The sequence below is a fragment of the Adiantum capillus-veneris genome, chromosome 1 (genome assembly GCF_014529385.1).
Source record: "Adiantum capillus-veneris isolate H3 chromosome 1, ASM1452938v2, whole genome shotgun sequence".
NCBI classification, from domain to species: domain Eukaryota; kingdom Viridiplantae; phylum Streptophyta; class Polypodiopsida; order Polypodiales; family Pteridaceae; genus Adiantum; species Adiantum capillus-veneris.
In genome coordinates this window covers 30,353,493-30,425,581 of record NC_140931.1, presented here as the reverse complement: position 1 = coordinate 30,425,581, position 72,089 = coordinate 30,353,493, and the positions used below count along the sequence as shown (strand labels likewise).

At 43.3% G+C, this 72,089-nt stretch overlaps 1 protein-coding gene across 2 annotated transcripts; it reads left to right on the top strand.

Moving 5' to 3' along the window:
- The first annotated feature begins 18,762 nt into the window (after window positions 1-18,762).
- TAFII15 (TBP-associated factor II 15) lies at window positions 18,763-55,097 on the top strand. Of its 2 annotated transcripts, XM_086509363.1 has the most exons (6): window positions 18,763-18,884; window positions 18,982-19,046; window positions 19,299-19,361; window positions 19,991-20,048; window positions 54,314-54,364; window positions 54,452-55,097. In XM_086509363.1, the coding sequence occupies exons 1-6, from the start codon at window positions 18,810-18,812 to the stop codon at window positions 54,539-54,541; spliced, it is 402 nt and encodes a 133-aa protein (XP_086365489.1). In that variant the 5' UTR covers window positions 18,763-18,809; the 3' UTR covers window positions 54,542-55,097. The 2 variants fall into 2 exon arrangements, with proteins under 2 accessions (XP_086365489.1, XP_086365498.1); XM_086509372.1 differs by lacking the exon at window positions 19,299-19,361.
- Window positions 55,098-72,089: the final 16,992 nt, after the last annotated feature.

The window sequence follows — 72,089 nt, the reverse complement described above, 5'->3', positions numbered from 1 at the left end:
TGATTCTTGTCCGTGAAAATTTTGGTTTCCGGTGAGTGATTTTCCTTCACGCACGATGGCTTCTCCTCATAATGGGGGCCTTACAAATGTGCGCTTTTAACACAGAAAATTACAAGGGTAAATCAGGCTCCATACTTAACAATCTCCCACTTGGAGACTAATCTCCAAACAAAACCTGTGATTGCTTTCCATTCTGGCTTCGTATCCTTGAATGCCGATTGAAGATGAGCAAAAGCTCAACTTCTCCTTGTTGACCACCTTTGTAAACATGTCTGCAGGATTTTCACTTGTATGCACCTTTCCTAGCTTTAGTTGTCCCTCTTCCAAAAGAGTGCGTATGAAGTGATATCTCACCTCAATGTGCTTTGTCCTTGAATGAAAGGCCGAGTTCTTCGCAAGATGGATAGCGCTTTGGCTATCTCTGTACAAGACACAATTGTCTTGTTTGAATCCAAGCTCTTCTAAGAATCTGTGAAGCCACAGAATTTCTTTGCTTGCCTCCGTCATTGCTACATACTCTGCTTCCGTGGTAGAAAGTGAAACCACTTTCTGCAGCTTTGAAGCCCAGCTTACTGCTGTGCCTCCAACCGTGAACACATAGCCAGTAGTGCTCCTTCGAGTATCTTTGTCATCTGCCATATCTGCATCAGCATACCCTTCTAGAAAGATATCAGTTCCTCCAAAATACAAAGCATTTGTTGTTGTCCCTTTTAGATACCTAAGTATCCACTTCACAGCTTGCCAATGCTCTTTACTTGGGTTGTCCATGAACCTACTCACAACTCCCACTGCATGTGCAATGTCTGGCCTTGTCCAGACCATAGCATACATTAGAGAACCTACCGCTGCAGCATATGGAACTTTAGACATATAGTCTATCTCCTCTTGTGTCTTTGGACACATATCCTTCGTTAGTTTAAAATGACCAGCCAAAGGTGTAGAAACTGGTTTTGCATTTTGCATTGCAAACCTTTCTAGTACCTTCTTGATGTAATCTTCTTGAGATAGCTTTATTGTCTTCTTCGTCCTGTCCCTTGATATTTTCATACCAAGTATCCTCTTTGTAGCACCTAAATCTTTCATTGAAAAAGATTTAGACAGCTCCTCTTTTAGGTCTTTGATGTCTTGCATGTTAGCACTTGCAATCAACATGTCATCAACATACAACATTAGGATGATGAATTTCCCATCTCCCAAATTCTTCGTGTAGACGCAGTGATCGGAGTTGCATCTTGTGAATCCATGATCCAACATCCATCGATCAAACTTCAAGTACCATTGTCTTGATGCTTGCTTTAAACCATACAAGCTCTTCTTTAATCTGCAAACCATTTTCTCCTTACCTTTTACTTCATACCCCTTTGGTTGAAGCATGTAGATTTCCTCCTCTAAGTCACCGTGAGGGAATGCCGTATTTACATCCATTTGCTCGAGATTTAGATCATGAGCAGCCACAAGGCTTAAGACAAGCCCAATTGAGTTCATTTTTACAACAGGAGAAAATATTTCATTGAAGTCAATACCTTTCTTTTGAGAAAACCCTTTTACCACAAGCCTAGACTTGTACCTTTTCTTCCCACCTTCTTCTTCCTTTAGCTTGTACACCCATTTGTTTTGAAGTGCCCGCTTACCTTTAGGCAACTCAACCAACTCCCATGTTTGGTTGCGATGTAGTGAGTCCATCTCCACTTGCATGCTCTTCGTCCATTCTTCTTTGGATTCATGTTGCATAGCTTCTTCATATGATTCCGGCTCTCCAGAATCTGAGATCAAGAGATGGTTGAAGGAAGGAACAAACCTTTCTGGAGGTCTACTTGCTCTTGTAGATCTTCGGGGAATAGGTTGAGGCTCCTCATTTGGTTGACGTTGTTGCACATTGTCACCGTTTGCAGTCCTTGAGTCTTCACCGTCCTCAAGCTCCATGTACTCATCACCTGTTTCTTTTGTTTGTTTTCTTTCCAAGTAATCTTTGTACATATTTTGTTCATTAAAAATTACATCCCTACTCCTTAAGATTTTACCATCTTCGGGATTCCATAGGCGATACCCAAAGTCTCCTTCTCCATAGCCAATGAAGAAACACTTTTTGGACTTTGCATCTAGCTTTGATCTTAGGCTTCTATCTATGTGCATGAAAGCCTCACACCCAAACACTTTGAGAAATGCATAATTCACCGGTTTACCTGTCCATGCCTCTTCTGGAACTCCTCCATCCAACGCCGTTGAGGGTGACCGATTGATCAAGTACACAGACGTACTTACAGCTTCCGCCCAAAGCTCAAGCGGTAGGCTTGCATGTAGCCGCATGCTTCGTGCTCGTTCCATGATTGTCATGTTCATCCTTTTCGAAATCCCATTTTGTTGAGGTGTCCTTGGGGTTGTCCTTTGCCTCCGAATGCCATTGCTAGCACAAACGCTTTCAAAAGCTTGGCTGCAATATTCGTCTCCATTGTTGGATCTGAGGCATTTAACCTTGGTACGTGTTTCATTCTCCACAAAGGCTTTCCACCTTTGAAATATGGAAAATACATCGGATTTATTCTTCATGACATAAACCCATGTTTTTCTAGTCGCATCATCTATGAATGTTACATAGTATAATGAGCCACCAAGTGATGGTGTACTTGCAGGACCCCAAACATCATAATGAACCAACTCAAGTTTTTTTTTTCTTTCATTTCCTGATTTTTAAAATTTTACCCTCTTTTGTTTACCATAAACACAATCTTCACAGAACTCTAAGTCCACTTCTTTCAAACCTGGTAGAAGCTTCTTTGTTTGAAGGATTTGCATTCCTTTGGCACTCATATGCCCAAGTCGATAGTGCCACACTGCACTATCAACTTCTGTAGTTGTTGCACAAGCTGAAGGTTGCGTGCTAACAGTACACAAGTAAAGTGTACCGACCTTTTCTCCCTTGGCAACCACCAAAGATCCCTTTGAGATCTTCCACCGTTTATTTCCAAATGCAATGTTGTGACCTTCATCGTCCAATTGTCCTGTGGAGATTAAATTTTTTCGAAGAGAAGGAACATGCCTAACATCTTTAAGCTTCCATTCATTTCCGTTAGCAGTTTTGACAGAAACTGTACCTTTGCCGACAATCTCACAAGCTTCATCTCCCAAGTACACATACCCAAAATTACCTTTGGTGTAGTCTTGGAAATGTTGCTTGTGTGGTGTCGCATGGAATGAAGCCCCGGAATCTACTATCCAGGAATTAGACACATTGTCTAATGAGAGAATTAGAGCATCTTGCTCTACTTTACCTGCCACATTGGCCTCCGATGTTGGCTTGTTGTCTTGAGACTCTGTCTCCTTCTTCTTCTTGGACCAGCAATCCTTCTTGACGTGGCCCTTCTTGCCGCAGTTCCAACATTCAAGAACTGACTTTGTTCGTTACTTGCTCCGTCTTGAGCGATCACGACCCTTTTGGCTTTTGAACCTCTCCTTAGGCCTTCCTCTTGTTTCCACTGACAATGCAGCACTTGATGATTCTCCTGTGCTTCTCCTTTGTATTTCCTCGCTTAGGAGAACACCCACAACATCATCAAACTTAAGAGTATTTGTGCCAGAGATAGAATTACTTACAGCCATCACAAGGCTGTCCCAACTATCCGGTAGAGATGATAGTATAAGGAGGGCTCGCACTCCGTCATCGAAATTGATTTTCACTGATCGAAGTTGACTTATGTTTGTGTTAAAGTCATTTAGGTGTTCTTCAACTGAACCATTCTCTGCCATCTTTAGATTGAACAAGCGCTTCATAAGAAATACCTTATTGGATGCCGATGGTTTCTCGTAGAAGTCGTCAAGTGACTTCATCAAGTCCTCCGTGGTCTTCATCTCCGAAACATTGAAGGCCACCGTTGACGCCAAGCTTAACTGGATTGTTCCCAGTGCCTTTCGATCAAGGACAATCCATGCTTCATCTACCATTGTTGCGTGCTTCTTCGCAAGACCGCCTAGTGGCAAATAGAGGTCCTTCTGGTAGAGATAGTCTTCAATCTGCATCTTCCAATGTTGGTAGTTTTTGCCGTTGAACTTTTCAATCTTGAGCTTCCCTTCCTCCGCCATAACTCCCACTCAATTCAAGGAATCCTTTCCTTGAGATAATTTAGCTACGAGCAAACCTTGCTCTTATACCAGTTGTTAGGAAATAAGACGTAGCTAAATAGATAATTGAGTAGATTACTTAATGGAGAGAGACAGATTTACATACACAAGATTATAGAGTAGAGAGAGAGAGAGAGTACACACGATATACGTGGTTCACCCGATGTGGGCTACGTCCACGGGAAAGCAGCCACTCAATGGCTTTAGTACTTCAAAACAAGAAGTAGTTTACAAAGGGATTATACCCTTAATGGAGCTCCCGCCTTGCTTCACTCTCACCACCTCACACTCACCTTGTTGCATCAACTTCACACTATGAAATGTGTGTAGAAATGGCCTCCTTTTATAAGCCAAAAGGGCTGCCCTCTCTTATGAGAGACAGCCATGTGTAGCCGCCCTTGTGCGAATAAGTCCAAATCGGACCCTCCAATCCGCCCATGTGTGGCCGCCCTTGAGAAGACAAGTCCGCTTTTGAATTCGGCCACCGGCCATTGACTTCCGACCACCGGCCATCAGCCATTGACTACCGGCCACCGGCCAACCGACTGGTTGTTTTTCGACCACTTTCCGGCCGCTGTCCAACCATAATATTCCGACGAAAAGGAATATTCCGGCGGAAAAAAAAGTCTCGGGGGCCTCCGCCCCCGAGGCCTCTAAAGTTGCCCCTGATTCTTGTCCGTAAAAATTTTGGTTTCCGGTGAGTGATTTTCCTTCACGCACGATGGCTTCTCCTCATAATGGGGGCCTTACAAATGTGCACTTTTACCACAGAAAATTACAAGGGTAAATCAGGCTCCATACTTAACACGTCTCACAAGACTATAGCCCACACAATTTGGGGTCAAAATCATCAATTGAAATTGACTCTAAGGACGAAGAATCTAAGTTAAATCTTATTGCAAATGTGGGGACAAACCATTAAGGGCCCAGTGGTACCCTAGATGACAATCTATCCAAGGGAGCAGAAGACACAAGTAGCGATTCATCTAGTGACTCTTCACTAGAGATCGGCCGTAATAAAAAATTAGACAAGAGTAAGAGATATAAGAGGCGATGATATCGAGAAAATGTGCGTGCTAGAATAAATGAAAAGAAATCTACCGCAAAATGGCTTAATTATATAGGGGCATGTGATAAAGTCCTTATGTATGGAGTGCGTAACGAAAAGAGAAAGTTGAAATATACGGGAAAAGGACCATATCGAGTGTGTGAAATTACCCAGGTACCATTTGTGTGGAGACTCTAGATGGAGTTGAAACCATTGGATTCCTCAATGGGAGTAAATTCAAAAGGTGCTATGATCCTCTAAGCCACGAAGAGTTACAAGCCAACCATCAAAAGAAAGCAGCCAAAGAACAGGCAGAGCTTAAAAAGATCCAAGCAAGAGTTGAGGCTCGAGAAAGACAACAACGTCTCAGACGCCAACGAGAGGCTAATCTGGGAATCACCGAAGCGTTTTTTGAGAAGACACTGATGATGATTCATAGGAATCTGAGCCACCTCTACAATATCCAATTGAACTAAATAGCCTCCCACTATGGGAGAGTAGTATATAACGCATTATTGGATACAAGAGCTCAACATAGTTTGTTATCCTATGGAGTTTGGTCAACTAGGAAAACCACCCCAGCCACAAGCACCATCCAAGTCAAGGGTGTCAATACGAAGAAGACCACTGTTTTTGGAATCCTACACACTCCTGTTATTTATGACAATGGAACCGTGGTTGAAAGCTTTTTGGTCCCATGCATGTTGGTACTATCAATTGGGACACCGGGAGTATCATTATGCAGAAACCAACTCATAGCCCTACGGCTCAAGGAATAACACCTGAAATCTCACCTCTTCATAACACAGAAAACAACAAAATATTGCCAAACCAAAAAGTCACAACATCCTTGCTAGTATCACAACCCTATAAAGCTTCAACTTCCATGGCTATGAGAGACAGTGCTACATCAAAGGCTCCACGTGATTTGACCAAGGGTACATATCAGTGGGTCCCTAAGGTATTGTTATCGGACCCCCCTATGGCTCAAGTTAATTCACAAAGGAAGGCATCCACTCAGGTTAAGAAGGTGAAAACCAAATCATGTTGGATTACCAAACAACTATTAGAAGCCCAAGGCTACTATGATGGAAATGATCGAATTTGGGTACCTAAACGTAAATCGTGTCCTTCCCTATCCACTACAAAACCATGTGAGTCAAACCTTGTGATTCCATAGCCGATGGAAGACCGAAGGGAAAGATCACAGAATGTTGCACACCAATTCTATAGCTAGTTTGGGTTCCAAGGCAAAACCAATCTGTTCGGCTTAGCTCAAAAAAGGGGGAGTTCCATGAAGCTTCTAGCTCCTCATGTACTGCATCCATAGAGGTAAAAGCTTCTACACAACCTCCACCTACCATAGGCAGCCTCCATGAAGCTACAAAAGATTTGACACCTCCCATTGCTCAATTATTACCTGATGCACTACTTCAAGTTCGTTCATAGGAGAGTACCTTACCACCCTTGCAACTCGATGAGGCACCCAAGGTAATAGAGAATTATTGGCTAAAATCCTCACCTATTACCAATTGGAATAATTGGTTCCAAAAGGTGATGACATCCTTTGAAAGTATGATCTACCCAAAAAAGGGGGGAGTCTTCATTCACATCAGCCTATTGAATTATTTCCCTCTTACCCTTCTTTCCGTGACCCTTGAGCTTTTCAATTTTAGGGATTGTATATATATAGATATATAGTAACTAACCACCCTAGTTTAAAAAATAAAATTAAAAAAATAGTAAAGAGCAAGAGCAATTAGCAGAAGAGTGTGCACAATACTAGTCAAAATCATTGACCCAAACCTACACATGTCACATCAGGTACACTGAAACATAAACCTATGTCATCAAACACCTAACCACCTCTATTTGTGTTCATAGATATGGCTGATTCTTACGAATATTCTTTTTATTTGTCCCAAGTAATGCATTTATGTTATCCTCATATTTCCTCTAAATGGGATTCGGTTAAAACACTCGCTTGTGAGAGAAATGTTGAGGAGTTAGAGTGGTTCGTCCACCTCTTGACTACGACGGATCCCTATTCTATCGAGGAAGTTCGCCCAATTGCCCAAGTTTACCCTTTTGCCCAGGCTGAGTATGCACGCCTCGTGACATTCCTAATACTATTCTGCATGGAAGAGGACAAGCACAATAATGGTGATTGGACAGACAAGACACATGGTCTTACCGAAGAGGATTACACCTACCTTGATGATGAGGATGGCGGTTTAGCCTTAGAGCTATCGATCGAGCTCTCCAACCTCCACTTACTTTGATCATCATCACTCGAGTGATGGAGAGTAGGTAGGATTAGTACGATAGGAGTGTTTCTGTTTTAGAGTTTAGTGATTAACAAAGTTCTTTTTTCCCATTGATATGCCTCTGGAAGGTGGATGTTTGGTAGTGACTATTGTGCAGTTTGTGACTACATAAGGATGCCTTCAAAGGACAACGACAATGGATGTTTACATGTTACAACGGATGTTCTCCATTATATTAGGTGTACTACTTCCTTTTATCTATGCTTTCCACAGTTACATGTTTTCATCTTGTCGTTTGAGTTTCTAACAATGTATAAAATTTATGAAGTTGTGACATTGCTAATTTAGATGCTATAATTTTGTCAAACTTCTAGTACCTTGTTCTTCTCTTTGAGTTTGGTCTATTAGTTGGCTTTAAGTAGGTATCGGGACCTTAGGCTAGACTAGGCCACTTAATTGCTGACTTTAATTCCTAAATAGTCTATTAATTGTAGTAACTTTATTAATATTTTAAGCTATGAGGATATAGTTCTCTCTAGCTTATTCCACCTAAGTCTCACTTGTGTTGTGGAAGTCCATGTGTTAAGCTGGTATTTGAGACCTCGAGTCTCCCAACTGCCAGTATTTGAGACCTTGAGTCCCCCATCTACTTGTAGCAACTATGACAACAACAACAAAAAACAAAAAAAGAGAGAATAAACATTAACTCAATTGCATTTTATTCAAGTACTACGCTTGTTTTAGTTGGCAATGTTACAATTCATGTTTTTTTTTGCATTTCCTAGAATATCATGTATGCATCTCAATTATTGTACGCCTGCACATGCTACCTTTGAGCTTTCACAATGTTTTTTTTCTTCTGCTAACATGTAATCCTATCGTGGATCCCGATTCTGCACTATTATATTCTGAGGGTGGAATCTACTTCAGGAAGGGGGGCATGTTAACCACCAGTGTCCACTTCTAGTAGTCATGGGCCGGGCTTGTCGGTCCAATAGGAAAAGGGTAAGAGTGATCCCCGATGAGAGGTGCACTCTAACTGGAACATCAAGGGTTAGTTGGCTAAGCATGGGTGCCCAAGTGTGAATGGGCGAGATCATATAAAAGTTAGAGATGCACTCTAATTGGAAAATTCAAGGGTTAGTTGGCTAAGCATGGGCGCCCAAGTGTGAATGGACGAGATCATATAAAAGTCACCTAAACCTAAAAATCACTCATTCTCTCATTTGTGCAATTGAAGAGTGCTCTTGCTCCATCTCCATCTTCTTCTTCATCTCCTTGTGTGGGTGCATGCGTGAGAGAGAGAGAGAGAGAGAGAGAGAGAGAGAGAGAGAGAGAGAGAGAGTGATCGAGCATTGCGACGACACAACAGTAGTGAGGCGGTTGAGCACGCCATGGTGGTAGCTCCCTCTTCTTCGTGGCGAGGAATCCTGCACAAAGGTGAGCGTAGGGTGGTGAGTGACACACCCTTGCTCTCTTGAGCTTGCTAGATTAATCTGGTTGTGTGCTTGCAGCCATTTGTGGCTCGCACACACTGTACGGCAAGTCCCTTGCTTTGACACGTGCGACAGATGCGCACACTCTTCTAAGGTAGTCATGAAGCTGATGTTCTACCTCAATAGCTTCAAAATGACTCATTTTATAGGGTAGTTTACTAACCGGCTTACTATCTACAACCATATCTATGCCATGTTGCACATAATATGTGGGTGGTAACCTAGATGATAAAAATCTCCTAGAAAAACATCTTTGTATTAATTAAAATTTCCTTCAAATTTTTAGCAATGTTGGCTTGTTGTGATGAGGTAGTAAGTGAAGGAAGAGAAGCATGAGGTGATGATGAACCTCCAACCATAGCTAAATTATATTCAAAATTCAATAACAGATGACACAAAGAGTAACACAAAAATAATTCTTCTATTTTATCATTAGAAGAGAGCTTCATAAGCTCCGGTTGTACAAATGAGTGGTGAGGAAGTTATATATTTTTCCCCTAATTACAACACATGCACACAATTGGATTCAATATAACATTGTTGTGCTCTTAACTACGATGTAATGAGGATCCTAACCCATGCAAACCACTCTTGACTTAACACCACATCTGCTCTATCCATATTCAGTAGTTGAAAAACTAAGGTTGTCTTATACCCTTGGATCTCAAGAGGTACACATTTACCTTGGGTATCCCACACTTCACGATCATGACCATTTATCATAGCTACATTGTAGCTGTGGGAACTAGGTGTTTAAGGAAAATTGAGATGTTCATGAACTTGTAGTTAATGAAATTGTGAGATGCTCCATCATCTACTAGGATTCTCACCTTATGACCTGGATAGAGCCATGCATTCTCATAAGCTCATGTGACCAAAAGTCGACTGCCACATAGAGTCTGTAATACAACACTCATGAACCATTTCTATATGTGTTACTTCCACATTGGAATAACAAAAAGAAGATTCCAAGGGAAGCAATTGCACCATGTGCATATCTTTTTCCTTACCTTGGGCAATAGATTTCCCCTTGGGACAATTCTTTTTGCCATACCCACTTCCCAAGCAAATAAAACATAACTTATCTTTATTTGGTTTTTCAAATTCCTCACTTGACAAATGGCCTCTAGGTCCCTTGGGATTCTTGGATGCATCATATGAGACTACATGACCATGAGATACATGTGCATGTGAAGTATCAGGCATACACATGCTATGCAATGTTTTTTCATATGGATCATCATGAATATGGGCTTGCACTATACTCATACTATAGCTTTCTCAAGCATTTTGGGATCCTAGATTTTATCATGCTTCTTAAGCTCAAGAGTTAACCCACGGATGAACCTGCATACCTGTTGGAAGGAGACTAAACCCTCAGGTTAACATCTCTCTAGTGCGAGATATATTCATCAAGTAGTGTCTCATGTTGATGCATAGAATACTTATCCCATGCAATCCAATTTCTATCCTTCTCAATAGTAGGAAGAAATTATGTTCAGAACACATCCTCAAAGGCAACCAATGTGCGTAGAACGATGCCCTTGTCCTTAAGGCGACATCCACCATTTATAGGCTTTACCTTCTAGTGTCAAATTAGTTTGCAATGCCTTGGCTGCATCCGAAGTCTAACAAAGATTGTGAATACCATCCCATTTACTTTGGAAGATATTTATCGTATCTTTGTTGTGAGCTTTCTCCTCCCCTCAAAAGATTGGTGGTTTCGTCTTTTTCAATAACTCATCCACCTCTTTCTAAGTGAGAATTGGTGATGAATCCATAATGGAGCCGTGATTTAGCAGGCTAGGAATTGGATTTTCAAGCCTAGAGCTCAAAAAATTCCTAGGCTGCCCACTTGCAGGACCCTTGGCTTGCTCATGATTGTATTGCACTACCAGATCAAACAGTTTAGTGACATTTTCATTCAAACATGAAAAATTTGTTTCTAAAACAGACTTATGTGATTGCAATGCTCTAAATTCTTGAAGATCAAGTAGCTCTATGTTGTCATCCATGCTAGTTGTTATGTGGGTACCCTCCATGAGAGTATCCCCAATTGCGGTGCAACAGTAGGCCAAACAAGCACAAGATGCTTGAAATCAAAGGTATGATGCATATCTATGTATGAATCCATGGTGCAGTGTTGTGATAATGAGAAAAAATGAATACGTTGTATAAAACACCACCTTGTGAAGCTTTTCTGAGCTAAATTAAGCCTTGTTGATGATGAGTAGCAACAAACCAATGAGATTGATTGGGTGTGCCAAATCAAATCCCCAAACTAAGATGCGTTGCCAAAACTAAATCCGATGCCAATGTCAATTCCAAAAAATTCTCCAAAACACCACTTTGTATAGTACTTAGAAGCTATACTAGCTTTGATTACCCAAATTTGAAACTTTGTTAAATTTAATGCCAAAAAATCGTGGATACAATGCCTTACCTTGATTACTTTTAATCTTTAGAAATTCCACCGCTTTGCTTGATTTTCGAAAACTTGCTGGTATATTTATTATGTATCAAAAATATCTTTGAGTGAATTGTTGTAATTTTGCAGTGTATTTAGTGTATACAACCAATCAAATCTAGTGAACGTACAAAGCTTGAGGGCCTTGCCTTGCTTTAGGATCCTATTGCAATATGTCTTTGTAGAGGAATGGACCCTTGGCCACACTAAAAGACCCAAAAAGTTAAGAGATGGTGGCCTTAGGCTGAACCCAAGGCTCACTAGAAGGAGCGATGGTCGGTTGGCAGAGAAGCAAGGAAGAAAGATTCAACTATCGCATGCATATGAGCTCGGCTTGTAGTGGTGGAGAGACCAGAAGCAACCCTCACCACAACGCACACCCAACTAGCCCTACCCTAATGGCTTTTTTTGCAAGTCAAAAAAGTGTGTGTGTGTGTGTGTGTGTGTGTGTGTTAGAGAGACTCCATGCAGCCACGGCTCAAGAGCTCTCACCTTCTTCTCCACGGCTTGCTAACTTGAGCTTTGATACCAATGAAAGGCCAAAGGGTACGGAAAACCATGCTCCACCCAACCATCATGCCTCTTCATATAGATAGCCCCCATCGAATTTCTATTGGCCCTTCGCCTCATAGGGTAATTGCCAGCTGAATCTATGGATATCCTAATTAAGATGTCGTGCAATAAAAAAAACACAAACTTCACTACAGATTTTGTTACATCGACAACCTTTTAGGTTGGTAGTTGCTTTATTTATTATCAAGCTAAACTATGAACAAGGAAATTGGAAAAATTGAGGATTAAATGCCTATGCTCAAGTTTTGATACAAGTCGAAGGAAACTCGACGGCTATGGTGGGTCAAATCTAAGAGGTACCATAACTAGAGAGAGTGTGAGAAGTAAAGAAAGAGAAGAGTTTCACAATGTAGCTACGAGAACACACTCACTTTTAAGTTGAAATGGGAAAGATACATGCTTTATAGGCTAGGGGCCTTGATTGGTGCCTTGGTTGGAGGGTTTCATTTGGATTATATCTTTCCCCATACGATTATGGGTATATATACAAGGTGTAGCCTTGACATATTCCTAGGTTTATATGCCAACACTCAAAACGTGCCATCCAAAACAACACAAAGGCCTATGGAAGTGAGAGATACTCCTAAAGGAAGAGTGGGTGTGCATCTTCTCAAGTGAAGATTGTGATCGTTGGCGTGAGAAACTGCTCCTAATTGCCTTGATTCTTTTGTTGCTATCAGAAATTTGTAAGCATTATATTGCCACATCATTAACTTTTGGTGTGAAACACTTCTTATAGCTAGAAGAATATAGCACTAATGCGTGGCTAGTAGAGGAGCCTCAAACGAGAAACATGGTCAAATGGACTTTGTCGGGTTTTCAAATGAGCTTGATGCCCTCGAAGTTTGATTCTCCACTGAAAATGGGTAGGCCACATGCGAATCACCACCACCTGGATATAGCGCCTTATATACCAATATGAATAGGTCTAAAGCCAAGATGCCCACATGGATTTTGTTGAGTTTTCAACTGAGTTTGTTGCCCTTGGAGTTTGATTCTCCACTAAAAATGGGTAGGCCACATGAGAATCACCACCACAAAATATAGCGCCTTATAGACCAATATGAATAGGTCTAGAGCCAAGATGCCCACGTGAACACCAAGAAACAACCTCACTTCTTTAAACCATGAGCATTGACCACGTCACCTCCACGTTATTTCCCAACATAGTCAAAAGGCTAGCCAAGCATACCACTTGTATTCCTTGTTGAAGAAAAAGCCCGCACACATGATAATGTCATTTGCTTATTGGAGGATAATGCATTCAACAAGATAGGCTATTTGTCTCTGCATTTGATGATGTAGTGCTCAATGGAAAGCTCTTGAGAAGCACAATCCACATGCAACACTTAATGTGCAAGAACACGTGTACAAAGAAATTAATAAAAAGAAAAATAATGCAAAATTAGGATAACTAGGTATAAAATAAAATGCATTAATGATGCTCAAATTGAGCACACATATACTCAGTCAAAATACTATGAACTTGAAAACGAGGGCACACACAAAAGGTGATGTCATAGATAAACCCATCTAAGATTGATGATGGGGCTTGCCACACAAGCTCTACACACGATTTGAAGATGGGATTCATCCACATAGGATGGTGATGTGGAGAGCGTGTTCACACACACAAAGTGCAACATATCTCACACCCCAACACGTCCTCTAATGTATGTGCAAGGTGCCTATGGCAAGTTTTTGGGAAGACCTTGGCTACAAAGTGTAGGGGCCGTGCACGATTATGCATGCCAAACACTCACTATACATGACCAAAGCTACAAAATCTAAGTAAAGACAAACAACACCATAAGCTAGAAGAGGGAAATGCGGCCCAAGGAGATTTGTAGAAAGTATGGCACTAAAAATATAGAGAGGATGCTAGCTTCAATAAATATCTTCCATGTTGTTGCAGAAATAGATTTGAACGCAAGAGTGTAACAACATCGAGAACAGTACCCAGAGAGCTTCACTAAAATGAACCAAGAGGAGAGAATAGTTAGTCAAGACGATAGAACTTCAAAGGATAAAGTGAAGCAGACACTTGAGGTAGCATTAGAAGAGAATATACCTAGAGGGAAGAAAATATACCTAGAGGTACTATATTAAATTGCTCTGATAGAGAACACAAGTATCAGAATGCCAATTCAAGAACTAGGTTGTTAGACGCTATCTAAAGGAGCTAGTGTGATGACCAACTGAGACACGTTGGATAATCAACATGCAACTAGAATTGGAATAGAGGAGGAAGCAAAATCTCTATCCAAATGAAAAGGTGATGGGATACCCAATTGGCTATTACCAGAGGACCAAGAAGTAGGGGAGTGAAACATAGGCACAGAGGCTAATCCAAAGCCGATTAAGATCAACAAGCATCTTAAGAAGGAAGTAAAAAAAGGTAGATAGCTTCTTTAAAAATATCAAGATTTTTTGCCTGGGAACACGGTGAGCTGAATGGAGTCGACCTTCGGGTTTGTCATCACATAATACCACTTAATTCTGATGCTAGACTAGTCAGATTGTAAAGATATATAATGAATACGAACTATGCTAACAAGGTCAAATAGGAGATAGAAAACCTTCTAAAGGCAAGGTTCATCACAGAGGTGGCAAGCAATGGCTGGCAATTCCCTATATTGGTGGTCCAAAGAGGAACATCAAACTTGAAGTATGCATGGATTACACAAAACAAAATTCTCAAACAATCAAAGATCCTTTTCTGCTACCATTCAAGGATATGATGCTTGATGTGATAGTTGGACATGAGGTGTGTAACTTCATAGATGGATATAGTGGGTACAATGAGCTTAAGATCACATCAGAGGAGGATAGAGCAATGAAAAAATTTATCATTGAATGTGGAGAATTTATGTATCTGGAGATGCTATTTGGTTTATGTAATGCTTCGATGACATTTCAAAGATACATGATGGGAATATTCAGTGAGTTCTTGCATAAGTTTCTGTCAATTTTCGTGGACAACTTCATCATATATTCATTTGAAGAGATACATCTCCTATTTTTGGAAATGGTATTTTCTCGGGGGGTTCACCTCTTAGACATGTAAGTTACCATGTGAGTTCAAATGAATGGGATTTTAATTGCCAAAATTTCAAAATTTTAATAGGATTATATTGATAAAAGGGATTTTTTAATTGATTTTAGAGAAATACTCATAAGTTTTTTTAAGAAAAAGGGTCGTTGTATTGACTTAAGCATGAAAGTAAAGGGGTTTTTTTAATACCCTTTGAATGCACATTATATGAATAGTTTCTTAAAGGTGCACCCCCCTAGGGTATTTGAGAGATGCAAAGAAAAGAGGATATATCTGAAGACCTTTAGGTTAGTGTTCATGGTATGGAAGGGATAGCTGTTAGGCAACATTGTGTCCAAAAATGGCATTAAGATGGCTAAAGACAAGATCCAAAGCATCCAACAGGCAACTAGGTAATTTTTTGGGATATATTAATTTTTATGGGAGATTCATTCATATGTTGGTCACTTGAATGTGAAGCGGCCCTTCAAAATCTAAAAATAGCTATTGACATGAAGCTGACAAACTGTAATGTTATTTTCATGTGCATGTTGATGCTTTTGGAATGGTGACGGGTGCTATTGTAGCTCAACCAAAGGTTGAGTAAGGTTGTTCAACTACTAAAAGGAAGGCATTGGGTATGGTTTTCAATGCTACAAAGTTTAGACACTATTTTTTGGGAAAGCTATTTCACTTTTATGTAGGTCTTCAAGCTCTACCATATTTGATAAATAGGGTCGTCATCCAAGGAATGTCAATCCAGTGGATGATGTTTCTCGTAGAATTTGAGTTTAAGATTTTTCATAAGCCTAGAAAGACACATTATGGTGTAAACTTTTTGTCCAAAAGCATTGAAGGCATCTCAGCCACATCATTGAGAGATGAACTAGTAGATGCTGAGCTATTTCAAACGAGTGCTGAGGAGCCCGATCGCAAATGGCAGGAAGTGTATGATTTTCTACAGGATGGAGGCTTACTAGAGCATTGGTCATAGTAAAATAAGAAGGCACTCATTCTCACAATTTTGAAAATCACTATTATAGCTAGATCTTTGTAGAGACTTTGGATTGATGAAATTTTAAGAACATGTGTACTTATGCAAGGAAGAATTCAAGTTATCACTATAGCTCACTTTGGGAGTATAGGAGGGCACTTTTTAACAAACATCACTTACAAGGAAATTCTATAGGCTGGTTTATGGTGGCATAGAATGATGTAAGATGTTCAAGCTTTCTGCAAGACATGTGATATTTGCCAAAGAATGGGCAAGATGATTGCAACAGATATGACATCACTGACCACAATATAGTCCTTAAAAATATTCATGAAATGAGGTCTTCATTTTATGGGGCCGTTTAAGAAAGTCACACCCGGGAAGAATAAGTATATAGTTATAGCAACATGCTATGTTAGTAAATGGGTGGAAGGTAAGGCACTCCTCAACAACACAAATGAAAGTTCATGAGTTTTGAAAAGGAAATCTACTTCTATTATACCAGTCTAAGTTAGGACCAAAGAAATTTAACCTAAAAATAGCATGGTCTAGACCTTATGAAGTTGATTGGGTGTTCTCCAATGGGACAGTTAGACTGAAGGATTTATATGGAGTGTTGTTACCTGGTTGGATAGAATTGTACAAGCTACATGGAAGGTGATGAAAGGACTCGTAGAGAGCACGATGATTGCAAGGATAGATACAATGGATGTGCTAGCCGTGACCATGATGATGAAAGCAAAGATTGAAGTAGCAAAGATTGAGATGATAGAAATCCTAGCTCTTTAAAAGGGCATCAACCACAAGAACTTGAGCTATTCAATGTTTACCGAGGTAGGGTTTCATGTGTCATGGACCATGGATGCTTTGTGTAGCTTGCGGGCTTCCATGATCGAAAGGAAGGGATTGTGAATGTGTCGTTTCCATGATTAAGAATACCATCAACCTTTCAATGAGGGATTTGGACCAAAAGACATGGCGAGATCTTCTATTTGTGAAAAAAAACTCTTTTGAGGAGGAATCTAATCCCTCTAATATGAATAATTCTTCAATAAGTCTTGAAGGAATTTCTAAGATTATCATCATAGATCAAGATGAAAATGGCTCTTCTAAGCGACCACTAAAGAGAATGAGTTCACCTTAAAAAAGGGAAGCTAAGCAACCAATAGCGTTAGGGGTCTTGGATGTGATGGATTACCTAAATTATGATGTTGATGGATTGGACTCTTGTATCAAGATGGAGGTGCTAAAGAGGAGCTTGAAATTGAGCTTAGAGGATGAACTAGCCTTCTTTAGAGGGCAAACAAGATACTCCATTGATGTGTTACCTGTGAAAATCTTAAGAAGTCCAAATTGTTCACTTTAGAGAGTTGCAAAATATGCTTAAGCCAAAGAGAGGAGAAGGTTTTTAGAGTAGCATCATATATGGTCCATAGTTTGTGTCATTCGTACGACAAAAAGTTTAACTACTCACATGGTTTTCCTGTAGCTTAACAAAACAACGTTCTTTATCTTGCGCACTCGAACAACATGCGTCCTCAACGACAAGGTCAATAGTCCAAGTTACTACACTATCATTTATTGTACGTAAACAAATTGTTTTCAACAACATATTGATACTAAACCATATCAAAAAATTACTTCGGCAAGGCCAACCAAGCAAGACTAGTTATCTTTTTAGAGAACTATTAATTATCGAGTATAACATAGCTGGTTTGGTGCCATTAGATATTGCAGAGATAGGTTCTCTCTCTCTCTCTCTCTCTCTCTCTCTCTCTCTCTCTCTCTCTCCCCCAATCCACCTCGGTGCCATTGGATATTGCAAAGATAGGTTCTCTCTCTCTCTCTCTCTCTCTCTCTCTCTCCACACACACACACACACACACACACACACACACACACACACACACACACACACACCAGCTCTCGTTTCACCCATGTTGTGATCATGCGACGCCAAAATCTGCATAGTCATAAATCGTAACAATTGGTTGAGATTCTCCATGCATAGCTATGCGGTTCAAGGCATATTTGGAATAATGACTCCTTGAGTGACCATGCAAGGCTATGGTTGTTCATTTAATGCTATGTTTGGGCATAGTGGGTGAGTAACAAACAATATGTAACACTAGTAAGGCAATGGCCACGCGAGGCTTAGTTATCAATTATTTGAACAAATAACTAAGCCTCATTCTTGGTCACACGTAAAAAGGAGCATAGTTGAATGAATAACTAAGCCTCGTGTACCATGCATGAGGCTTAGTTATTCATTTAATGCTTTCTTTGTTTGTGCATAGTTGGCATACTTATCAATAATTGATAACTAAGCCTCACGTGACCATGCCCTACCTAAGCCTCGCGTGTGTCAGCGTTAGCTAAATTATAAACTCTGTTTTTATTATTTTCAGAGAATTATTAATGAATTATGAAAAAATTACCAAAATACCCCTCTAATTTGTGGAAATTCCCAAAATTCCCTTGTATCTATTTTGGATGGATTCTTCAAGATTTTCTAATCTTTATTCTTTTTTGACAATTGAGATCTATTTTTGTGTGCTTAGCATGTAATTTGTCACAAATTATCTGACAAAAAAGGTAACTATGTCTAAGAATAATAAAGCAATTCATCTCCAAAGCCTACATAACCAACTCAAATTCTAGTTTTAGCATTTTGTAGTGATAGACATTAGTCTTTTTGGGAATTTTTGACAAAATATTTGGGAATTTTTGAAATTTGAGGGGTATTTTGGGAATTTTCCCATGATTTATCGAGTATAAGTTCACGTTTTGAAAGCAGTCTGTCGTCGCGTCTTCATGGAGGGTAGAGGGGAACAAGATGCGTCGTTGCTCGTTGATTTTCTTTCCTCCGTGTTGGACTATCTTCCCGTGGTAAGCCCACAGCGCGGCCCCCCCCCCCCCCCCGCTCTTTAAAAAAAACCACACACACACACACACACACACGTAAAATTGTCTCCCGACTTGCCAGATTCCCGATGAATTGGCTGAATACTATCTCAACAGAAGCGGATTTCAGTGCCCTGACCTCAGAGTGTAAGTCCTGTTTTGATCTTGTGCATGTGCAATTCGTGTGTTATCCACGGAAAGGAGGTTTTTGTGTTAATTCTTCTTGGATAGCAAAGCTTCATTGTATCCATGTGTCATGTATATCCAAGGTTTGGCTAACATTCAGCACCTTCCAGAGGTCTTAATTGATGTTGCCAAAAATACACATTGATATTTGTGGTTCAGGAGCTTCTGTATTTCAGCATGTATTGCTTACCGGCTGCCTTTTTATTATTACAGAAAGAGGTTGATATCCATAGCCACACAGAAGTTCATCAGCGAAATTGTGAATGATGCTTTCCAGTATGTTTATCTTCCTGATCAGTGCATTTCTGTTGAGATTTTTGATGAATGCTGATGTTTTCTTTTCTTGGTTTTCCGAGCGTTTGGTTGAAGCAAGTGATGTTTATAGCTTTTATGCCTCGGCTATATAAAGTGATAGCATTGTAAAGTTACAAATGTAGATCAATTCTTAGAGGTGATGCTGTGTTTGGATGTATGAATTGAGTGCACCATGCCATACACAGAGCTGTCATCAGACTTAACAATTCCTTTGTAAATGGAAGCAGTGATGTTTATAGCTTTTATGCCTCGGCTATATAAAGTGATAGCATTGTGAAGTTGCAAATGTAGATCAATTCTTAGAGGTGATGCTGTGTTTGGATGTATGAATTGAGGTGCACCATGCCATACACAGAGCTGTCATCAGACTTAACAATTCCTTTGTAAATTCAAGTTTCGTAGTCCTTTGAATAGAAAGTTTGGAGCTTCTCTCATTTCTTGTATAACTTTTTTTATTATGGATGGGTTGTTGAAAATTGTTGCAGTTTAACCAGAAAACAAATGTTGTTTTTGGTGTGTCTAAGAAACATAAACCTGTTATCCATGTACATTTTGTAAGCTCTCATGCTGCATTCGATGATTTTTTCCAGGCTTTGTAAACTGAAGCATACCGCGCCCATGAGGGAGAAAAAAGATAAACATTCAAAGGTATCGTAGGTGAACATTTTTGAAGGATCTATTACTCTCACTGTAGGTTAGCTTTGGAAATTCTTTTTTTTGGACAAATAAACTTATTTCAGAGGTTATCACGAAATGCAATGTGAACATTGACTTACCTTTAGAGTGTGTAGTTAGTTTCCAGAATTAAAAATGTAGGTGCCTTTGTATAAGCCTAGAAAACTACAATCATTCCCTTAGTTAACAAAGCTAATTTACGGGCAATGCACTTGAATCAAATCAGTGGTTGTAACAAACAATGGCGTCATGACAGAGGATATATGAGCTTGCAGTTAAGAGTTTTATCACCTCTTGGATGGAGCTACTTGTGCCCAGATGTCACAAACTGATGACGTGGCATGACCAACTAATAAGTTGTTCGAACTTATGGACAACTGCCGAGGGGCCAAAGGGCACATATGCATTAAAATAATGCGTAAGAACTACTGATGTGGCTGGTTGTATGGACGCTCGTGATTTGCGCTGCTGATGTGGCATGCTGTACAGAATTCTGCAATTCGTGTTGGCTGTTTTGGACGACATCTTTTGGCACTAGATGCTTTTGGAACTTAAGCTTTTCATGTAAACTGCTTTTCCAAGGCCAAGGGCCTTTAAATAAGATCCTAGGCTCTCTCTCTAGCTCATATACATGGCTGATGAGCCGGTGAGCAAAGGAGAGCCAGGGCAATACTTGCTCAATTGTTAATACAAAAAGAAGAACCGAAAGGGGAGCCAGTCTTTGGGGCCAATCTCTTCGGGCACGGAACTACGCCGGACCGTGTCGACTCAATTGAACCATGATTTAATTCTGTGAAGTGTTTTAAGTAAATCTCTCTCGTGTCGTGACAGATTCCAGACTTGGGGTGTCCAAGTTTGTTACAGACTTACAGTGGTATCAGAGCTCAAATCGATTTGTCTTCTACCGGGAAATTTGATCCCTTTCCTCGCACACATAGATTCGGGCAAGAGTCAGACGACTCCACGTGCCACCTTGGGAATGGGAGGCAGTACGGAGAATTCGAGTGGATTAGCAGAGCACGAGTACGGGCCACCTCGGCCTATGGGGTATCAACTTATGGAGATGCAACGTCACTAGCAGGTTGATGAGTGCGCAAAGCACATGCTCCAATTTGCAAAGGATCCACAATATGCCAAATTTTTGACCCGGCACCCGATCGATGAAGTGCATACTCATTGGCAGAAAGCCATCGAGTCACCCATAAAACTGGCCCTCAAGCAACCTCCTACCCCAAGGATGTTTACTAAAGAAGAACTTCATGATGTCGTTGACAAACGAATCAATCAACTTTTAGAAGCAAAGAAGCCAACGAAGAAACAATTGAAGAAGCGCAAAAAGGGACTGACTACCCCGGTTACTTGGGCAGTCAATCTTCTTTTGCGCACGAAAACAGAAGAAGTATGTATGTTTCGAAGGACTATCCAGTTCTTCTTCTTCTTCTGACAGTATGGATAGCTCTTCCTCTTCCGACTCGAGCGAGAACGATATAAAGGGCTAGAAGCGAAGCAGGAATCAAAGTTTTGGAAAGAACAAGAAGGCGGCAAAGAAGAGCAGATCCCGTGTCACTTGACACATCCAACCTTATGTGTCCGTGGACAAGCTACTTCATGACCAGGGTTGGGTTCAGTTCAGTCAGTCTAGAATAGGAAGTGATCTTGCACTTTTGTGGGTCTGTTCGAAGACTGTGCATGTGCAGACACTTAGAGTAGATGCATATCCTCTATTTGCACACAACATGATCATCAGATTACAGTCAAAACCCATCAGGAGCATTTTTACAATGCATAGACCTATTTTTCCTATTTTTGACATTTTTCATTTATTATTTTTAAGGGACTTTTGTTGGGAACTAGGTAGGGCAAATTTGATAAGCTTGTATATAAGAAAATCTAGCGCTAGCACTTTTTGGCAGAAGAGGCAGCAGAAGCTTCGGTTCAATCTGCACCTTCTCAGCAGGACCCCCTCGGCAAGGCCTAGCGTTTTTGCAACACAACAGCAAGGCTAGCGTTTTGCATCAAGAACCCACATCAGCCAGCGTTTTTGCATCTGCAGCAGCCTGGCGACAGTAGAGGACAGTTCAGCCCTAGCGTTAGCAGTTTGCATCAGCAGATCCATAGCAGATTGCACCAGATAGGAGAATTCAGCCCTAGCGTTTTTGGATCAGCAAGACCAACTAGCGTTTTGCAAATTCTTCGTGACAAGATCCACAGTAGCATCAGCGTTTTTAGTTTTCAGCAGTCAGCCATCGCAGAAGAAGTCCCAAACCTCGCAGATCTCACCTTCCCACAGCAGATCCTCGCCGCACGGTTAGATCAGCCAGAGTTTGCAATTTCAGGCTGGAAAACGCAGATATCAGCATCTGCGTTTTCAGCGCGTCATTGTCGCATCGCTGCCATCGACATCGTCACCGACATAGAGTCAGAATTCAGCAGATAAAGATTTGCGGATTTCAACCATTAGCGTTTTCAGATTTCAGCCCGTCTCGCCGTCGTCCTCATCGTCGTCGACATCGTCGGCAAGTCCAAGCATTGTAGAGATTTGTGCAATCATAAGTAGACCGCTCTCACCATAGAGAGTGGGGCCCTTGGAGGAGGGTTTGACAACTTTCTGGTGTCGTATTCTTCTCTCTCTATCTCTCAGTCTCAGCACCTTCATTCATAGTGTTCTCCGCTTTGTTTGTGTCCATTGCACTCTCTCACTAAAGGAACGGAAGGCTCTCCCTTCCGTAAGTAAAAGGAACCTTGAAAAGCATAGTTCGGAGCACTCATCTTGAGCAAAGTTCAACATTCACTTCCGTTGCACCTTACATTGGTATCAAAGCTTTGGCAGTGTTCTGTATCACTCACGGAAAGAACCACAAGAACCACAATTTTTTTTTGCTTGTTGCGGTCGCACGTAACCCAAGTGCTCTTGGGCGTGTCGATTCCTAATCGTGTTTTTGAAGAGTGACAGGAAACCCAAGAAAGAAGGTCTTGTCCAGCCTCCCCTTGTGCCTCTTTTCACTCATTGAGAGTGGACCGTGCACTTAGCGGCCGGCCAATCGACGTGAGGTGGGAAAAAGCAACCTTGGTGTGAGTGCAAGGCCGCCAAGGGGTGCGCCCGCGGAAAAGAGTAGAACTCGGGTGAAGAGAAGATCCTTCTCTAACACAGATTGCAAGCTAAAGAAGACCCTCAAGACCTCAAGAACCTCAAGAAACTCAAGAACTCAAGACCCTCAAGAAACTCAAGAACCCAAGATCCCAAGACCCACAAGAACCCAAGTTCCTCATGAATTTAAGAACCAAAGATCTTAGTGGATGGTCATCACCCGAAGCGGAATGGATACTTTGCATGAAGGTGATGAGCATGGAGTTGGCGAAGAAGAATTTTCCCCACCAGGAGGTTTTTCTGACCCTCCCCCTTCCCCATCTTCGCCAAGGATTGCACTAACTCCTACGGAGGAGTTGGAGCAGATGTTTATGGACAAGGAAGTTAGAACGCGAAGCAAGAAGAGCAGAAGAAAAGCAGAAATTGATCGTAATTACGAAGAAAGAATGGCAGCCATAGCGCGTGAGCACGAGCAAGTATGCTTGGAAGCCAAAGTAAAGACAAGTCGAATTTGATCGTTAGCGCCATGAACGAGAAGCAGAATTTGATCGCGCGAACAAAGCAAGACAAGCAATGAATAACTGACACATGAAAGAGATGTTGCGACTCTTTTCTCAAGTGCAGGCACAAATGCAAGAGATTCGGGAAAAGGAGACTCTCTCAGTCTCTTCTTCTCCAAAGCATGACAAGCATTGTCACGTGACACATCCAACCCTATGTGTTTGTGGACAAGCTACAACATGACCAAGGTTCAGTTCAATCAAGTCAGTCTAGAATAGGAAGTAATCTGGCACTTTTGTGAGTCTGTTCGCAGACCGTGCATGTCCAGACACTTGGAGTAGATGCTTATCCTCCGGTTGCGCACAATATGATCATCAGCATTATCGTTAGAATCCATCAGAACCCATCAGGAGCATTTTTACAGTGCATAGATCTATTTTCCCTATTTTTGACATTTTTCACTTATTATTTTTAAGTGACTTTTGTTGGGAACTAGGTAGGGCAATTTTGCTAAGTTTGTATATATAGAAACCTAGCGCTAGCACTTTCTGGTAGAAGAGGCAACAAGAGTGCTTGCTCACAGGCAACTTCTCAGCAGGACCCGAAGTTTCTCTAGCGTTTTGTCACAAGACGGGCACCACGTGCCAATAGAAAAGAGCAGACTGAACAAACTTTTAGCACTTCAATAACAATTGAAGAGAAAGAGGGAGGTGGCACTGGGGTTTTGTCGACCGTTGGTGCGGGTGTCGGCTCCTCTGGTCTATCAGTGCGTTTGGGACAATTAGAATGATTATGCCCTGTTTGAAAGCATCCAAAGCATCGGCCTTCTTGTAGTAAGGTGTCTCGTTGTTGAGGCATCAAACGAGGCCTTTGTGGTTGACTTTCACGACTCTCGAGAATTTGTTCTTTGTTGGCGAGAGTTGTGGTTCGTGGCCGGAGATTCTTCTATGGTAAACTCTAGCTTTCCCTTCATCAGTGTAGCCGACCACGGCATGGTCCTTCAGTTCTTGCATGGTAGAGACTTGCTTGGATAGACAATACTCCTACAATGGTGATGGTAGTCCAATGGTGTATTGCTGCATTGGGCCTCCAAGGGAACAAATCTAAAGAAGGACACCGGAAGGTACACGTCAAGAAACCTTTGGTTATATTCGTCCATGGTTTCGGTGGCAAGTATTTTCAAGTTGCCCCACTCTGCCAAAATCCGGACTTCAAACATAGAAGTCATATAACTACGTGCAAAAACTGTCTTGAAAGCTTGCCAGGTTCTTGGAGCATGCGGTTGTGTCGTGATTGAACTCCACCATTGCATAGCATTATCTTTAAGAAATCCCGCTGCTCGAGAAATCTTGGATTCTTCTGTATAGTTCCCTAAAGCATAGATGTTGTCGAATTGTTGTAGGAACTGCAATGCTTTCTTGCGATCTTTCACCCTAGAAAAAGTGAAAAATTTGATTGTCGTGCCGCCATCTTTGAAATCTTTGGGTTGGTTAGGCGCATATCCCGGGTATGGATAATAAGGGTATCCATATGGGCTCCAGCCATTGCAGCTTGATGGCGATGGCGGCGACGGTGGTGGTGGAGGTGGGGCAATGGCGGTGGCAAAGGCGGTTGCACTGGATCAGGGTCAGATGGCTGCACCATATTCTTGAAGACTCCCCCGATCGGAAAAGACTGCTGAGAAGTTTGCGAGTTGGAAGCTCTCGTACTTTCTGTTGCCAGAGGAGGAGGAGGTACCACCTGGGGCATCAGAGGGGGTAACATGTAGTTCAAAAATTGTTGAAACTTTGCGGCTTGGAAGATTCTGTTGAGGATGCCGTGAAAGAATGTCGTGGAGTTCGTTGAGCAAAAATTGCAAATATTCTGCTGAATCCATGAATTCCAAGTCTTGGGTTCTTTATGGCTTATGCCCTGTAAGACACAACGATGAAGACGGGAGCGCGTCCGATGCGCGATGAAGTAAGGGTGGGAGTCACTAATATGTCTGGGGTCGGAGGCCGAAGATTCCTCAAATAAAGCTCTGTCTGCCCTTTTGTGGGACCGCTATGCTTTCAGAAAAGCACACGCCTGATGCTCTGATACCATTGTCACAAGACGGGCACCACGTGCCAATAGAAAAGAGCAGACTGAACAGACTTTTAGCACTTCAATAACGCGAGAGAGAGAGAGAGAGAGAGAGAGAGAGAGAGAGAGAGAGAGAGAGAGAGAGAGAGAGAGAGAGAGAGAGAGAGAGAGAGGACACATGACACAGAGTGGTGGAATTCCACCCCAGAGAGTCTTGGCCCCAAACCTTCGTGCCCCTTGCGGTATTTCTTTATATTGCATCAACACAGTACAAGCTGGTACTTCAGACTCCGCACCTTCTCTGGGAAGCATGCCAGAGAATGAGCCCTAACCTATTATTTAAAGGCCTTGGCCTAAAAAGCAATCACAGTGAAAAGTCTTCTAACTCAAAAGCATCTGGCCCAAAAGCAAAGCCAAAAAGCTGCCAGCGCAATTTACGGAAATCCGTACAGTCCTGCCACGTCAGCATCGCCAGCGTGAAAAGCGGAAATCCGTACAGTTCTGCCACGTCATCGCCCAGCGTGATTTTAGAAAATCTGCCACGTCATCAGCCTGATTCGCAAGTTCTTGTGTGTGTGTGTGTGAGTCCTGGCAACAAAGGACAGATCAGCACTAGCGTTAGTGGTTTGCACCGGCAGATCCACAGTGTGTTTGCAGCAGGACCCATTTTCAGCCCTAGCGTTTTTGGTTTGCAGATCAACCTCAGCGTTTTTGCAGATCTTTGCGACGGAATCAGCCCTAGACTCAGTGTTTTTAGTTTTCAGCAGTCAGTTTCCGCACTAGAACCCCAAACCTCGCAGATCTCACCTTCCCGCAGCGGCATATCCTCGCCGCACGGTCAGGTCCAGCGTAGTTTGCAGATTCAGCCCGGAATACGCAGATTTCAGCATCTGCGTTTTCAGCGTGTCGTCGTTGCATCGCCGTCATCGACATCGTCACCGACATAAGAGTCAGAATTCAGCAGATAAAGATTTGCAGATTTCAGCCATTAGCGTTTTCAGATTTCAGCCCGTCTCGACCGTCCTCATCGTCGTCGACATCGTCGGCAAGTCCAAGCATTGTAGAGATTTGTGCAATCATAAGTAGACCGCTCTCGCCATAGAGAGTGGGGCCTTCCGAGGAGGGTTTGACAACATTCTGGTGTCGTATTCTTCTCTCTCTATCTCTCAGTCTGAGCACCTTCATTCACAGTGTCTATTCACTTTGTTTGTGTCCATTGCACTCTCTCACTGAAGGAACGGAAGGTTCTCCCTTCCGTAAGTAAAAGGAACCTTGAGCACAGTTCGGAGCACTGATCTTGAGCAAAGTTCAACATTTACTTCTGCTGCACCTTACAAGCATGATGATTTGAATGATATTGATAATTCGCATGATGATCAAGATGTGATTTCTCACAAGTATGATGATTTGCATGAAGACGATGTGATTGTTTACAAGGATGATGTGTTAGTTGATACTGTCTCTAATGAAGCTAACCTCATTGCAGAGACGATCGATCACGAAGAATCGATCTTGGCTCTCGAGTCGAGATCCAATGAACCCCCACAGGAAGATTCGATCGATCACGAAGAACCGATCTTGGCTCTTGAGCCTAGGTCCAAAGAACCCCCACAGGAAGTTGTAACAGACTTGGACACTCCAAGTCAAGAATCAACCGCGAGCGATAGCACCAAATAACCACTTCAAAAACAATTCACAGATCACAATAGATTTGCACTGGCCCGGCGGAGTTTCGTACCTAGAGATATTGGCCCCAAAGACTGGCGCCCCTTTCGGTATTTCTTTTTATATTAATCAAATCAAAGTACAAGAGTGTGGTTAGGGTTTCACTCTCAGACTCTGCGTCCAGATGCTCTAAGAAGTGAATCCCTCTCCACATATTTAAAAGTACAAGGGATGCCCAAAAGCAGAGCCCCAAAAGCATTTAAAAATAGAAGCATTAGTTCTCTCTCTCTCTCTCTCTTAGAGAATATCCTTTTTATAAAAAAAAAACAGGTTCTCTCTCTCTCTCTCTCTCTCTCTCTCTCTCTCTCTCTCTCTCTCTCTCATGGCGTGGAGCCCAAAAAGCAACGCCCAAAAGCTGTCAGCGCAATTTGCGGCGCAAATTCCGGAAATCCGTACTGCGCTCTTGTTGCCACGTGGCACCCCGGCAGAAATTAGGGTTTGCTGTCAGAAATTAGGGTTTCAGCAAAAATTAGGGTTTGCTGCAAATTAGGGTTTCTGGCAGTTTTAGGGTTTGCAGGGATTTTAGGGTTTCAGCGTCCTGTAGCCACGTCATCACTTTGTGACATACCCCCCTCTTGAAAGCATTGTAATCGACCGCGATTACGCCTGCAAAACCGACAAAAGCCATAAACCATCTTAGCAGACACTGACTGTTAGTACCTACGTACTAGGAACACACATCTAGCACATGTACAAAATCGACAGTCACATCACACGACATCACAGGACATCACATGACATTCAACATTCATTCGGATCTTAGACCATGATTTATCGGCAATGTAGCTAGCAATCACATCTAGGTCCAATCGGGACCTCATTGATGTCCGATTGACTCACCCCTATTGCAACCATGTCTATTCGAGATCAATCAGACCAAAATGCTGCAGTCATTTCGGCTATCAGTTCTTGCACTCACAAGAAGTCAAGAAAAAATCGGTATCATTATTAGGAATTCCATTTCATAAAGTCATACAACAGAATATTGTCAGCTCTCAGTATCCCTGAAGCTCAAAGAGACATCAGTGACTCTAGTATCTAAATCAAGGCATCTGTTGACAAAGGAGTGGAGTGACTCCCCTCTTGTGCATCCCACTGCACCAGATCACCGGCCAAGCTAAATTTTGGGTTCCATTTGGAGTAGACTATGCTAAACCAAAAGCATCGAGGTAAAGTTTCACAATCTGAGGAGTATCTGCTAGGTCCTCCTCCTCCATCCACTTCGCAGCAAGTGCAACAGGAGTGCAAATGGATCCGGCCAAGATAGACACTATCTGTGATTGGCCCGATTTGAGGAATGTCCATGAAGTTAGAAGCTTCTTGGGATTGTGTTCGTACTACAGACGGTTCATATGAAAGTTTACAGAGGTTGCTTCCCCTTTGCATATCTTGACACAGAAAGGAGTACCTTTCTCGTGGGGATCCACAGAAGTAACTGCCTTTCAGACATTGAAAGAGAAATTGACTACGGGACCAGTTTTGACTTTGTCGGACTTGCAAAAGTCATTTGAAGTATATTGTGATGCTTGTGGTCGTAGTCTGGGTGCGGTCTTGATGTAAGAAGGCCATGTCATAGCTGACGAGAGCCGTTTGTTCTCTAGGCCGGAGATGACAGGACAGATCTATGAGAAAGAGCTTTTGGCGGTTATCCATGCTCTTACTCAATGGCGGCATTACCTACTCGGAGCGGATTTTACTGTCTTTATAGACCATCAAAGTTTGCGCTACTTCTTGTCACAGAAGCAGCTTTCGGAAAAGCAGATGCGGTGGGCGAACATCTTGTCACAGTTCCACTTCCAGATTGTCCAGGTGCAGGGACAGAAGAATGTGGTGGCAGATGCTTTGTCTCGGAAACCGTTGGTTCTGGCTATTTCTGCGATACATCATAGGAACTTCGAGGATATGGTCGATCAGTATGCCACAGATACAGATTTTGTAGATATTTTCACACGGATACGGGATGGGGAGACAATAGCTGGATACTCCCTTCGGGAAGGCTACTTGATGAAAAAGACTATGTTGTGCGTTACATAGCCGTTGAGGGAAAATGTTATGACTGAATGCCACTGTCCACCTTTTACGGGTCACCGCGGCATTGCTACCACCATGAAAGGGGTAGAAAGATACTTCTTTTGGCCGAGACTCAAAAAGGATGTGGAAGAGTTTGTGCGCAGTTGCTTGGTATGCCAGAAGGTCAAGTTTGACAGGCATAAGGCACAGGGATTGTTACTGCCTTTACCCATACGCACCCGCCCATGGGAAAGTATAGCGATGGATTTCATTTTTGATCTCCCGAGAACACAGAGTGGTCACGATGGTATCTGGACTGTTATTGACAGAAGGTCAAGTTTGACAGGCATAAGGCACAGGGATTGTTACTGCCTTTACCTATACTCACCCGCCCATGGGAAAGTATAGCGATGGATTTCATTTTTGATCTCCCGAGAACACAGAGTGGTCACGATGGTATCTGGACTATTATTGACAGATTTAGTAAACAGGCTCATTTCATTCCAGTGAAGAAAACAGTCAAGCCGGATCACTTAGCGAGACTGTTTGTGGCCCAGGTTTTTAGATTACATGGCATGTTTGAGACGATTGTCTTCGACAGAGACCCCAGATTTATGAGTTTCTTTTGGAAGGCAATTTGGGAGAACATTGGCACGCGGTTGCAGTTCTCGTCACCGTTCCACCCGCAGAGACTGACGGGCAATCCGAGATTGCCAATTCAGTGGTTCTCGATTTATTGAAGTCTTATATCTCAGATCAGAAGACTCAATGGGAAAGATATTTACCTTTGGTGGAATTTGCCTACAATAACACGATACACTCATCAACAGGGAAGGCGCCATTTGAGATTGTTGAAGGTGCTGCGAAGGTTCCACCCTTCCTGAGCACAAAAGATAAGATCTTTGAAGCGGATGTATATACGCGAGATCTGGATACGGCTTTTGCCAAGGTTCCACCCTTCCTGAGCACAAAAGATAAGATCTTTGAAGCGGATGTATATACGCGAGATCTGGATACGGCTTTTGCCAAGGTTCGCGAGACTTTGCAGAAGTCTCAAGAACGACAGAAAAAGACAGCGGATCGCCATCGGCGCGACATGAAATTGAAGGAGGATGATTGGGTGCTCTTATGTTTTGAGAAGGCACTCCTACGAAAGAAAAAGGGAAAGGAGAGGCTTTTTCCAAAGCTTAGTATGCGATACTACGGCCCTTTCCAGATTACTGAAAAGATAAATGATGTCTCCTTCCGATTGAAACTGCCAGATACTTGGAGGATTCACAATGCTTTCCATGTGAGTCTCTTGAAACCTTTTAAAGGTGATGTGCTTGATGATGGGGAGCCTGATGAGCAACCCGAAGTGGAAGAAAACGAGGAGATCCTTGTTCCTGAACAGATTTTGGCACATAAGGATACGAAGAATAAGGGTGAAGTCCGAATGCGGTTCTTGGTTAAGTTCAAGAATTATCCTGCACTTGATGCGAAGTGGATGGAGGAGGAGGACCTAGCAGATACTCCTCAGATTGTGAAACTTTACCTCGATGCTTTTGGTTTAGCATAGTCTACTCCAAATGGAACCCAAAATTTAGCTTGGCCGGAGATTTGGTGCAGTGGGATGCACAAGAGGGGAGTCACTCCACTCCTTTGTCAACAGATGCCTTGATTTAGATACTAGAGTCACTGATGTCTCTTTGAGCTTCAGGGATACTGAGAGCTGACTGTATTTTGCTGTATGACTTTATGAAATGGAATTCGTGATAATGATACTGATTTGTTCTTCACTTCTTGTGAGTGCAGGAACTGATAGACGAAATGACTGCAGTATTTTGGTCTGATTGATCTCGAATAGACATGGTTGCAATAGGGGTTAGTCAATCGGACATCAATGAGGTCCCGATTGGACCTAGATGTGATTGCTAGCTACATTGCCGATAAATCATGGTCTAAGATCCGAATGAATGTTGAATGTCATGTGATGTCCTGTGATGTGACTGTCGATTTTGTACATGTGCTAGATGTGTGTTCCTAGTACGTAGGTACTAACAATCAGTGTCTGCTAAGACGGTTTATGGCTTTTGTCGGTTTTGCAGGCGTAATCGCTGTCGATTACAATGCTTTCAAGAGAGGGGTATGTCATAAAGTGATGACGTGGCTACGGGTAGCTCAACCCTAATTTCAGGCTGAAACCCTAAAATTCCTGCAAACCCTAAAAACTGCCAGAAACCCTAATTTGCAGGAAACCCTAATTTCTGGCTGAAACCCTAATTTCAGCAAACCCTAAATCTATCGGGATGCTGACGTGGCAGCTGGTACGGAATTCCGGAATTTGCGCCGCAAATTGCGCTGAGAGCTTTTTGGGCATTGCTTTTTACTCTACGCAAGAGAATGCTTTTTTTTAATAAAAAAAAGAGAAGAGCTTTTGAGCTCTTATGCTTTTAACTGGAAAGCTTTTGGGGCTTTGCTTTTGGGCATCCCTTGTACTTTTAGATACGTGGAGAGGGCTTCACTTCTCAGAGCATCTGGACGCAGAGTCTGAGAGTGAAACCCTAGCCACACTCTTGTACTTTGATCTGATTAATATAAAAAGAAATACCGAAAGGGGCGCCAGTCTTTGGGGCCAATATCTCTAGGCACGGAACTCCGTCGGGCCAGTGCAAATCTATTGTGATCTGTGAAATTGTTTTGAAGTGGTTATTTGGTGTTGTCACGGTTGATTTGTTCAAGAACAAGGATCTCCTCGTTTTCTTCCACTTCGGGTTGCTCATCAGGCTCCCCATCATCAAGCACATCACCTTTAAAAGGTTTCAAGAGACTCACATGGAAAGCATTGTGAATCCTCCCAAGTATCTGGCAGTTTCAATCGGAAGGAGACATCATTTATCTTTTCGGTAATCTGGAAAGGGCTGTAGTATCGCATACTAAGCTTTGGAAAAAGCCTCTCCTTTCCCTTTTTCTTTCGTAGGCGTGCCTTCTCAAAACGTAAGAGCACCCAATCATCCTCCTTCAGTTTCATGTCGCGCCGATGGCGATCCGCTACTTTTTTCTGTCGTTCTTGAGACTTCTGCAAAGTCTCATGAACCTTGGCAAAAGCCGTATCCAGATCTTGCGTTCATTCATCCGCTTCAAAGATCTTATCTTTCGTGCTCAGGAAGGGTGGAACCTTCGCAGCACCTTCAACAATCTCAAATGGCGCCTTCCCCGTCGACGAGTGCATCATGTTATTGTAGGCAAATTCCACAAAAGGTAAATATCTTTCCCATTGAGTCTTCTGATCTGAGATATAAGACTTCAATAAATCTAGAACCATTGAATTGGCAATCTCAGATTGCCCGTCAGTCTGCGGGTGGAATGATGACGAGAATTGCAACCGCGTGCCAATGTTCTCCCAAATTGCCTTCCAAAACAAACTCGTAAATCTGGGGTCTCTGTCGGAGACAATCGTCTCAGGCATGCCATGTAATCTGAAAATATGGGTCACAAACAGTCTCGCTAAGTGATCCGGCTTGACTGTTTTCTTCACTGGAATGAAATGAGCCTGTTTACTACATCTGTCAATAACAGTCCAGATACCATCGTGACCACTCTGTGTTCTCAGGAGATCAAAAATGAAATCCATCGCTATACTTTCCCATGGGCGGGTGGGTATGGGTAAAGGCTGTAACAATCCCTGTGCCTTATGCGTGTCAAACTTGACCTTTTGGCATACCAAGCAACTGCGCACAAACTCTTCCACATCCTTTTTGAGTCTCGGCCAAAAGAAGTATCTTTCTACCCCTTTCATGGTGGTAGCAATGCCGCGGTGACCCGTAAAAGGTGGACAGTGGCATTCAGTCATAACATTTTCCCTCAACGGCTATGTAACGCACAACATAGTCTTTTTCATCAAGTAGCCTTCCCGAAGGGAGTATCCAGCTACTGTCTCCCCATCCCGTATCCGTGTGAAAATATCTGCAAAATTTGTATGTGTGGCATACTGATCGACCATATCCTCGAAGCTCCTATGATGTCTCGCGGAAATAGCCAGAACCAACAGTTTCCGAGACAAAGCATCTGCCACCACATTCTTCTGTCCCTGCATGTGGACAATCTGGAAGTGGAACTGTGACAAGATGTTCGCCCACCGCATCTGCTTTTCCGAAAGCTGCTTCTGTGACAAGAAGTAGCGCAAACTCTGATGGTATGTAAAGACAGTAAAACCCGCTACGAGTAGGTAATGTCGCCACTGAGTAAGAGCATGGATAACCGCCAAAAGCTCTCTCTCATAGATCTGTGCTGTCATCTCAGGCCTAGAGAACAAACGGCTCTCGTAAGCTATGACATGGCCTTCTTGCATCAAGACCGCACCCAGACTACGACCACAAGCATCACAATATACTTCAAATGACTTCTGCAAGTCCGGCAAAGTCAAAATAGGTCCCGTAGTCAATTTCTCTTTCAATGTCTGAAAGGCAGTCATCTCTGTGGGTGCCCACGAGAAAGGTACTCCTTTCTGTGTCAAGATATGCAAAGGGGAAGCAACCTCTGCAAACTTTCGTATGAACCGCCTGTAGTACGAACACAATCCCAAGAAGCTTCTAACTTCATGGACATTCCTCAAGTCTGGCCAATCACGGATAGTCTCTATCTTGGCCGGATCCATTTGCACTGCTGCTCTGCTGACACAATGTGTCCCAAAAAGTGTATCTCTGGTAGGAAAAATTCACTTTTCTTTGCATTAATCACTAACTTGTGATCTCGTAATGCCTGAAAGACCTGAAGCAGATAATCTCTGTGTTCTACCTCATTCTTAGAGAAAACAATGATGTCGTCAAAGAAAGTGCAACAAATAGCCAGTACTCTTGAAAAATCCTATCCATCATCCGGTTAAATGTCGCAGGAGCATTGGTTAAGCCAAAAGGCATCACCAAAAACTCAAATAACCCAAAAGTCATCCGAAAAGCTGTCTTGTAGACGTCTCCTGGTGCTATCCTAATCTGATGATATCCACTCTTCAAGTCAATCTTGCTAAAGCACGAGGATCCCTGTAACCTGTCGAGTATATCATCGATCCTAGGAATCGGAAAGCTGTTCTTGATGGTGATTTTGTTGAGAGCTCTATAATTGATGCACATTCCCCAAGACCCGTCTTTCTTTAAAACCAACAACACTAGAGAGCAATACGGTGAAGTACTAGGCTGGACAAGACCCTTTTCCAAGAGGTCTTTCACTTGGTTCATAATCTCTTCGTTTTGTGCTCGACTCACACGGTAGGGTGGTCGGTTCGGTGGTGTACTACCAGGTATCAGATCAATGGTATGATCTTTAGGACGAGCAGGTGGTAACTGTCCTGGCATGCCTTCTGAGAAGCAATTGGCGTGAGAGTGTAGATAATCTTGGCGTTCTTTATCAAGTTTAGACATATTTATCCTATCATCATCACTCAACTCTTTCATAAAGATCGAGTAAACAAACAGACTGGATTTTATTAATTTTGAAATGGCCGAAGCCGATACAATAGGGATAGACTCGCCCTTCAGTTTTACATCAAGTACAATTGTTCTGCCCTTTTCTGTAGTCAAAGTCGCTTTTTTCGCCCAATAATTGACCACGGCGTTGTTCTTGTGGTACAAGGGAATCCCTAAGAGAACATCACAACCCTCCAAAGGCATTATGAAGAAGTACTCATGCCCCAAATACCTCTGACAATGCAACCGAAGTTTGCCAATGACAGGTGTAATGGCTACGTCCCTGCCGGGTGCCGCTAGAACTGCCTCTGCAAGTGGTCCCATTCGATCGGGAGTAATTTCGAGCCGCGCCGCCAATTCCGGTGAAATGAAGTTGACCTTGGCTCCTCCATCAAAGACAATCAGGGCCTCTCGATCCTTCACTTTGCCCTAAGCTCGGCAAAGTTTTGTACTCTCATCCATGGTGTCGGGATCAGTACCCACACAATCTGGAACCAGTCCCGTTTTCATCTTGCCTTTTCGTACACGGTCCTCAGCTGCTCTCGAACTCTCAGGCCTTTCGTCGTCCTTGTCATTCTGTTCTTTCTGTGCCTTTTTAGGGCACTTCGTGGAGATATGTCCAGTTTCCCCGCATCCAAAGCACTTCCCCTCCCTGATGAAGCGAGTCTGCTCCTGAGGAGTAAGCCTGGGTCGTGCATCCTTTTTCTCTGGGTTGCTCTTTCTTTTTCTACTTTCATTCCAGAAGTCTGTCCGTTTCGTTGTGTCGTGACCTCATCTGTGGGGTAGGTCAGACTGCCAGAGTGAATTGCAAAGCCCCGCTTCGCATGACTCATCAACTCCTGAATAGAAGCTGACTTCTGTTCCAAGTAGTGGTCTCGGATCTTTGTAGGTAGACCCAAGGTAAACCGCTCAATCTGTTCTCTGAATGAGATCTTCTTGAATGAAGAGGCGGGTAGAAAAGAGCTCTAGAATCTTTCACAGTAAGAATTCACTGTATGCCCTTGGTCATCCGGAGATGGTTCCAAGCAGCTCGTATATCTCGCTCAAACTCTTGAGTCAACCAAGAAGAAATAAAAAGCCTCTTGAATTTCAACCATGTAACTGGCATAGTCTTGCTTAATAGAAGCGTGGACCACCAAGTGCAAGCATTCGGCTTAAAATAAGAGGCAGCTCTCCGAATCTTGGAGTGCTCTGAATAGCGTCCTCCCGCGAAAGCGATGTCAAACTGCTGTATAAAAGACAAAGCCTTCGAAGCATCGGAGTATCCCGAAAAAGTATCAAACTTAAGTGCTTGGCCACCTTCCTTAAACTCTCGGACTTTCTTGCTTTTATCTTCGAGAAAGTCATATTGGTTGGCTTTGTAAAAATTCTTCTTGTTCGCATAAAAGTTTCCGTTGTTAGAGTCTGAATTGTCCGTAGACGAGTCCTCTATAGAAGTGTCACTCACTGGGCGAGACTTAGACTTCCTTGCCTTTTTCTTGCCCTTTCCGAAGCGTTGTTTCTTGCTTCGCTTTTTGCTTTTCCTGTCTTCTTCGCTCGAATCTGAACAGCTAGAAGAACTGTCAGAAGAAGAAGAAGAAGAAGAAGAAGAAGAAGAAGAACTGGGTAGGCCTTCAAACTTGACGCGCTTCTTCAGTTTCTTTGCCTTGTCGAATGTCGACCGACGACCCAAATATCCCGGGAAGTCAGTGCCTTTCTTTTGCTTTTTGCCTTTCTTTTGCACGTCGAAAAGCTGAGCAATCCGTGCATCAACCACGTTCTCCAGTTCCTTCTCTGTATATTTCTTGGAGGCAGAAGGTTTCTTGAGAGCGGGTTTCGGGAGGTTGTGGTTCTCTGCCACTCCATTTGTACCTCTTCCAAAGAGGTTTGGTTCATATATTTTGCCATCTTCGGGTCCTTGGCAAAATTGAGCATCATCTTTGTTGCATCATCAATCAATTTTCGATGCTCCATCTCTTGCTGCTCCGCTGGAGTAGGCCTAGGCGGGCCATACTCCGTGCCGAAATCTTCGTTGTGATCCCTACCCGCAGCTACAGATGCAGAGGGAGTCGACTGATCATTGCTTGAAGCCATAGGTGCCGCGGAAAAAAAAATGGGGATTGGATTTCCCGTAGAAGAGAAATCGGCCGTGCTCTGATATCACTGTAACAGACTTGGACACTCCAAGTCAAGAATCAACGGCGACAGCACCAAATAACCACTTCAAAAACAATTCACAGATCACAATAGATTTGCACTGGCCCGACGGAGTTCCGTACCTAGAGATATTGGCCCCAAAGACTGGCGCCCCTTTCGGTATTTCTTTTTATATTAATCAAATCAAAGTACAAGAGTGTGGCTAGGGTTTCACTCTTAGACTCTGTGTCCAGATGCTCTGAGAAGTGAATCCCTCTCCACATATTTAAAAGTACAAGGGATGCCCAAAAGCAGAGCCCCAAAAGCTTTTAAAAATAGAAAGCATCAGTTCTCTCTGTCTCTCTCTCTCTCTCTCTCTCTCTCTCTCTCTCTCTCTCTCTTAGAGAGTATCCTTAAAAAAAAAAAAAAAGGTTCTCTCTCTCTCATGGCATGGAGCCCAAAAAGCAACGCCCAAAAGCTGTCAGTGCAATTTGCGGCGCAAATTCCGGAAATCCGTATTGCGCTCCTGCTGCCACGTGGCACCCCGGCAGAAATTAGGGTTTGCTGTCAGAAATTAGGGTTTCTGGCAGTTTTTAGGGTTTGCAGGGATTTTAGGGTTTCAGCCTGAAATTAGGGTTTCAGCTTCCCGTAGCCACGTCATCACTTTGTGACAGAAGTACTATGTGTTCGCATGATTAGTCAGCACGCATTGTTAGAGTGTTTCATTCGTGATGCTTTCTATACCGTCCTTATGTGATCCCTTTTCATAGGCATGACATATTGAACGATGAGTGTGATTTACTCATGAATGAGCACGGATGTATGCGGATTTCTCATGAAAAGCTGAAACGTATGCATTCAAGGAAGTTACATTCCATGTCTCTTCCTTGGCATGACATTGTAGTAGAAAGAGCACAAGAAAGATTGAGCATCAAGCATGGGCATGTCCATTGTGATTTGCCACAGTTGATTGATTTACATCAGAAACAAAAGATTCGATCTCATTGTTTGCGTGTGTGTGATGAACGGCTTGGCACTCCGTCTCTATGTTCATCTACATTGCATGCACAGTCTTCAGAGGAGAATAGTATTTTTCCAGTCACTTTACATGGAATGGGTATGTTCATGTTTTTGTGTTTAAAGTGGTTTCAGGAATTTTCAGCCTCGGAGATTCTTGAAGATGAGAGACGCATGACTATAGACGAAGTTGAAGCATTGGAGGAGCCACATAAGACTTTGTGTCGCTTTCGGCGCGGACCAAAGAAGAAGGCATTGCAGACCTTTAAGAAGTTCAAGTATCGCACGACCCACACATCAGAGTGGGCCGGCGAAGAGTCCTTCCCAGGATTCCGGATGCAATTGGCGATTTCCCTTGACACCATACAGTTCGGTACGAGTACCTCACTTTGAAAAGGAGGGGATGTCACGTGACACATCCAACCCTACGTGTCCGTGGACAAGCTACTTCATGACCAGGGTTGGGTTCAGTTGAGTCAGTCTAGAATAATAAGTGATCTGGCACTTTTGTGAGTCTGTTCGCAGACCGTGCATGTCCAGACACTTAGAGTAAATGCATATCCTCTGGTTGTAGATAGCATGATCATCAGATTACAGTCAGAACCCATCAGGAGCATTTTTACAGTGCATAGACCTATTTTCCTATTTTTGACATTTTTCACTTATTATTTTTAAGTGACTTTTGTTGGGACTAGGTAGGGCAAATTTGATAAGCTTGTATATAAGAAAACCCAGCGCTAGCACTTTCTGGCAGAAGAGGCAGCAAGAGCTTCGGTTTAACAGGCACCTTCTCAGCAGGACCCCCCCTCGGCAAGGCCTAGCGTTTTTGCAACACAGCAGCAAGGCTAGCGTTTTGCATCAAGAACCCACATCAGCCAGCGTTTTTGCATTTGCAGCAGCCTGGCGACAGCAGAGGATAGTTCAGCCCTAGCGTTAGCAGTTTGCATCAGCAGATCCATAGCAGATTGCACGAGATGGCAGAATTCAGCCCTAGTGTTTTTGGATCAGCAAGACCAACCAGCGTTTTGCAGATTCTTCGTGACAAGATGCACAGTAGCATCAGCGTTTTTAGTTTTCAGCAGTCAGACATCGCATAAGAAGTCCCAAACCTCGTTGATCTCACCTTCCTGCAGCAGATCCTCGCCGCACAGTCAGATCAGCCAGAGTTTGCAATTTCAGGCCGGTAAACGCAGATTTCAGCATCTGCGTTTTCAGCACGTCGTCGTCGCATCGTCCCCATCGACATCGTCACCGACATAAGAGTCAGAATTCAGCAGATCAAGATTTGCAGATTTCAGCCATAAGCGTTTTCAGATTTCAGCCCGTCTTGTCGCCGTCCTTATTGTCGTCGACATCGTCGGCAAGTCCAAGCATTATAGAGATTTGTGCAGTCATAAGTAGACCGCTCTCACCATAGAGAGTGGGGCCCTTGGAGGAGGTCTTATTCTTCTCTCTCTATCTCTCAGTCTCAGCACCTTCATTCACAGTGTTCTCCACTTTGTTTGTGTCCATTGCACTTTCTTACTAATGGAACGGAAGGCTCTCCCTTCCGTAAGTAAAAGGAACCTTGAGCACAGTTCGGATCACTCATTTGAGCAAAAGTTCAACATTCACTTCCGCTGCACCTTACATCTCGACTTGTTTCTTACAGTTCTACTGAGGAGTCATCTTTTGACAGTTCGGACTACGGTGATCGCATGTTTTATGCAAAGAAGAAACACTTTTATAGAGCCAACCAGTATGATTTTCTCGAAGACAAGGGTAGAAAGACTAAGGAGTTTAAGGAACGTGGACAGTCAATGAAATTTGAATCCTTTTTCGGATTCCGAGATGCCTCCAAGGCTTTAGCTTTTATTGGGCAGTTTGATAAAGCATTCTCTGGAGGGCGCTACTCAGAGCACTCCAAGATAAGGAGGGCAACATCATTCTTGAAGGGAAATGCACGATTGTGGTGGTCCACTCTTCTTTTGAGGAGAGAAGCCTCGACTAAGTGGCTAAAATTTAACCAGCTCTTTATTTTTTCTTGGTTGATTCATGAGTACGAACAAGATGTGAGAACCGCTTGGAACCATCTTCGGATGACCAAGGGTGACACTTTGGATGCTTATTGTGAAAGATTTTGGGATGCTTTTCTTTCGACCTCTGCTTTCAAGAAGGAGGAGCAAATCGAGCGGTTTTGCTGCGGACCTTCTAAAGAAATCCGAGATTACTGCCTTGAGCAGAAGTCCGAGTCCATAGAACAATTGATGGGGCATGCTAAGCGAGGATTCTCTATACATTTGGGTAACGTGACTTACCCCGTTGATGCGGTTTCGACACCAAGGACCGGACATAGTTCGACAAATGAAAATAGAAGAAAGAGGAAGTTCCAAAAAAAGAAGGTTGCACGACCTCGATTGACGGAGGAACAGAGAACCGAATATCTCAAAGAGGGGAAGTGTTTTGACTGCGGAGAACTGTAACAAACTTGGACACCCCAAGTCAATATTCTATCGTGACATAGCAGAGATTCACTTCAAAACAATTCACAATTCACAATTAAGTCGACACGGCCCGGCGTAGTTCCGTGCCAAGAGGTATTGGCCCCAAAGACTGGTGCCCTTCCGGTATTTCTTTTTGTATTAATCTGTGTTCGAAGTACAAGAGAGTGGGTAGGTGCTCTCTCTCAGACTCTGCGTCCAGATGCTTTGAGAAGTGAGGCCCTGCCCACTTATCTATTGGTTACAAGGGGGGATGCCCAAAAACAGAGCACCAAAAGTAGTAATCCAAAAGCTTCTAAAAAATAAAGCAACTGAGCCAAAAGCTGCCAATTCAGCCCGCGTATTTTCCGGAAATCCGTACGCTTTGCCACGTTAGCAAGTTAGCGCAAAAAAGCGGGATTTCCTGTACGGTCCTGCTACGTCAGCATGCCGCCGCGTTTTGCGGGCTGTACCCTGCTGCTAGCCAGTGTGAGTGTGTCCGGGCATGACACGTCACCAGTTTGTGACATACCCCCCTCTTGAAAGCATTGTACTCTCCCTCAATTACGCATGCAAAACAGATAGAGGTCATAAACTGTCTTAGCAGACATTGATTGTTAGTACCGACGCACTAGGCACAACACATCTAGCACATGTACCAATCGAGAGTCATATCAAAGGACATCACACATTCAAAAATCATTCAAAATATCAGACCATGATTAATCGGCAACATATTGAGCATTCGCATCTAGATCTAGTCGGGACCTCACAGATGCCCGATTAACTAATCCATATTGCAATCATGTGTATAGAGATTTATGAGACCGAAATGTTGCAGTCATTTCGTCTATCAGTTCCTGCACTTAAATAAGTCACGTACAAATCAATCAGTATCATTTTCATTATTGGGAATTCCAGTTCATAAAGTCATACAATAGAATACTGTCAGCCCAGTAGTATCCCTGAAACCCAAAGGGACATCAGTGATTTTGTATCAAAAATCGGGGCAATTTGTCGACAAAGGAGCGGAGTGACTCCCCTCTTGTGCAAACCCGCTGCACTAGATTCGGCCATGCTGAAATCGGGGTTCTATCAGAGTAGACTATGCTAAACCGAATGCTTCAAAGTAAAGGTTCATAATCTGAGGAGTATCTGCTAGGTCCTCCTCTTCCATCCACTTCGCATCCAATGCGGGATAGTTCTTGAATTTAACCAAGAACTTCCTAATCACTTTACCTTTAATCTTTCTATCTTTATGTGCTAGTATCTGGTCTAGAACGAGTATCTCCTCGCTTTCCTCCACTTCAGGTTGCTCAAGGCCTCAAGAGACTCACATGAAAAGCATTGTGAATTCTCCAAGTATTGGGCAGCTTCAATCTAAAGGAGACATCATTTATCTTTTCTTTTATCTGGAAAGGTCCATAGTATCTCATGCTAAGCTTTGGAAAAAGCCGCTCCTTTCCCTTTTTCTTTCTCAGGCGTGCCTTCTCAAAACATTGAGATACTAAGCTTTGGAAAAAGCCGCTCCTTTCCCTTTTTCTTTCTGAGGCGTGCCTTCTCAAAACATAAGAGCACCCAATCGTCTTCCTGTAATTTCAAATCGCGACGGTGTCGATCTGTTGCCTTCTTGTGTTTTTCTCGACTCTTGAGATTTCTCTAAAGCCTCTTGGACCTTGGCAAAAGCAGTGTCCAAGTCCCTCGTGTATTGGTCAACTTCAAAAATCTTGCTTAAGAAGGGTGGAACCTTCGTAGCACCTTCAATAATCTTAAATGGCGCCCTCCCCGTTGAAGAGTGGATCATGTTATTGTAGGCAAATTCCAGCAAGGATAAAAACTTTTCCCATTGAGTCTTCTAATCCGAAATGTAAGACTTCAATAAATTCAGTACGATCGAATTTGCAATCTCAAATTGCCCATCTGTCTGTGGGTGGAAAGATGACGAGAACTGCAACCGTGTGCCAATGTTCTCCCAAATAGCCTTCCAAAACAAACTCGTGAATCGGGGATCTCTGTCAGAGACAATTGTCTCAAGCATGCCATATAATCTGAATATCTGGGCAATGAACAATCTCGTTAAATGATCCGGCTTGACTGTTTTCTTCAATAGAATAAAATGAGCTTGCTTGCTAAATCTGTCAATAACAATCCAGATACGATCGTGCCCACTCTGTGTCTTCGGGAGATCAAAAATGAAATTCATAGCAATACTTTCCCAGGGGTGGGTGGGAATGGGTAAAGGCTGTAACAATCCCTGTGCTTTATGCCTGTCAAACTTGACCTTCTGGCATACCAAGCAATTGCGTACAACATTGTCCATGTCCTCCTTGAGTCTCGCCAAAAGATGTATCGCTCCACACCTTTCAAGGTGGTGCCAATGCTGCAATGACCCGTAAATGGTGGACAGTGGCATTGCTGTTAGAATCTTTTCCCTCAACGCCTGTGTAACGCACAACATCGTTTTCTTCATCAAGTAGCCATCCCGAATGAAATATCCTGCTACTACCTCCCCATTCTGTATTCAACCGAATACATCTGAAAAATCTGGATCTGTGGCGTACTGATCGACCATGTCCTCGAAGCTTCTATGATGAATCGCGGAAATAGCCAAGACCAACGACTTTTGGGACAAAGCATCTCCCACCAAGTTCTTCTGTCCCTGCACATGGACAATCTGAAAGTGAAACAATGACAAGATGTTAGCCCACCGCATCTGCTTTTCTGATAGCTGCTTCTGTTACAAGAAGTAGCGTAAACTCTGATGATGAGTGAAGACCGTAAAATCGGCTCCGAGTAGGTATTGTCGCCACTGAGTAAGAGCATGGATAAACGCCAAAAGCTCTTTCTCATATATCTGTGCTGTCACTTCCGGCCTTGTAAACAATCGGCTCTCATAGGCAATGACATGGCCTTCTTGCATTAAGACCACACCCAGACTACGACCACAAGCATCACAATATACTTCGAATGACTTTTGCAAATCCGGCAAAGTCAAAACTGGTCGTGTAGTCAATTTCTCTTTCAATGTCTGAAAGGCAGTCACCTCTGTGGGTCCCCACGAGAAAGGGATTCTTTTCTGTGTCAAGATGTGCAAAGGGGAAGCAACCTCTGCAAACTTTCTAATGAGTTGCTAGTATAAGCCCAAGAAGCTTCTAACTTCATGGACATTCTTCAAATCGGGCCAATCACGAATAGTCTCAATCTTAGCCGGGTCCATCTGCACTCCTGCTCTGCTGAGACGATGTGTCCCAAAAAGTGTATCTCTGATAATAAAAATTTACTCTTCTTTGCATTGGTCACCAACTTGTGATCTCGCAATGCCTGAAAGACCTGTAGCAGATGTTCTCTATGTTCTGCCTCATCCTTGGAGAAGATTATAATGTTATCAAAGAAAGTGCCAACAAAAGATCTGTACTCTCTGAAAATCATGTCCATCATTCGGTTAAAGGTCGCTGGAGCATTGCTAAGGCCAAAAGGCATCACCAAAAATTCATATAAACCGAAGCTCGTGATCTCGCAATGCCTGAAAGACCTGTAGTAGATGTTCTCTATGTTCTGCCTCATCCTTGGAGAAGATTATAATGTCATCAAAGAAAGTTCCAACAAAAGATCTGTACTCTTTGAAAATCCTGTCCATCATTCGGTTAAAGGTCGCTGGAGCATTGGTAAGGCCAAAAGGCATCAACAAAAATTCATATAAACCGAAGCTCGTCCGAAAAGCTGGCTTGTAGACATCTCCCGACTCGATTTGGATCTGATGATATCCGCTCTTCAAATCGATCCTGCTGAAACAAGAGGATCCCTATAGTCGGTCAAGAATATAAAAAAGAAGCCTTTCAAGATGGTAGACATTGATCATGCCATTCACATGGATATCATTTGCAAGGCCAAAGTCTACAAGAAAGCATCAAAATATCTTCAACAACTTCCCAAGACATTGCAAAGTGGTATGATTTACATTGCTCTTCTTGCAAAATTGAGCGTGACATGGAAAATAGTGCCAAACAGCTTCTATTGCAAGCAAAGTTGTTAGGTGTGACAGAGCAGTTGTTCTTGTTTAATCAACTAATACTCTTCTACAAAGGGAAAGGTAGAATAAAGCTGATGCTGCTTGTTTGCTAAAATAAAGTGGATGCCAATTTGAGTACTTACAATATTGTATTAGATCTAAGAGTTAGAAAAGGCAACCTTTCTAGTATGCAATATCTATGGAATCATCTAGAAAAAGAGACATTAGGCATGATGCTACATCATATGCTATACTTGCAAAGGTCTATATGATTGTGGGCTTGTTTGACAAAGCAAGCGTGCAGTTAAGTAGATTGAAATAAGTCCTTACCCAAATAAACACAAGGTATACGTATGGCTTCTCAACTTGTATGCTCAATTGAAAAGAGAAGATCATTTAGAGAGGATTTGGGACATGCTAAAGAATGTCTCCAAGTCCTTAGTTTCTAACTATTCTATTATGGCTGAGTCACTTGGAAGGAAAGTATGGTTAACAGGCAAAACCATCCGTATGTGGTCCGTTTTGTGGAACATAGTAGCGATCAATGGATTGAGGTTGTGCCACAACTCAAGCTCCGAATCCAGCGTTACCACAAAGTCTTGGATGTTATTTTAGGCATGCCATGGTTTTACGAAAAGACAGCTTTATGCATCGCATACAGTTTTTTTTGAACTTGATGGTGTGTAGCATGTGGTCGAGGGATCTCTTTCTTCCCCACCGCCGATTATGATGTAAATCTGCTTTCAGCTAATGAATTCAATGCATTATTTGGATTCCGTTTTGGCTGAATTTGCGGACGTTTTTCCGCCGGATTTACGAGACAGGCTTCCACCGTCTTGTGGGCCTAATCTTGACCATAAGATAGAGCTTTTGCTCGGTGGCCATCCTGTCTCTCGGCAACCTTATAGGTTCAGCCCGAAAGAGGAAGACGAGATAGCTAGGCAACTTCAAGTCTATCTTGTCAAAGGTTTTATTGAACCTAGTAAGTCTCCGTGGGGCACTCCGGTTCTTCTCGCTAAAAAGGACGGAGGAATGGGCTTCTGCGTGGATTACAAACTTCAAAGGTCTCAATAATGTATTAATGTCACCGTCAAGAATAAGTATCCGTTAGCTCGCATGGATGACCTTATGGATCGACTCTCGGGTGCTCGTTATTTCACCAAGATCGATCTCGGTTCCGGGTACCATCAAATACAGATACATCCGCAAGATGTTCTGAAAACCGCGTTTCGTACACGGTATGGACATTACCAGTTTTTGGTTTTACCCTTTGGGTTGACCAACCCTCCTGCTACTTTCCAACAAATGATGAATGATCTCTTTCGTTCGTATTTGGGAAGTGTGTGGTTGTGTTCCTCGATGACATCTTAATTTACAGCGAAACACTCGAGGAGCATCTGCAACACCTTCGTCTCGTCTTGCGTGTTTTGAGGCAAGAAATGTTGTATGCGAAGCAAAGCAAGTGCGAATTTTTCTGCACGGAATTGTTGTATCTGGGTCATGTCATCTCAGTGGATGGTATTCGCATTGACTCTGAGAAGATACGTGCTGTGCTGGATTGGCCCCTTCGCATGATTAGGCAAGTAAAATCTATTTTGGGTTTTACTGGCTTCTTTCGAAAATTTATTAAAGACTATGCTCGTATTGCCGAGCCCCTTCTCGTTTGTTGAAGGGCGTCAAAAGCAAAAAGCATAGTGTTAGTCTGTCTGTTCAATGGACTGATGAGCTCGATCAATGTTTCCAAACATTGAAGCGACTATTGCACTGATGTTGTAGATTGTGAATCCGAATAAACCCTTTGTGGTGGAAACGGATGCCAGTGATTATGCTATTGGTGTTGTCCTATACTAGGATGAGAGGGGCTATTGCATTTCAGAGTCGCAAGCTTACAAACGTGCAGACACGTTACTCCACACAAGAAAAGGAATTGTTGGCGGTCATTTATGCCTTGAAGGTTTGGCGCCATTACCTCTTTGGTGCCCGCTTTGTGGTATAGACGGATCACCATTCTTTGAAATATCTCTGTGATCAACCCGACCTTCGTGGTCGAAAGGCAAGGTGGGCCGAACTCATGCAGGAGTTCCACTTCGAGATATGCTACCATAAGGGTACTACCAATATGGTAGCCGACGCCCTTAGTAGAATTCCAAAGGTCAACTTTCTTTCGTTTGCTAAAATTCCGACTGACTTCCGACTTCGGTGCAATCTAGCAACGAGTCCAAGAGGGAATGCGTAGCCCGGAAAGCTATGGCAGTCCGGAAGCCTCTGAGGTGGCTACGGAGAGAAAGGTAACGAAGAAGTATTCCATTCGTAATGGATTCTTTTCAAGCAAGTCAAAGTGTGTGTGCCCGTTGATGAGGATATTCGCAAGCAGATTTTGTTTGAGTGTCATGATGCACCTAGTGCAGGACACCCTGGCATACACCGTACTTTGGCCTTGGTTGGCCGGTATTTTTATTGGCCACACATGAAAGTTTTTGTTGAAAAGTATGTGCGGGGATGCACGCAATGTCAGCTCAACAAAGCTGAACGACAAAAACGTGCCGGGTTATTACATTTTTTGCAAATCCCCGACAGCAAATGGACAAGCATTTCTATGGATTTTGTAGTTGGATTACCTCGAACCAACCGTGGGCATGATGCCATTTGGGTCGTCGTTGATCGACTCACGAAAATGGTGCGATTTATCCCTACGCGTTCCACTGTAAAGAGCCACGAGTTACCTCAGCTCTTTGTGGAACACTTATACAAATTATATGGTTTGCCCGACGAAATTGTCAATAATCGTGATCCAAAATTCACATGCCATTTTTGGCAAACGGTCCTCCAGAAATTGGAGACCCGTTTGTGCTTGTCATACGCTTATGTATGGTTATGAGCCGAAACCACCAATTGCTACCGGACTCAAGGGGATCAACATGCGATTGGTAGCCGATTCCTTACACGATATGCAAGGAATGTTTCAGATCGCGAAAGAGAGCATACAAAATGCTCAAGATCGTGCCACTTTTTATGCCAATCAGCATCAACAACCCGGCGAACTCCAAGAAGGCATATGGGTGTACCTTAGGGTACCGAAGGATTTCGAAACGGTCTGAATTGGCCAATGCTCGAAATTGTCTTCTTGTTATTGTGGTCCATTTTAGATCACAAAGAAGATAAATGGGGTTTCCTATAAGTTGGACTTGCCTCCACACATTGCTGTTCATCCCGTGTTCCACGTAAGCCGTTTGAAAGAACGGACGGGGCAAGATGACTTAGTAATTCCTCCTGAGCAAGTCCCGAACTTAGAAGACACCACTCGTTATATTCCACTCGAATCCGAATCGGTTCTCGATCAAAGGGTCCACAAGTCTCGCAAGACTTCATACCCCGAATATTTGATCAAGTGGAAGCATTGTCCCGAGTCCCAAGCTAGTAGGGAGATTGTTAAGGAATCGTTTCCCCAGCTTTATAACTGAAGATATTGCTGAGGAAAGCAATTAAAAATAAGGGGGGAAGTGTTACGTCCCCAGACAGGCAATACATCAAAAGTTGGAACAAGGGAGATAATGGAGGAAAGTAGCAGAGAGGTGAAGCAGAAATAGCCCCAGATTTCAACTAAGGGGCCGAAAACTCCACCAGACTCGATATCAAACTCCTGCTTTCCAAAGCCGCACAATGCATCCTAGTCCTAGTAGAATAAATATCACCACCACTGCAAGCATAAATGTGGAGGAGGAAAGTCAAAGACGAGGCTAAATCCACTCCGAACCACCAAACCTCCGCCTTGCAACCTTCTGCATCCACCAAACAAGAAAAAACCAACAAAACCAAGCACAAGCAGGCAACATACATACACACGCCCACACCACTCACAAGCACACACTCAAACACAGGCATACACATGCATCACAAGCAAGCACACAATAGCATACAAAAGAAAAAAGCCACATGCAGATAGAGAAACAATCAAGCAGAAAATTACAGAAGTGAAGGAAAACCCGTGAGAAGAAAAAGGAAATCAAACGAAAAGGAAAGAACATTCGCAAGACTTGTAGATAGTAGAAGACAACAAGGATCAGGAAAAAAAAGGGGGGGGGGGGGGGGGGGGGGGGGGGGGGGGGGTCGCTAGTTGGCCTGGGGTTATGGTGCGCCGGTAACTTCCAAGAGGGCGAGGGGTGCTGGCTGCACCCAATGGAGACCACCAGCGTGCAGTGCAGAGGAGAAGGGGAGGTCGGCGGCAGCAGCAAATCTTGATTTCCCTAGCGCGCGTGTTCTCTCTCTCTCTCTCTCTCTCTCTCTCTCTCTCTCTCGCTGCAGTCCCGTCCCTCCCCCCTCACGCTTCTCTGCATACCCTGGTGGCTGCTGCTGCTGCCATCTCCTCGCGAAGTCTGCTGCTGTCGCGTTGTTCTTCTGCCGCACCTGACGCGTAGGCTGCTGGTTCATGCGCTGCTGCTGCTATTTTCCCTGCATGCTGTTGGCTGTCTGGGAGCAGCCCACCAACACCTTGCTGCCCTCTTTCACCGCCCCCCCCCCCCCCCCCCATCCCCCCGGCAGGAACAGCAGGCAGTCATTTTCTGCGCATAATTTTGCAGAGCATAACAGAGCAGATTCTTCAAATATTTTCAAATACTGCATTTTCCAGAAAATAGCAGGAAATAGCAGAGTTTAGAAACAACAGAATTCAGAAAATTGCAGAACTGGTAGAAATTGCTGAAATTGCATAAAGCAGGGCTTGGTTGTATTTTGCAGAAATCGCAGACGTTAACGCCATGTATGCTTAATGTAGAAACATGTATACATAATGTGGAAGCCCGGATGCGTGTAGGTTTCCTTTCGCTACAAATTTCCATATCGTTTGTTAGCAACGACAAACCATGAGGAAGTAGAACGACGAGGCCGACCCCTTAGAAGATGCAATCCAAAAGTGCAAAGAAGAAATGGCCGAGACCATTAACAAGATCAACCGCCACCTATTAGGTACAAAACTGCTCGAAGATCGCGTTTTGGCCCAAGAAAGCAAAATCACTGCAATGGGAGATCGTGTGACGGCCCAAGACGAAGAGATTGCGTCAATTAAGAAGGAGCTCACGGAGGCACGATCATGGAATACACTTGAAGAGGGAGAATTGCAACCCTCGGTAATAGAAGAAATCAACACAATCAAAAAGCAAGTGCGAGCCATCAAAGAGGGGGAAGAGCAGCATAAAGAAATGACGACTTCTTGGGTGGACGTTAACACAAAGACTCAACAGAAAGCAGATGAGGCTAAGAAATGGATTGAGGTTGCCAAGAAAGGGAAAAGTAAGGAAACAACATCCACACCCACTATTATCAACCTAACACTAGAAGAGGAGCAAAGAAGACGTGTACGCTCTCTACATGTGAGAATTTGCGGCCTAAAAGACAAAGATAATGTAGACGAAGAGGTAAAAGAACTCATGGCTTTTATGGGAGTTCATGAGCCAATGCACTCAAGAGCTTGGAGAGTGGGCAACAAGAAAAATAAGAGCAAGGGGGAAACCTCGAAAGAAAGGGCACTTATTCTTCTTTTTCCCTCCATGGAAGCAAAGAAGGATTTTTTGAAGAAGAGACAAACTCTTAAGAAGACGGGCATCTTTCTTGGGGATGACCTTACCCTCTCACAGGTTGCCCATATGCAAGAGATAATGCCAGAGATTAGAGCGGCAAGGGGAAAAGGTAAGATTGCAAGAGTGGTGATATTGGAGCTACACTCCACATGACGGTGTGAGACCTATGGGGCCACACTCAAAGTTGCTACGTGGAATTGTAATGGATCTATGCGTCTTGATGTGGTGCTTTTGAGGAAACTTTTAGTAGGAGAGACATCATCTTCTACTCTGAGACACATCAGGCCCCTTGGCAGTCTATGCCTCACATTAGTGGATACAGATGGGAGACAACATGTAGACAGGAGACACGATCAGGGCGGGGCTCAGGAGGAGTGGCATTATTATTCAAGGAGGAGTTGCAACCATTGATACATACAGCTCGTAGGGATGAGCAAGCTAGGTACATGTGGGTGAGATTGAAAGTAGAGACTGACAGATATCTTTACATTGCTATTTGCTACTTTCCCCCGAGTACGTCAGTATATGCACCACCCAGAGGACAATCCCCATTCTCTATTTCGGATGATGACATATGGGAATTCTCTAGAGATGGTGACACTATCATTCTAGGGGACTTCAATGCTAGAACTGCCCATCATCAGACAGTATTTTATGATACTTTAGAGGAGATGCTGAGAGCTGGATGTTGCAGAGACTGGCCTATCGAGACTATCATAGGATGGGGGAACATACTGAGTATGGACGGCACTTGATAGACATGGGGACTACACATGGTTTGGCCATCTTGAATGGCCTACAGAGATTTCCCGATGCGGGAGGTTTCACATGCTTTGCACACAGACACGGAGCCAGCACGGTGGATTATGTCATGGCACAACCAAGCCTCATCTCTAGTATTCAGGATCTCATAGTTGGGCCCATACCTGTTGGGGTGGCAGAGGATCATGCTTTGTGTCGTTGACCATCTCTTTCCAGTTCAATGTAGCACACAGTCCACGGGTAGCAGCTCCTACTCGCTACACCTTCACGGAGGAGACGGATTCAGTATACATAGATGGGATCTACAAACGCCTATGCACTGAGGAGCCAGAACGACCTCTGGAGGAGCTTACTACTATACTGACACAGACATTACATGATGCAGCAGCAGAGGCATACCCACACACCTAGCCTGAGCATAGACGCCGTGCTGGGAGCATGCCTCAGAACAGCTGGTATGATGAGGAATGCCGCCAGACTAGAGCTAGACTTCAGAGGGAAGTGCTTTTGGGGGACGTCACTCACAGACAGTCACAGATTGACTTTCGATGCCTGGTGCGGCGGAAGAAGAGGGCATTTTTGGCTCGACTAGAGCAAGATTTCTACTAGCTATTCTTGAGTCAGGACTCGCGTGAGGCATGGCAGCTCTTTCATGAGCTGTCTCCCCCCCCCCTGCCATTGCCTCAATAGAGACTTGGGGTCAGTACGCATCATCCTTCTACACAGTTTCTGGACAACCCCCCTTCCCAATCCCCCGGATCCATGCCCACACACACGTGCTTTTTTCACCGCTGAGATGGTGAAGAAGGCCATTGACAAGATGAGGACTAGGAGAGCATATGATCATGATAGCCTGGTCGCTGAACATTTCATGCATGTCAGAGATCTACTAGCAGAGCTTGTAGCTTCATGTTTAATCGTGCCATGTGTGAGGGCTTACTTGATACTTGGAGCCTATCTATGATTGTACCTATCTGCAAATCAGGAGACCCTATGGAGCGTGGGATTATCGCATTATCATGATTGGACACACATTGGCACGGTTGTACGCATCCATTCTTGAGCAGCAGCTGAGTAGATGGGCAGAGAGAGAGGGAGTACGTGCAGCGGGGCACGGTTCAGGAGAGGTTTTTCCACTCTTGATCATATCTTGACACTCAGGGCCATCATTGAGGAGGGCAGATCCTATAGGGAGACGGATCTAATGTAGGTTTGTGGACTTCCGCAAAGCATTTGACACAGTATCCAGAGCTAGATTGATGCGCAGATTATAGGAGATCGGAGTACCCACAGAGCTCATTTGGGGGATCATGGCATTGTAGAGATTAGTGGTAGGGCATGTACGCACTTGAGAGGGTCTATCTACACCGGTTCACTCCACTATTGGGGTGAAGCAGGGCTGCCCACTCTCTCCTACTCTATTTGGTATGTATGTGGATGAGGTTTCTAATTACATTGAGAGAGATGGGGATAGAGGTGCACCGCTAGCAAGGACATGGATTCCGCTATTGTTATATGCTGATGATATTGTGTTGATCTCCGACTCTCCGGAGGGGATGCAACATCACTTGGATGCTTTGCATAGCTTTGCCCATGAAAGTGGTTTGTCTGTCAACCTTGGTAAAACCAAGGTCATGGTATTTAATACCACCCCACAGTGGATCAGGAGGTCAGCGCCCGCATTCACATACGGCCAGGAGACCGTGGAGTATACAGATGCTTACACTTACCTTGGAGTGGTTTTTAGTGGACTGGCATTTTCATTGAGGAGAGCAGCAGAGACTAGATTGACTAGAGCCCATTCGGCATTGGGTAGATTGGAGAGGATGTGTTCACAGGTTCAGTTTAGGGAGCCTCGGACGAAGCTCTGGCTCTTTGACACTTTGGTGGCTTCTGTGTTGCTCTATGGAGCTGAGATCTCGGGGCCTTCATTGGATCATCACGGGAGGAAAGGTCGCACTGATGGGTGGGGGGACATGGAGAAGCCCCTGGTCTCCATGATCTCGCGGCTCATTAGAGCAAAAGCTTCAGTACCACGTGCCATTATCCGAGCAGAGCTAGCTGCCCCCTCACTAGTGGTTGAGGCGCTTACCGGATTTGTCTCCTTTATATACCGCATGTGGGAACTTCCCAGAGACAGATATGCCCGCCTTGCACTGGAGTCCTCTCGACAGTTAGCCATGCTGGGAGATACAACATGCTGGTATGGGGAGATAACATCATGGTTCGAGGCGCATGGGTTCAGTATAGATAGATTACCACCCTTCCAGTACTCACTGGATGCACCCTCACTGACTCTTACACAGTCCGAGATCACCAGGCTCATACGCCAGGACGTGACTCAGCTAGACACCAGGAGGACATGGATACAGCCAGCACAGGCGCTGGACATGAAGATGGCTTTCTATAGAGAGCATCTTCTCCAGCTTACGATGGACGGTTTTGTGACGAGGCCCAGATACATGGCCACCCACTTGTCTCATGGGATACCGTGTGCTATTGGCCAGATACGCACATCGTCACACCTACTGCGGATCGAGACTGGGAGATACAGCGGAGTACCAGCAGAGGCCAGGACATGCCCCTTGTGTGACATGGAGCCCGAGACAGAGTAACAGTACACATGCCATTGCCCCGTCTACTACGAGATACGAGGCCGCTTCCAATGCTTGTTCAGAGAGGGCTTTGGACCACTCTCCATAGTCATGAGGTACGAGGATCAGAGATGCCTGGGTTTGTTTCTGCTTGAGCTGCACAGACACAGAGAGAGCCTGATGAGAGGAGAGGCCAGCCAGTCTCAGAGACACATCACAGACTTCTTTAGAGCAGACACTGGACACACACAGGAGCTGCTACCACAGTAGATCTTGTCGCCTCACACCAGAGGCACACTGATCGACCGAGCGACTGAGTTGGGGAGATTCAGATGCCCACGACTGCGGAGGACTACAAAGCATCGATGGAGACTACATCAGAGGATTCGGATCACTTTGGCCCGACATGCACGACGCCCGGTCAGACTGCTTACCATGGAGGAGATTGATGAGATCTGCCAGCGACCAATTCTGGATCTCTTGTGACTTGTGATTTAGCTATCCCGGCTAGCTGCTGCTTAGTTCACATTACCAGCTTAGGATTTCATAGTATTTCATTTTCATTTTGTCATTTCATTTTGTTACTCTGACTTCTATCAGATCCACCACATTGTAACAATCTGGTCTCATAGGTTATTTTGGCCTTTTGAAGACGTTAATATAACATTTCATTTAATTTCATCTCTCTCTCTCTCTCTCTCTCTCTCTCTCTCTCTCTCTCTCTCGGTCAGTGTGGTTGGGACAAGAAGCCCAATTCTTTGTGCACTGGCTTGTGACATGGGTAACATTGATCTACTTTTTCCAGCATAATGCATGTGTATATAGCAGCGTCTTTGCTCATATTCGTATCGGCTGAGTTCTGGAAACTGTTTGCTTGCAGGAAAAGAGATATGTGCTGACAACTGAGGATCTGACATTCGCTCTCAGAGAGGTATATGTGGTCTTTGTATTTCACTTGTTCTTCTTCTCTTAGTTAAGTACCTCTATGGTGGAAGAACATAGTATTGTTTCTTTTCAGTATGGCATAAATATCAAGCGACAGGATTATTACACTGAAAGTCCTGTGGAAGGTGCAAGCTCAGCATCGAAGGAGAAGCCAGATGAATAATTTGGTAGCTAGCTTGTACAATCAAACCCACTCAAGGAGCATTTTTTTTTTCCCAGTGGGTCCTTGTTACGGACACGTACATGCCCAAACCAATCTACAGCTTTGCTGCTAACCCTACCTTCTGCAATGAGTTAAATCGTGTAGTTGGGCAGAAGGGGCAGCTCAACAAGCTTGTCAAATGTTGATACTACACATTGGATGGGTTCTCTGGACGTTGCATGTGAGCAAAGAGCCCAGTAATTGTTCTTTGAACTTGTAGAATTCAGCTAGAAACATGTCAAGAATACTGAAGGACTGAAGCAATGTCATCTTAGAGTGGAGCTAATGGCAACATGTTTATGTAGGGCAAAACAAGACCATTGTGGTCATATGGGGTTCTTATCATAGATTTATCAGATTAGGCTCCAATGATATGAAAGTGGCCTTGAGGTTTTCAAATGTTGATCACCGCTTTGTCAAATTTTCTTCGAAGATTATATTGTTCTGTTCTGAAGAGTACTTCTGATTTTTTGAAATAACCTCAAGAGAAGGGTTACTTAGCCTGAAAGGCACACTACGACTATTTATTCTTCTAGCTCTTTGCAAATTGGAGCTCAGTCATGGAGGGGGTTAAGTGTGTTCAATGTATTAATTGGGGTATTCTTGTTTAGCATTGAATGTAAAAAATATATTTCATATCTTTATGGTAGTGCTTGTATTGTGCAGTACTGCCTACTTTGAATCTCTAGTAGCTCTATATTTGGGCACAAGTGCAGATTTTGGAGAGATGTTACGAACAACAAAAAAAGTTGGTTGGAATAAAACAAGATAGATTACTATAGAAAAAGCAAGTACTTTTAGCTCATGGAAGTGAAAGCTAAAGAAACTTCAGCTTACCCTATTGCAAGAGCTCACGTTCTTGGCTTGCCCAAAATGTAGAGCCTTAGATTAAGTGACTTTTTTTGCCCCCCCCCCCCCCCCCCCCCCCCCCCCCCCTTCTCCTTTTGCTTCCCGTCAAGGTCCGAGGTCATGGGGTAGAGAATGTCGGTTGTACATTTGCTACATACTTGGTCAGAATTTTTGTCCTACACTGTCAGATTTTCAACACATAAGCAAGTCCGTCATCTTCATACAATCATTTCCAATGATTGTTGGACACATCAATAGGCCCCGGAATCATTGTGAACATTGCTTGTGTGCATTGTCCTCTTCACACTATAGTTATGTGTTGTGCTGCAGGCTTGTGCCCCTTGGGAAAGGTCCTTGATTGACCTTTTTCCTCGGAATCTGTGCTCCTAGACCGCTCCCGACCTTCGTAGGCTAGTCGCCTAGATTCTAGGGAATTCCCTATGCCTTGGCTTCCTCTTTCAGTTAGATTTAAATGAACAAAAACTATGCAAATAAATATTGAAGGATGTAAGAACTTTGAAACACGGAGAGGAGAGACAGATATATGGGGAGAGGTCAGAGAAATGAAAATCAAAGTTCACATATTGTTTAGTGTGTTCATTCTTCATTCCTTTCATTCTTGAAGACATGGAGCATGAATATTGGATATTGTGAGTAGTGCGCTTGCAATGATGACTTGCCAAAAGAATAGTGTGTGGCATGCCTCCCACACTTCTTAGTTTAAATTTCCCGAACATTTTCTAAGTTTATGTGGCATAGGTCGTGAAGGTTTCCAAAAAGTTTTGGATTAATCCATAGATGAATATGTCTTACATGAGGTCGATTGAAATTAAGATGTGCAAGGTGTGCACAAAGGTGCATAAGTATAGAGGTTTTTAGCTATACGAGGGTGCTTATGACATTATCCATAAGGGTGCACTGAAGGTCTCCAACTAACATTTATTTTGTCCTATACACCACCTTTATATATGGATATTTTCTCACACGCTTAAATTTTGCCCCTATGAACAAACAACAACCCATTTATGGTTGAGTCTCCTCATTTTGATATGCATGAAAAGATGATGCCTTTTCTTCTCAATAAACATAGTTATGAATCATAGCAAACTAGTCGAGTTGCATATATTTTTGCCTATAAAGAAAACCAATCAAGTTGCATTTATTTTGCTTATTCTTTATCATTTGACAGTTTAAGCATTCGACTGCTATGGATCATTTAATGTGATACATTCCACATGGTGTGTATCTCATTAAAGGATCCATGCAATGACATACCAAATGTTAAGACATGAGCTATATAGAGGACAAGGGTCCTAGGATATCACAACGATTCAAACTCATGACACACCATTCCAAGATGTTAAGAAAACAATGCCCGTGGACAAGGATGTTCACTATTAGGTCTCCTTGTCATTAGGGACGCCAAAGGGTATCGCTTAAGTGACGAAAATTGTGTCGCGATTGACGTCACTTAAACTATGTAAAATGCATCGCTTAAGTTTTAGTGACGAACAAAAGTCGCTTAAGTGATGCTATACCGTTTTTTGGTTAAAAGTTGGGAGTTCTCGAGTGTGAGAACTCTCCAAGCATCGATTAAGTTCTACTCCCCTCTCTCTCTTTCTCTCTCTCTCTCTTACACATTCTACACATATCAGATCATACATTCTACACAAGCATACACACAAATAAAACACACACACACACACACACACACACACACACACACACACACACACACACACACACACACACACACACACACACGCCATTCACATGTAAATACATACACATAAATCATGCTCAACGCTAGGATTTGAAATGGAAAGTGTACACTTAGGAGCATTCTACATACACTACAACAAAAAACAACCAATGAATTTACATGAAAACAAAATTAAAAGTATGGATGATCACGGTATGGTTTATTTTTCCCTTGTCACTATGCAAATAAACAAAAACAACTGAAACAAATTGAATATGAATGATCAAAATTTAAATAAAGTTGATAGTATTATACAAGTAGATCAAAATAAGTTGAAGCAGACTTAATATATAAATCATCAATATATGTATATATACAATGTCAATGTGCATACATGATTAATCTTGGCTATAGATCAGTGTCACATTCATTGTGATGTTGTCTCTTAGTAAGCAAAGGTGTTTGCTATGACGATGCGATGTGTGCTCGCTTGTCATCTATCCTTCTACCTTGTTAAAAACTATTTTGAAATCATTTTAACTTGAAAAGATAACTCAAAGTTATAAGTTATACTCCCAAAAGGGTGTGTCGGTGAAAGTGTGCTATGTAAGGCTCTGTATCCTTGGTTGTGGCCATCTCGTTTTTTGCGGTTGTCGGGACCCGACCGTAATCTTTCATTTGTATAAAAACAGATCCAAAGTTTAGAGTCGTTCTCATTCACTTCATTGTAAAAACTATGCTATGAAATTTTTTTATACCTTTGTTGAGCCTCTCTGATATGCTTTGTCAATCCCTTATGAATGCTTTGTAAATGTGTGGCTAAATTTGTGGCAACCGGATTCTTCACTTGGTGATTCATGTGGATCTCCATCCTTGGTGATTCATGTGGATATCCATCCTTAGGTGCTGACCATAATTGAAAAAGAATGGCATATGCCGAGTAGAAGCATGAATAGTGTTGTTGTAGGCAAATTCAGTAAGGGCCAACAATTCTACTTAATTGTCTTTATGGAAGTTGATTGTGCAGTAGAGATATTTCTCTAGAACTTGGTTCACCCTCTCTGTTTGTCCATCACTTTGTGGATGAATAGCTGAAGAAGGTTGATTTGCACACGTAGAAGTTTAAATAGGCCTCTCCAAAAGATCAATATGAATGGTGGTCCTTGATCTAAATAGATTTGATCTAAAAGCTCCTGATAATGGTAGATAACCTCAAAGAAAATCTTCATTGTCCCTCCTCGAATGATTGTAGTAGGGTGATAACCCTACTGTAGTTTGCGAAGCTTGACTTTGACAACAAATCATGCTGAGTGAAGAGTGTTGATGAGACTAACTTGAGAAGCACCACCCGGGTAACATTCTAGTTGCATGCTTATAAATAGCCTCACCGAAGGAAGCCTCTAAATTTTGATCTTGGCTATCAAACTTTTCAAGCACGTTGACCTTGGGCTCCTTCCTTTGTTGTGATGGACTATCTGAAACCACATAGTCCTTGGACTAGGGGTTGAGGTTCTTACACCATTGGACTTAGTAAGTGCGGTTTCTCTGCTTGCCCCATTGGATTAGTTGAAATCATTGGTGGATTTTGGCACGTATTGGCTTGAAATACTTTTTGGATTGGGCATTGAAGATGTTGCACCATTGGACTTAGCAAGTGTGGTTGCTCAGCATGTAGCTCGTGAAGTTATTGCTGTAACTTTTGCAAAGTTGTACACAAAACCTTCCTATATAGAATCCATGTTTAGAGAAGATTAAAGACGTGCAATCTTGCCAAACTATTATGAGCATGTCTTGAGCTAGAGAAGAGCAAGAGAAGATGCTCACAATATACAAGACCTTGGAACTTGATATGAAACTCAATCTTGATTTCAAGAATTAATACTTGATTTATAGAACTTGATACAAAACTTAAATTACAAAACTACAGTACAAGACAAGACTTGATTACAAGAACAAAACTCAAACGGTCATGCTCAAAGGCCAAAAGTGTGGTTCATTATTTTCCTTGTATATCTCTTTTCTGAAAGAGAGCATAAGGTATTGTATAGCCTAAAACAAGGCTCAAGAAAGTGGTACATGAAGTTTGACAAGTACATGTAGTTCCAAGGTTATGAAAGGAGCCAGGAAGATAACTGCTTGTATACTTGAAATTTGAACATTGTTTCACTTCTCATCCAGATACTTTATGTTGATGATATGCTCATTTTTGGGAAGTCTAAAGACGAGATTGCCATCTAGAAAAAGTCACTTAGCATGTAGTTTTCTATGAAGGATTTGGGATTTTCAAGTCATTTTCTTGGTTTTCATATAAAGAGGATAGAAAACGTGGAATAGTGGAGTTTTCATAGGAAAGATATATCAAGAATGTCTCTTGAGTATAAGCAGTAATCCTCTTCGCTCCTTTTATATCCTTGAGACCTCATACATGCATCAAATTTATGATACTACTGCCTTGAACCCTGCTTTTAAGCCATAAAGTGCCTTTTTGAGCTTACATACTAGCTCCTCACAAGATGCGTTCTCCTGAACATGTTGGGGTATAAAGCCCAATGTGGTCGCCCAGGTAAGTGGGCGGGCCGCCAGGTATGTACACATATTCTTTTGTAAAAACCTAATAAGAACTCACTATGCTCTACACATTTCAGTAGAGCGAGTTCACCATATCGTCGTGCTCTACTTCTTGCACTCTCTCTCGCGTCGCACTTCCGCTCGTACTCCTTCAACTGGTATCATAGCTCAGATCGAGGCTCGGGGCAGCACTGCAGAAGGCTAGAGTCACCAACTCAGATTGGAGTGGAATTCGACAGGCAAAGACACGGCCCCAAATCTCGTGAGAAAGCCCAAAGGGCTTGGTGTTGTCAGAATTTCATTCTGAGGTCATCTCGGCCACCGCTTGGCTTCGACAAAGGTCTGCGTAGGCCATTTTCGACTACGTGGTCTCGACGGGTGCAGATCTGACTCTGCAAATTTGGGGTTTTCGGCCTACGACTGCAGGTGCTGAGGATATCGACACTCCCAGAGTGTTGATTTGTGGCTGTCTACACATCGAAGGACGGCTCACAGTTCTTGGAGGCGTGTCACATACGACACGAGTGCATCTACACACAGACTGTAGGCGACATCCACTGGTTCATCAGGTAGCTTGTGTTTGCTGCTTGATATTCCAGATTTCATCCTGAAATTGCAGGTACTTCCACATGGGATGTATTGTCAGAGATGATGTATGTCTGTTGAGGGTTTGCGGGCTGTGAGTCACGCAGCAAACAACCGCCGCAGCGGTTACAACATACAGTGGGAAATTTGTGGATGTATGACTTTGTGGGAAGTCTATGTACTGTCAGATTTACTGCAGCCTTTGTTGAGGGTTGAGTGAGGTTTTATTGAGCTGGGGGATTCTCGAATGTTGAGATCCTTTCGGTGATACACGTCTTGGAGCGATCCCTCGAGCACCCTTAGATAGGCAGCTAGGATGTATTGACTGTGAGTTAGACAGTTGGGATTGCATCTTTGCTTTACTGCCGTTGAGGCATTGTCGCAGTCTATGCTTATAGGACAGTGACAGGACAGTGAGAGACAGTACAGGTGCAAGACAGGTTTACCCGTAGCTTACAGTGTCAGAGAGACAGTGTTTTTTGAGCTGTTTTTTGGTCTGTTTTTAGTACACCAGAGCCATTTTACAAAGGAGACTCTGCCAAAATTTCTACAAAATCTGAAGCTTTCTTGGTTCATTTGACAGGTTGATATTGGTTCAGAGGTCAGTTTACTCTGCCGAATCTTTCTAAGAAAAATAAACTACTGTGAAGCGTAGCTATGGCTAGATCATAGGACACTGCTCTTTACAATATCAAGAAGCTGGATGGAACCAATTTCCCATTGTGGAAGAAGCAGATTTGGCACGTGTTGGTACAAAAGAAGCAGATAAAACCTATAAATCTCAAGGGGATAAAACCAGAAGATATGGACGAAGATGAATGGAGCGAAATGGATGAATTGGCACTTTCTACCATTATGCTGACTTTGGCAGAAAGCGTTTACTTCAATGTAGCAGACGAGATGTCGGCTTATCAAGCATGGTTAAAGCTGAGTGATATTTATGAGAAGCAGAGTGCAGCTTCACAGGTATACTGGCTTAAGAAGCTTGTTGACTTGAAGATGAAAGAAGGGACACCTATGTCCAATCATTTGAATGAATTCAACACAATCTATAGTCAGTTGTCAGTTCAAGGTGTCAAGTTTGATGAACCTGTTAGAGCAATGTTCCTGTTGATCACATTGCCGAAAAGTTGGGACACTTTTCGCACAGCTTTGAGTAATTCTGCACCTCCAGATGGTTTGAACATAGCAGGTGTAGAAGGAAGTCTGCTTACTGAAGAAACCAATAGAAAGACAATGGACAAAGGCAAAGGAACAGCCTTAGTTGTCAGGGGAAGGACCAAAGAAAAGTACAAAGGTGGAAAAAGGAATCAGTCTCGTAGCAAGTCCCGCAGTGCTAAAGGCAAGAGTGACATAGAATGCTACCATTGTGGCAAGAAGGGTCACATGAAAAGAGACTGCAGAGAATGGAAAGCAGAAAAAGGCAAAGAGAAAGTTGAAGACCATGTTGAGAAGAACAAGTCCTCAGTGAAGATTCAAGAAATAAATGTGACAAACACTGTTGCAGAGGATGACAGTCTAGTGTCAGGAGACATCTACTTCTTGAAGAATACAATGGACTCAGCTCTTCTTACATCATCTGATGGAAATGCACTGAGTGACTGGATTATAGACTCAGGGGCATCACTTCATGTGTCTCCAAACAAGGAGTGGTTTACCTCTTATGTGACCACTAAAGATCATGTTCGGCTAGGCAATGGGCAGACATGTGAGATCTTAGGTGTTGGAGATATTCAATTGAAGTTTCCGAATGGCTCTTCTTTCACGCTGAAGAATGTGAGACATGTTCCCGCAATTACAAAGAGCTTGATCAGCACATGTTTACTTGATGATGCTGGCTACGTCACCACTTTTGGACAGAACATGTGGAAGATATCCAAGGGTTCTATGACAGTAGCACATGGAGTAAAGTCTGGAGGACTTTACATGATTTATGTATCAAATGTCTCTAAAAATGTAATCAATGTAACCGAGCAGCCGAACGTTTCTTTGTGGCATAGCCGGTTAGGACATATGTCCAAGAAGGGAATGGAAATCTTGTCTCGTTCTGGTTATTTGCCTGGCTTTTCATTTAATGATTTTGAATTCTGTGAACATTGTCTGTATGGTAAGCAAACACAACAGCCACATAAGCATAGAAGCAGTAGAAGAGATACACAATTGGCACTTGTTCATAGTGATTTGTGTGGACCTATGCCTAACCTATCTCTAGGGGGAGCTTCTTACTTTATGACATTTATAGATGATTACTCGAGGAAAGTATGGGTTTACTTTCTCAAGCACAAGGATGAAGCGTTTAGTGTTTTCAAGACGTTTGTGACACTTGTGGAGAATCAGAGTGGCAAGAAGCTTAAATGCTTACGCACTGACAATGGTGGAGAGTGTGTTTCAAAGGCCTTTCAGGACTTTTGTGAGTCAAAAGGTATAAAACGTGAACTTACTGCTCCTTACAATCCTCCTCAAAATGGTGTTGCTGATAGGATGAATAGGACCATACAAGAGAAGGTCAGAAGTATGTTGTCTAATGCATGGCTGCCAAATGGGTTTTGGGCTGAAGCTGTATCAACAGCTGTTCATCTTGTAAATAGATCTTCTAGCAAGGTTTTGCAGAAGGATTCAGTGCCAGAGATGGTATGGTCAGGCAAAATGCCCTCATACAAGCATCTCAGAGTCTTTGGCTGTGAGGCATATACTCACGTTCCAAAGGAATTTAGGAACAAACTTGAGCCAAAGAGTAGAAAGTGCATCTTTCTAGGCTATGGTAATTTTGGTGAGATGGGGTACAGACTTTGGGATCCCGAATCCAGAAAGGTTGTCCGCAGCAATGATGTTCACTTTAATGAATCCAAATATCATTCTAAACTAGAGAGGGTTGAGGAGATTAGAAGAGTTGTCTTCCAAGAAGATGGACCTGCACGTGCAAGACAAAATGTCAGGGCTCAAGAGGAGCAAGGACAGGATAGAGTGGAACCACAGGTTGTGGCTGAGCCTGAGCCACCTATTGTGCGTAGATCTAGACGTGTCATGCGACCTCCTGATAGGTTTGTTCCATCTATGAAATATGTCATGTTGACTGATTGCAATGAGCCTTCATGTTACAAGGAAGCAGTGCAAATGAAGGACTCTGGGAATTGGAAATTGGCCATGCAGTCAGAGATGACAGCTCTGCATAAAAACCATACATGGAAGCTAGTTAAATTACCACGGGGCAAAAAGGCTCTACCCTGTAAATGGGTTTACAGGTATAAGATCACCGCTCATGATAGTCAGCCAAAGTACAAAGCAAGGCTTGTTGCCAAGGGCTTTAAGCAAGAACAAGGCATTGACTTTGAGGAAGTCTTCTCTCCGGTGGTCAAGATGACTACATTGAGATGCTTTCTTGCATTGGTTGCCATATTAGATTTGGTGTTGCACCAAATGGATGTCAAGACAGCGTTCTTGCATGGTGATTTAGATGTGGAAATTTACATGCAGCAGCCAGAAGGGTTTGTTGAGAAAGGCAAGGAAGATTGGGTATGCCAGCTGTTAAAGAGTCTTTATGGCTTAAAACAATCACCGAGGGCATGGTACCATAAATTCCACAAGTTTATGCTTACTCAAGGCTACAAACGTAGTGAGTTCGATCACTGTCTATGAAGGGGATCGGGGAGCACCACAGACGGAGAGTGAGAGAGAGAGAAGGAGAGACACACACGCGATGTGGGTGGGGAGACTCCAAAGAGTGAGAAGCCCCCTATACACTTATGCTATGTATAAGGTATACAAGTCAGTGGGCGCCCAGACTCTGGGCGGCCGGGCAAGGCACAGGCGCCTATACCCCAACAACCTCCCACTTAAAGGCGACTTGCCTTTAAGCAAGAGAACCTAGTCTAAAGACTACAAAAGGCGAGAGAAAACTGCTCTCAACCGATGCCCACTGGCTGGCTGTGATCGTGTGCATCCGGCTGTCCTGCTCCCGTATAAGTCCATACACTACCAGACGTACCGCACATGTACCACAAGTATGTACGCAATACCTGCATATCTCCCTCATGCACTATGCCATCATCAGTCAACAAACGACTGACAACCCCAACTACAAATGCTCCCACTGCAGCTGCGATATCCGGTCTCAAACCTCAGAGCAAACCAGTTGCTCTAGGTGTCTGCTGGAAGACATATCCTGCACAACTATATCCCCATGCTCACTGTCGAGCATAGAAAGGAATGGCTGCATAATCGCTGACATCTCAGCCTCCTTTGCAATCATCCACTGCAAACATGACCACTCAATCTGCTGTGACACACTAGAGCTCTCATGCTCTAACTCCGTATGCATAGACTCTTGCACAACGTCCTCCTGTCGTGACTCACTAGAGCAAGACCGCTCTACCTGTCTATCCTGCATAGAAGTATCTCGCACAACTGACTCTCTGCTTTGCTCAGTTACTAGCAAAGCATGCATGTCTGACTCTGTCACCTCTCTGTGTGACTGCTCAAGTCGTGCCCCAACTGTGTGCACAACGAGCTCACTACTCTGCATTTCATGCAAAGCATCCTGCAACCCACAAGCAAAAGAGACTCGCCTGCTCTCTCGCTGTCTGCATGGCTGTAACAAGATTGAGACTCGACCATCTCGCACCAGTACTACGTGCAATGGGTACCATGTGTCAACTCTAGCACCTCTCGCAATCACCAGCGAACCCAAATGCAACACAAAAGATCGCTCAAGCAACGATACCCGACATCCACTATCCCGTAACTATCTGACTGAGATCAAATCCCTTCTCAGATCTGGCACATAACGCACATGACGTAGGGTAAATCTCATACCACTGGGCAAGGACAAACATACGTCTCTTGCACCCTCAATGTCATACACGACACCATCAGCCATGTGCACACAACCAAGTCTCCCACTAGAAAACGTGCTAAACCACTCACGATGCGACGTGACATGGAAAGTAGCATCTGAATCTAGTAACCAATGTGAAGACAATGTGCAATCCGATATGCAATCCGTAGACATAAGATCGTCTGAAGACAAGCTAGATGTAAATGTGACATCGCCGTCACAAGCATACTTAGTAACCACCGTACTGATCTCACTAGCATCTGTCATACCCAAATCTGCATCACGCATCTGTCGCCTCCGTTGTCTCAAACGCCTGAAACATCGACGCCTAATGTGCCCTCTATGTCCACAATGCCAACATGTCAAGTCTCTATGCCGTCGAGACTTGCGTGTGGGATCAATCTCTCCCATGGACATAGAAGTGGGACTAGACTCCCCTGTAGACATGGATGTCGCGTACATAGCATGTAAACTCTGCCATAAAGCATGAGTTGTAGTCTCCCTCGAGACCTGCCAGTCAACAGACTCAACCAGATGCAAACGAATCGTAGACATTGCTAACTCATCAAGATCCTGCCAATCATCATCACGCATAGACTTGGGCTTCGCCGATAAACCACGCAAGGGTTTATCCTGCCCCAAATCCGCCAATGCAACAAGCATATGCTCCTTCCAAGCAACAAAATCTGCACCATCAAACTGTGTCAGACCATAACGCTGGAAGTCAAATGAAAAATCAGCCATAATGCTCTCAAAAGAGCAACTAACAATGAGTAGCAAATGTCAACCAAATCAGCCCTAAACTGGCTCGAATCGCATCAACAAAAGTCTGCAAATATGCCTGTAAAATCTGATGCAAAGTTGCACCAATAACCGTGCAAAGCCTTGCACAAAATCACAAGTCAATATGACTCAATCGCGCATAAATATCTGACAAAATTTTGGCAGAGTCTCCTTTGTAACTGGAGCAAAATCTCAATAGTAAACCTCAAAGAGACAATAATATATGCCACAATGGCCAATCCGGGAATAAACTCGACCGGAATCACCTCACAAAGTCATACATATGAGCATACCCGCTCTTGCTGGAGTACCACTCAACGGCACCTCAAATGACATACATGTGAGTGATGATTGCTGCCAAAATACCTTTCAATCGATGACCAAATGTCTGCCAGATAACTATAGCAACATTTCGCAAAACCTTGCAAGATCTGTCGCTATGCGCAATGCGAAATACCGCACACAAGGGCATACACAAGTGACTCCAAATTCCGACCAAATGATGACTGAAAATCACTTGTCAAAGTGGGAGTAAACTCAACCACTAAACTGTCAAAGAGCAACCTACGGATACGTAGAAGCTATGGCGAGAACCTGGATAAAATCCAACAGAGTTTCTTCTATAAATTGAGCCAAATCTCAAATAATCTCAGCCACAAACAAATACACAAATCCATATATGGCATACATAGACCGCCAAGACCATGGCAACATAGCTCACTCTCGCATGAGTGGCTCTCTGGACAAATGCATATCCAAAAACCTGTGTACACCTATGAATTTGCTGGTTGCTGCAGAAAATACTCCGTGTGTGTGAGATATACCAAAAACAGTGTTTTTGGGATTCGAAAGTGCACAAATAAACCTGCTGCTGTACCTGCTGTAATTCAAAGCATAATTTCAACAAATAGACATCACCATCGCGTCCGGGGTGTGCCAAAACCCTGACCTAGACTCCTGGATCATGTAAATCTAACTCTGTATGACGGAGCTACGCAAAAAACCGCGTTTTAGAGCCCGAAAATGGCAAAAACGAGCTGCACACAGTCTTGAACCTGCTCCTGCTCCACTCTGCGTGATGCAATGTCCTCTCAATGCAAGCTCCAACGCAAGAGCTCTGCCACAACAACATCCAAGCACTCGAATGTCAAGCTCTCCTCCGCCGAGCACTTCTCTAACGAGCTCCACTGAGCTCAAAAGCTCCTCTCACCAAGGAAGCTGCAACCGCCTCCTCGACCAAGCTTGACCACACCAAGCTCCTAAGCTCCAAAGACAATGATCCTCAAGCTAAAATCGCTCTCCGTGAAACCCCGCGATCGAACTCCACCGTCGAGAGCGAGCGAGCTATCGCCTTGAAGCTCTCAAAGCCGTCGTGCTCTCCGCGGTCACCATAGCTCTGATACCAATTGAAGGGGATCGGGGAGCACCACAGACGGAGAGTGAGAGAGAGAGAGAAGGAGAGACACACACACGCGATGTGGGTGGGGAGACTCCAAAGAGTGAGCAGCCCCCTATACACTTATGCTATGTATAAGGTATACAAGTCAGTGGGCGCCCAGACTCTGGGCGGCCGGGCAAGGCACAGGCGCCTATACCCCAACAGTCTATATACAAAGAAGGCTAAGGATGGTAGTTGGCTGATCCTTATTTTGTATGTGGATGACATGTTGATTGCTGGCAAACACTTGGAAGAAATTTTAGCTTTGAAGTCAAAGATGGCAAAATCGTTTGACATGAAAGACATGGGTGAGGCAAGTCATATACTTGGTATGCGCATTGAGAGAGACAGATCAAAGAAGTTGATTTGGTTATCTCAAACAGAGTATATTGACAAGGTTTTGCAACGTTTCAATATGGAGAAGGGAAAGGCACTGAGTGTTCCATTGCCACCATATGTGAAACTTAGCAAACAAGATTGTCTTGTGTTTGAGGAAGAACAGGATGAAATGGATAAGATTCCATATGCGTCTGCAGTGGGTAGTTTGATGTATGCAATGATTGCTACTCGCCCAGACATTGCATTTGCAGTGGGAGTAGTAAGTCGATACATGTCAAACCCGGGCAAGAAACATTGGGAGGCAGTGAAAGGAATATTGAGATACCTGAAAGCGACAAAGAGTATGCGTATATGCTATGGGAGTCAGGAGCTAAGTGTAAAGGGTTTTACAGACTCAGATTATGCAGGTGACTTAGACAACCGAAGGTCTACGTCAGGGTATGTCTTTACATTGGCTGGTGGAGCAGTATCATGGCGTTCTAGATTACAAGATTGTGTTACTCAGTCTACTACAGAGGCTGAATATGTTGCAGCATCAGAGGCATGCAAAGAATCAATTTGGCTTAATCGACTAGTAACAGATTTGGGAATTAAAGAAGAGATGCCTGTGTTATATTGTGATAGTCAAAGTGCTATACAATTGGCTCGCAATCTAGTTTATCACTCAAAGACAAAGCATGTGGATGTGAAGTATCATTTCATCAGGGAAATGCTCGAGGATAAGCAACTTCAGCTTGTCAAAGTTCACACCATAGAAAATCCTGCTGATCTACTTACAAAAGGACTTCCCTCAGAGAGCTTTGCGCATTTTCGCAAGCAGTTAGGTGTAGGGTAGTACATCACTTCTCTACATCTCTTGTATATTAGCTTGTATAGTAGCTTCTCTCACACTTAAAGTACCACATTGGACTTTAAGTGGGAGGTTGTTGGGGTATAAAGCCCAATGTGGTCGCCCAGGTAAGTGGGCGGGCCGCCAAGTATGTACACATATTCTTTTGTAAAAACCTAATAAGAACTCACTATGCTCTACACATTACAATAGAGCGAGTTCACCATATCATTGTGCTCTTCTTCTTGCACTCTCTCTCGCGTCGCACTTCCCGCTCGTACTCCTTCAGAACAAACCATTCAGGCTGCTGCATGTAAACATCCTCATCGAGATCCCCGTGAAGAAATGCTGTCCCCACATCCATTTGGACAAGTTCCATGTCCTCAATCTCTACAAGAACAAGTACGGTTCTAAGCGTTGTCATCTTTACCACAGGCGAGAAGATTTCATCAAAATCGACTCCCTTTTGCTCTTTGAACCCTTTGGCTACAAGTGTAGCCTTGTACTTTGGATTTGGATCACCTGAGGTAAATTTCTTCTTGTAAACCCATTTGCAAGGTAAAGCTTTCGCATCATTTGGCAGTTCTACCAAGTCCCAAGTGTCATTAGCCAGAATCGAGTTATACTTAGATTCCATAGCCTACTCTCACTTCACCACATCATCCGTCATCATGGCTTCTTGGTAGCAGCTTGGCTCGCCGCAATCGGTCAACATGATGTAATCAAGACCTGGCTCGAAATGCGCACGTGAACGAGAGACTCTAGTAGACTGTCTCACTCCTTGACCATTGCTATCTGCTCCCTCTGAAGCATTGCTAGTGGAAGGTACATCACTAACCTGCTGAGTTGATTTCACTGTCTCTGAGGCAACATCCTCAAAAGTGACTCTCCGAATATCTATTTCCTTGATAGGTTGTTTGCGCATCTTCGACTCATTGAAGATCGCATCTGAACTACGGATGACTCGACGAAATTTCGGATGCCAAAGACGATATCCCATCTCTCCATCTGCACCATATTCAATGAAAATACATTTGTGTGACTTTGGCTCTAACTTCTGTCGAAGTTGTTTAGGCACATGAGCATAAGCTTCACAACCAAAAACACGTAGATGGTCATAGTGGGGCTTACGTTTAGACCATAACTCTTCTAGAATCTCATAATTCCATGGCATACTAGGTGAACGATTTATAATGTGCATTGCGGTGGTGAAGACGGCTTTTGCCCAAAAGCCTTGTGTGAGATTTTCCCTAGAAAGCATGGTTGTGACTCTTTCTTGAATCGTATGATTGCGCTCAACAACTCCATTCTGAGTTGGTGTGTATGGTGTAGTAAACTGCCTTTTAATCCCTCTTTTAGCACATAAATTATCAAACTCCTTGGAGATATACTCTCCACCGTTGTCAGTCCGCAACCTCTTGAGTTTCTTGCATAACTGATTCTCAACGAGTGCTAAGAATTTCTAGAACACAGGAAGAACTTGATCCTTTTGTTTCAAAGGATATGCCAACACCTTTCCAGTAGAGTCACCCTATGAATGTCACAAAATAGCTGCCCCTCCCCTAGAGATTTGGTTGACATAGGACCACAAACATCACTATGTACTAAATCTAGAGGTTTAGCACGCTTTTGACCCGATGGTAAGTGCACGGACCTAGTCTATTTGCATAGATACAATGCTCACAAACAGGAAAGTCAACATAAGACAAGACATGTAAATAGCCAAAATGAGTCAGAGTTCTCATTCCTTTTTGGCTGATATGACCTAGTCGGCAATGCCACAACTCAGTAGACGGCAACTCAGCTATAGATATGCAATCATGACCAACATCTGACACATGCATAGAATACAAAGTACCATGCTTCTGACCTCTGAGTATAACAAGATTACCTTTGCGTACTATCCACGAACCATTGTCAAATGTGGTGTTGTAGCCCAAATCATCAAGCTGACCAATAGAAATCAAGATTTTAGTCAACTTGGGCACATGTCTGACATTACATAAAGTAAAGTGCATGCCATTCCTTGGATGCAATTTGACATTTCCAACACCCTCAATGTGTAGTTCATAAGAATCGCCAAGTCTCACTTTGCCACAAGAGTGAGAATAAGTAGATAACCACTCTCTATGTGGTGTCACATGGAAACTCGCACCAAAATCTACTATCCAATTTTGTGCATACTGCACATCTTTTGTAACAAGAGCCTCAACATGTAGATCTGCTGAAGACCAATACGTCAGAGGTAAGTGGCATAAACCGCTGGAAGAGTCTCTACAATAGGAGAATTTGAAGACTCTAGCACATTGATCTCCTCTAACTTTGCTTTGCCCTTGTTTGAATCATCAGACTTAGAAGTGTCACCGGATTGTTCATTCTTTTTTGCTTTGCTACCATTTCCTGCAATCCTTCTTCACATACCCTTGTTTATGGCAGCGATAGTACTCGACATTACGCATAGAACCCCGAGACTTACTGCGTGAGCCCCCACGTTCCTTGCTTTTGGAACGACTTTGAGTGCGACCCCTCTGTCTATCACTAGCAACATACGCATCACCATCCTTCTTGCCTTCTAGAGATTTCCTGTGAATCTCCTCGGTAAATAGACTCCCAAGGACGTCATTGTACATTAGACCAGTACCGGGTGTTGAGTTGCTAATCACAGTACATAATGTATCCCAAGACGAGGGTAAACTACATAGCAAGAAGATACATTTGATTTCCTCATTGAAGACCAAACCCTGAGTTGTCAACTAAGTGAAAATGATATTGAACTCATTAATGTGAGTAGAAATAGTGCCCTCTTCCTTCATACGAAAGTCAAACAACTTCTTCAATTGGTCACTTTTGTTCTCATAACTGGAACACAACTTGTCCCATACATCTCTAGCAGTCCTTTCTCCAACTATAGTAAAGTACACAGATTTGGCCAAATGCAAACGGAGGGTAGATTTGGCCTTAGCATCAAGTCTCTCCCACTCAACATCTGTATACTCTCCCTGTGGGCGCTCCATGATAGGATCCAACTGGCCTTTTTGTATAAGAACATCTTGAATCTGCTCTTTCCAAATAGCAAAATTCATCCCATCAAATTTCCGAATATTATAAATATCCTTTTCACCACTAGATGACATGGCTGCAAGCTAAAGATAATATGGTTATAAACACTGGTAATTTTGGAAAAAATTCGACAGATTTTCCCCAGAAAACTGACAAAATCTCAATCCAAAACTGTCACAAGAGATCAATAACGCATCAAAAGTAATGCTCTCAGAGCATAAGACAGGTGCATCAACCATTAACTGTGCATAAAAAGTCAAAAGCTGACCCAAGACTGCCAACACGTCGTCAAATGCACCTAGTCCTCTCTATACATGTCCTATGGCAAGGCCACGAAAAAGGGGTACTCCAGCAACCTGTATGACCGAAAGGATCTCAATATTCGAGAATCCCCGAGCTCAAGAAAACGTTGCGTTATCAACCCTTACAAAAGGTTATGCAGACAGGAAACCAGCCCAGTCTCAGAAAGGGCCTCCAAACCGAGTCTCAAAAACGGTCAAGACTGCCAAAAACAAGCCAAAT

Bases quoted from the DNA above. Each gene is read 5' to 3' on its own strand.
- TAFII15 (XM_086509363.1), top strand. From the start codon at position 18,810: ATGGAGGGTAGAGGGGAACAAGATGCGTCGTTGCTCGTTGATTTTCTT. The intron at 18,885-18,981 runs GTAAGCCCACAG...CCGACTTGCCAG, and splicing joins TGTTGGACTATCTTCCCGTG to ATTCCCGATGAATTGGCTGA. The intron at 19,362-19,990 runs GTATGTTTATCT...GATTTTTTCCAG, and splicing joins ATTGTGAATGATGCTTTCCA to GCTTTGTAAACTGAAGCATA.